Source organism: Pristiophorus japonicus, chromosome 12, assembly GCF_044704955.1.
Source record: "Pristiophorus japonicus isolate sPriJap1 chromosome 12, sPriJap1.hap1, whole genome shotgun sequence".
Lineage (NCBI taxonomy): Eukaryota > Metazoa > Chordata > Chondrichthyes > Pristiophoridae > Pristiophorus > Pristiophorus japonicus.
The window spans coordinates 189,168,995-189,229,942 of record NC_091988.1 but is presented as its reverse complement, the minus strand read 5'-3'; the positions used below and the strand labels follow the sequence as shown (position 1 = coordinate 189,229,942).

At 44.1% G+C, this 60,948-nt stretch overlaps 1 protein-coding gene across 4 annotated transcripts; it reads right to left on the bottom strand.

Annotated features, from left to right (window-relative positions):
• Positions 1–748: 748 nt before the first annotated feature.
• tp53inp2 (tumor protein p53 inducible nuclear protein 2) lies at positions 749–44,678 on the bottom strand. Of its 4 annotated transcripts, none has more exons than XM_070896298.1 (4): positions 44,419–44,678; positions 22,622–22,906; positions 7,790–8,141; positions 749–4,865 (listed from the first exon to the last, which is right to left on the bottom strand). In XM_070896298.1, the coding sequence occupies exons 2-4, from the start codon at positions 22,737–22,739 to the stop codon at positions 4,616–4,618; spliced, it is 720 nt and encodes a 239-aa protein (XP_070752399.1). In that variant the 5' UTR covers positions 22,740–22,906; positions 44,419–44,678; the 3' UTR covers positions 749–4,615. The 4 variants fall into 4 exon arrangements, with proteins under 4 accessions (XP_070752399.1, XP_070752402.1, XP_070752401.1 ...); XM_070896301.1 differs by having other exon boundaries at positions 7,790–7,928; XM_070896300.1 differs by having other exon boundaries at positions 44,423–44,678.
• Positions 44,679–60,948: the final 16,270 nt, after the last annotated feature.

The window sequence follows — 60,948 nt, the reverse complement described above, 5'->3', positions numbered from 1 at the left end:
AACAACAAAAGAGAAACCCAAGGCTGACCAACAGGGGTGGGCAGGAGGAGACAGCCCGTCGCTCGAAAAGAAACTTCAAACGGGACAGAAATTGCTGGGAAGGCACAGAAGTTTGATCTGCACCTGAAAGGCCAAAGGTCACAGTACAAGATGTGACCCTTCATCAGAACTCAGTAGCACTTTTTTGGTTGTTTTCAGATTTCCAGCACCGTATTTTTATTTGTACAAAGTTGAAGTAACCTCCATTGAGTGGAATTAGGTGACAATTGTGGCTAAAGTGGAGTTAAAGAATATTATGTTCCTATTTCGGCGCTTACCTGTCCTGGTCAATATTTATCCCTCAATCAGCATAACAAAAAAAGAGAGATGATCTGGTCATCATCACATTGCTGTTTGTGGGAACTTGCTTGCGCGCAAATTGGCTGCAGTGTTCACTACATTACAACAGTGACTACACCACAAAAGTACTTCACTGGCTGTAAAGCGCTTTGAGACGTCTGGTGGTCATGAAAGGCGCTATGGAAATGCAAGTCTTTCTTTCCTGGGACTAAGCTCCATTTGATGCAGCTGGTTAAAATAATATTTATGGGTTATCCCTTTCAATGAGTTTCACCTGAAATAGATACCTTTAAAAAGATGTGTTGTTCAGTGGTTAGATGTAAAAACATGTTCATTTGTAAATAGCACAGCGATGAAATATGCTGAGGCTCAAATACACAGTACAGGGTTACCAGGTAGGTCCCCCCCCCCCCCCCCCCCATGGGAGAATTCCCAGTCGCAACTGTACTATTAAGCTGAGTTTCCATGTGTAGGTCAAGTTCTTCTTCAGCAGATTGTGGGGTGAAAAGGAGTATAAAACATGAGAAAAGGTCAACTGCTTATGCTTCTGAGCAAGAGTGACATTAACTAATAAACACAGAAAATGCTGGAAATACTCAGCAGCTCAGAGAGAGAGAGAAACAGAAGTCATCCACCTGAAGCGTTAATTGTTTTTCCCTCTCCACAGATGCTGCTTGACCTGCTGAGCATTTCTAACCATTCTGTTTTTATTTCAGAATTCCAGCACCGCAGTATTTTGTTTTTGACATTAACTGATTTCTGGATCAAGGTCATTTCAGCACAATTTTTAGGCAAGCAACTTTTACAGCCGGAGAGGGGATGGGAGGTTAAATGCACTCAACTACAAGGATTAGAGGGCAAGAAATGTCCACTCAAGTCCTTTAAAGACCCCACCCACCCATCCAAATTGGGAAACAATTCAAAAGTGGATGCCTAGGAAGGAAGTCAGTGACAAACTCGTCCTACTTGACAAACCGACTGCTTGAAGTGCAACCTCAAGTATCATAATAGTAGTTAGTCACTTTCCAATATAAACATTTTTTTTTAAAAAACACTTTCTTGAAACGTGGGCGTAACTGACAAGGCCACATCTATTGCCCATTCCTCGCCGGCCTGAGAAGCTGGTGGTGGGCCTTCTTCATGAAGCGCTAGAAGTTTTGATGTAACTGAGTGGTTCAGAGGGCATAGAGTCCCACATTCACATACAGGCCGGACCAGGTAAGGACCAACGCGCAGGGCCGCAGGGATCCCGCGCAGTCGGCTTTTCAATACAATGCGGTTAAAGGGGCCGTGCGGTTAGAGGGAACATTGGGGAGGTCGGCAAGTTTCCTTCCCTAAAAGGACATTAGCGAATCAGTTTGGGTTTTTACGACAATCCCACAGCTTCGCGGGCATTTGTGCAGGTACCAGCTGTTTTTTTTTCCCAAATTTAAAACAAAAACTGAATTCAACTTCTCAAATTGCCATAGTTGGGATTTGAACTCTTTCTCTGGATTACTGGATGCACTACCAGAAATGACGTCAGAAATTAGTTGGCTTATTCAAATCTGTTTTTTTTTTTAAAACAGGAAAAGGGGATAGTCATTTTAGCCTTTTTTCTTCATTGAAGAATGACTTTTAATAGGTTAAAAATTCGGCTACATTGGCTCACAAATCCTCTAGAATTTTGAGGATGTAACTAGTAGAGTGGACAAGGGAGAAACAGTGGGTGTGGTGTATTTGAACTTTCAAAAGGCTTTTGACAAGGTCCCACACAAGAGATTGATGTGCAAAATTAAAGCACATGGTATTGGGGGTAACGTATTGACGTGGATAGAGAACTGGTTGGCAGACAGGAAGCAGAGAGTCGGGATAAACGGGTCCTTTTCAGAATGGCAGGCAGTGACTAGTGGAGTGTCGCAGAGCTCAGTGCTGGGACCCCAGCTATTTACAATATACATCAATCATTTAGATGAAGGAATTGAGAGTAATATCTCCAAGTTTGCAGATGACACTAAGCTGGGTGGCGGTGTGAGCTGTGAGAAGGATGCTAAGAGGCTGCAGGGTGACTTGGACAGGTTAGGCGAGTGGGCAAATGCTTGGCAGATGCAGTATAATGTGGATAAATGTGAGGTTATCCACTTTGGTGGCAAAAACATGAAGGCAGATTATTATCTGAATGGCGGCAGATTAGGAAAAGGTGAGCTACAACGAGACCTGGGTGTAATGGTACATCAGTCATTGAAAGTTGGCATGCAGGTACAGCAGGCGGTGAAGGCGGCAAATGGCATGTTGGCCTTCATAGCTAGGGAATTTGAGTATAGGGGCAGGGAGGTCTTACTGCAGTTGTACAGGGCCTTGGTGAGGCCTCACCTGGAATTTTGTGTTTGGTTTTGGTCTCTTAATCTGAGGAAGGATGTTCTTGCTATTGAGGGAGTGCAGCAAAGGTTCACCAGACTGATTCCCAGGATGGCAGGACTGACATATGAGGAGAGACTGGATCGACTGGGCCTGTATTCACTGGAGTTTAGAAGAATGAGAGGGGATCTCATAGAAACATAAAATTCTGACGGGATTGGACAGGTTAGATGCAAGAAGAATGTTCCCGATGTTGGGGAAGTCCAGAACTAGGGGTCACAGTCTAAAGATAAGGGGTAAGCCATTTATCACTGAGGTGAAGAGAAACTTCTTCACTCAGAATTGTTAACCTGTGGAATTCTCTACCGCAGAGAGTTGTTGATGCCAGTTCATTGGATATATTGAAGAGGGAGTTAGATATGGCTCTTACGGCTAAAGGGGCATGGAGAGAAAGCAGGAAAGGGGTACTGAGGTGAATGATCAGCTACGATCTTATTGAATGGTGGTGCAGGCTCGAAGGGCCGAATGGCCTACTCCTGCACCTATTTTCTATGTTTCTAACAGGGTGAATATACACCTCTCAAATTTCTGCAGATGTAATAAACATTAAGGGGAATTATTACCGCCCCCTTTTATTTATTCATATACCTTTTTTTATATTCATTCCTGGGATGTGGGCATCCCTGGTAAGGCCAGCATTTATTGCCCATCCCCAATTACCCTGGACATGCTGGTGGGGAGCCGCCTTCTTGAACCGCTGCAGTCCGTGACCTAACCCAAAGTTTCTGACCCCACTCTGCAACCTTTGACACCAAGCAGCGAGACAAAGCGGCAGCAAGGCTGGGAGGGAAGCAAATACACTTTGCACAAAATAAATTGGCATTCATAACACATCTCTCACTCTGGTGCACTCGTCTAATCCAGACTCACCTCCTTTGAAGTGAAAAGGTTGCACCCCTGAAATATAAAAAGTCTCACACCTTTACTCCAAGCTTACCTCTCAAGTCAAACCCCAACTCTAACCCAAGCCCAGAAAGATTGCATCCCATCAGATTGACTCAGCACCACTGACGGCAACAAGACGAAGAGCAAGGCTAGCGGGGGTGGGGGTAACTGCCAGCAGGAGTAGTTGGTGATTGGGGGTCAGTTCAGCGACAAGGCGGGAGGGTTTAGCAGCAAAGCCAATGAGGATACTCGACACCAGATTAAAAAGTAGACTTACCTGCACTCGGCGGGAAAACACTGGTCTGGGATATTACAGCCATAGGTCAGAAGGACCAGGGATTTAGCGGGTGTACAAAAGTACTCCCAAGGACCCAACGAACTGACCAAACGATTCTTTACAAACTGGGTAAAATTCTTGGGCAAGGACAGCAAAATCCGTTTAATCCTGAAGCATTCTCCCCATGTGACGTTTGTGACACTGGTTTGAACTGAAAATGGTTGGCTCACACTTGGTTGTGACCAGTCCAAATGTGGTGTGAAAACAAACACTTGCCAGGCCCACATTTCTGGCTGTTGGGAGCTGTAACGGCTGAGCTTGTCTTCCTTCACCTCCCCCACCCACTGGAACATGAGCATTTCAAATTGTCAATGTGCAATACACCAATAAAGCAAGCACTGTGCCGCAATAGTCCACCGACCGCGTGTGTAACTGAGGCTTAAATAGGAAGGAAAGCAAAAAAAAGGACCTAGTTCATTGAAACATTGCTTTTTTTTTTAAAGTGAGTTAAGCAGAAAGACACAAAAAAAAGGAAGGGAAGGTCCCAAATGATGTGTCCTGGTCGGAGCATGGAACAACTTTTATTTTAAAAAGCTACGCTAAGAACCAAGAAGGCCAGCTAACAAAAAAAAACTGTACGGCGAGACGCACGGTTCGTCCGAACTTATTGTTAATGCCGTCTAACTGACCCCAACTCCGTTGCATTCCTGAATTACTTTAGTAGTTGTACTGGCGGCGGCATGGTTGGTACACAAAGCTGCCATGGTGCTTGGTCCGGTGGAAGCGACACTCCCTCGCAAGGTTCTGCCTCTGAATGCGGTTGCGGCTAAGCTGGCGTTGCTCCACGCGTTGTTTGGCTCGCTGGATCCGGCGGACCTGACTCGCCTTCTCCAAGGTACCAGCTCGGCCTAAAACTGCCGCAGGCGTTGGAACAGCCCATCGTCCCACCCTGGTCCGAGTTGTATTTCTACGAATAAAGAATGATGAAATATATATATATATATATTTTATAAATGTTCTCCAGAACCATAGAACATTGCAGCTTAGAAACAGGCCCTTCAGCCTATTAAACCTGCACCCACGTTTCTCTCCACAAGCTATTCTAGGAAGTGCATACTTGGTCAATTGAGCTTGAATAGGATGCCCTGCACAGTGAAAATAGTCAGCGGACACTCAGAACAGTCAGTGCCCTTGGAACTAAACCAAAAGGTTCAGTTACCACCTACTTTAGAGATGGTGAGAAAAGGTGGTGGGTAAAGGCAGTAATATAAAACGCAACAATAAAAAGTATGCAGTTACATTAATACTGCTCAAATCAGTCACTTTTGTAAAACACTGGTTCGGCCTCAACTGGAGTACTGATTCCAATTCTGGGCACCGCACTTTAGGAAGGATGTGAAGGCCTTAGAGCGGGTGCAGAAAAGATTTACGAGAATGGTTCCAGGGATGAGGGACTTCAGTTACGTGGATAGACTGGAGGTTGTTCTCCTTGGAGCAGAGAAGGTTGAGAGGAGATTTGATAGACGTGATCAAAATCATGAGGGGTCTAGACAGAGTAGATAGAGAGAAACTGTTCCCATTGGCGGAAGGATTGAGAACCAGAGGACACAGATTTAAGGTGATTGGTAGAAGAACCAAAGGCGACATGAGGAAAAACTTTTTTTTACGCAGCGAGTGGTTAGGATCTGGAATGCACCGCTTTCAAAGGGGAATTGGATAAGTATCTGAAGGAAAAAAAATTATAGGGCTGCAGGGAAAGGACGGGGGAGTGGGACTAACTGAAGTGCTCTTGGAGAGCCGGCACGGGTTCGACAGGCCGAATGGCCTCCTGTGTTGTAACCATTCTATGATTCTTTTTCCAATATGTAAAGTCTTATTGGCTGCACTGTATATTCTAATCATGGAGCTTTACATACACTGGGTCATACAAGATCCTTAATAGTAAAGGTTTAAAAAAAATGCACAATTCAACATTTGAAATAAAACATCGTTCTGATTGAAAGAAAATAAACCATGAAATGAGGAGCTGCATCGGAACAAGGATGCTCTCTCTCTCGACAATCCAACATGTCTCAACTCTATCGGCAGACACTCAACGACCAGGTTTACACTTGAAAGAGGGTCCCTTGTGGAAGATGGCCGACGACCTAGTAAGGTTAGGGTTAGAGGAAGTGGAGTGGGAGGAGAAGTGTGTGCAGCATACACAGCATCATAGATCAGAATGGCTCATTTATGTGCCGTTAATTCTATCTTACATGTGAAAACCAATCAACATCCTTGTCATGTCAACAGCTCCAATGTAATGTTCTTTGAAACCATTGGTCAAAAGCAAAGCTAAAAAAAGGACTGAAAACAGGGGTTCATTTCTAGAGGGATAGAATTGAAAAGCAGAGAAGTTATGTTAAACTTGGTTAGACCACACTTGGGAGTACTATGAACAGTTCTGGTTAAATTATAAAAAGAATATAGAGGCACTGGAGAAGGTGCAAAAAAGATTTACTAGAATGATACCAGAACCGAGAGGTTATACCTATCAGGTTAGACTCAACAGACTGGAGCTAAGAGAGAAGACTGAGGAGTCTTTAAGATTATGAAAGGATTTGATAGGGTAGACTTAGAGAAGATGTTTTCATTTGCAGGCAAGACCAGAACTAGGGGCCATAAATATAAGATAGTCACTAATAAATCCAGTAGGGAATTCAGGAGAAACTTCTTTACTGAGAGAGAGTGGTGAGAATGTGGAACTCGCTACCATAAGGAGTAGATGGGACGAGTAGCATTGATGGATTTAAGGGGAGCTAAATTAGCAGACGAGGGAGAAAGGATAAGTTTAGATGAAGGGTGGGAGGAGGCTTGTGTGGGAGCATAAACACTGGCATGGACCTGATGGGCCAAATAGTCTGTTTCTGTACTGTAAATACTGTGTAGCATGGAACAATGAGGGAAATATTGGTCAAGTAGCAACAATGAACAGGCTAAGAGAAACAAATAGGCAAGCAGATGAGAGGACCAAGAGAACAGGTGGAGTCTGCACGGTCCTTAATTCTTCAAACACAGCACAGCTAATAAATAATGGACCTCAAACAGAACCACAGAAGGCGTAACTAAAGTCATGAAGGTTATCCACACCACTTATTCACTGAAAGATCAGAATTTTATAGCTGGCGTGCTTTATTTATTCAAGGATTTTTTTTAAATCCCCTCAAGTATTTATGCAAAAAAGATTTAGAAAGCTGCATTTTCTACCGTTTTCCTTTATCGTCAAATCCAACAAAATAAAAAACAAATGTAGGTAGAATTCTGAAAAGAACCGCAAGTTAATTGGGTAAACTTACTGATAAATTTGATGCCAATCGGATCCTCACTAAGATACTCTATAGTTCTTTACATTTAAACATTGGCTCCTGGTTAAGTGACGCTTCGATTTTAAAATTCTCGTCCTGGTTTTCAAATCCCTCCATGGCCTCACCCCTCCTCATCTCTAATCTCCACCAGCCTCACAACCTCACCCCCCAGGGCATCTGTGCTCCTCAAATTCTTCCCTCGAGCATCCCTGATTTTAATCGTTCAACCCTTGGTGGTTGTGCGTTCTGGAATACCCTGCCTAAACCTCTCCGCCTCTCACTCCTCCTTTAAGACACTCCTTAGAACCTACCTCACCTGCCCTAATGTCTCGATGTGGCTCAGTGTCAAATTTTTGTCTGGCAACACTGATGTGAAGCACCTTGGGACGTTTTGCTACGTTAAAGGCGCTATATAAATATAGGTTTTGTTGCTGTTGAAAGGGGTAATTCGGTTATTTTATACAGAGGGGAGAAGGAGATGGAGAGAGAAGTTCTCCCCACGCCCCCACCAATCACATCCAGCTCTCCCCCCACACACAAATCTTACCCATCATTGATGATCTCGCTGGCATCCTCCTCCAGTGTGATGATGTTGGTATTGCTGGCATCATAGACAGACATGCTCGGGTGCTCAATGAGCAGGTTCTCCAGGGGGCTGCTCTCCACTTGGACTTCATCCTGGCCTTCTGCAGTAAAACAGGGGGGAGGGGTGACAAACCAACTCTCTTCCAAAGTGCAGGGTAAAGACTGTGGAGGACTGGAGCTGTTTCCACAGTGACAGAGAGACTCAAGGGAAGAAGAGGCTGGTGATGGAGGGGAGTCATCGGAAAGGCAAAGGCTGGACACAGCAGCACTTGCCTTCACCTCCACTTCTTCGCTTGAGGGGGTAGTGCAATCATCTAAATTTGAGGTGTGTGTGGGTGAAGGGAGATGGTGGGTGGGGGGGGGGGGGGTACATGCGACCATCCAGTGACACCAACAGTGGTCATAACAGTTTGTGTGTGAGAATTAACAGATAATCAAATCAAAAGAAAAGAATCGGGTTGAAAGGGGTGCAAGGGAAAAGAGGGGGGGGGGGGGGAACAAAAAAAAACACAAAAAAAAAAGAGACTGATTAGCCATTTTCTCAGAATGACAGGCCTAGTCCAGCATTTTCAAAGATTTACAGGTTGATCCTCAAGAGCAAGCTGCTAAAAAGCAATTTCCTCTCGGAGCAATTTTCCATTTGTAGCAAGGTGAGAAGGCACAACCCTCATTTCTTGGTGCAAAGCAAGCTTCTTTTTTTGGGAGGGGGAAAATGAGGGGAGGGGTTGGGGTTAAAATGAAGAGATGATGTTGAGATCCTACTTGTTAGTCAGAAAAGCCGAATTAAGCAGAGAATAGGGACAAACACAACAAAAAACCAACCTGGATGTGTATGGATTACCTGGGAAAATGTACTATATCCCCCACCTTCCCCCCAATTCTAGTAAATCTCACTTACTAAAGAACGTACAAGCGCCATTGGAACAAAGCAAAAATATTAACTCTCCTTTACAGGGGTGCAGTAAAGCTATTGTGCTTTAAATGTATTAACTATTTGGTCCAATTGCAAACTTTTTTTTTCAAAAAAGTTGCAAAAGTCCTAATCAAAAGGTGGTGAGTAATGTTCCCCTCAACTGTTTCTCCATCATTAATGAACCGCATTCTCCAAAAACTGCACACTTCAAAGCCACACGCTCCCACGATTGTTATCGAGTCGTTAATTACAGAGAAAAATTGGGGGTGACTCCCCACAATTACCTCTGTTGAGGAAATTCAGACCAAGCTGTAAATGGAAAAATTCATGTCAATTTTGCTTACTCATTCCTACATAACAATACTACACTGAGTGGCCATCTCATCTTACTTCAGATATAAATCGTCATTCCAGAGGCACTCCCTGCCCTTGGTTGAAGACTGATGCTTTGGAGAGAATTAATTTTCCCACAACATACACTAATATGATGGTGCGCCATCTGTTGGCATTCACATTATTATTATTCCAGGGTGTATGTACCACTTAGAAAAAAATCTATATTAAACAATGTTTTCAAACCAAGGTGAGGAAACATATGCACCTGTGCTTCACCTGGTTCCTGCCACAAAGGCATAAACAATACGTAGTCATTCTTGGAATATGGGGATCACCGGCAAGGCCAGCATTTATAGCCCATCCCAAATTGTCCTGGAGAAGGTGGTGGTGAGCCGCCTTCTTGATTGACTGCAGTTCGCGTGGTGAAGGTACTCACAGTGCTGTTAGGGAGGGAGTTCCAGGATTTTGACCCAGTAGCGATGAAGGAACAGCCAATATATGCCTCAAGTCAGGATGGTGTGTGACTTAGAGGTGGTGGTGTTCCCAACGCCTGCTGCCCTGCTCGTTCTAGGTGGTGAGCGTCGCAGGTTTGGGAACTGGTGGAGAAATATAGCAGTAAACCAGGAACCTCATTCCTTGGCACAGCGTGTATGTGTGGAGCAACCACACCAACCCTATGATGATTTACCCCAGCGTTATTTTTCTTCCCAGTTTTTGAGCTGCACGTGCTGGTGCCATGGGGAGAGCCAAGTGGGAGGAGTCAGCAAGCCCATAATGGAGGAAATTAATGTTAAAATGAGATCGCTACAGCATTCTGCATCCCTGTTGATAGTGTAACTCCCGCTCACCAAATCTGATCATAAATCTAAATTTGTCCTGGACTTTGAACACAATACAGAACTTGACTGATGTATTGTAAACAACTACAGTTCATGCAGACCTTGTACGTTAATTTAAAAAAAAAAAAGCAGAGAACAAGTTAAGGCCATTGAGTCTAGAAAGAGCGAGAGAGGAGAGCGAGGAGAGAGAAAGAGAGAGAGAGGAGAGAGAAGGAGAGAGGAGAGGAGAGAAGAGGAGAGGAGAGGAGAGGAGAGAGAAGGAGAGAAGAGAGGAGAGGAGAGGAGAGGAGAGAAGGAGAGAAGAGAGGAGAGGAGAGGAGAGAGAAGGAGAGGAGAGGAGAGGAGAGGAGAGAGAAGGAGAGGAGAGGAGAGGAGAGGAGAGAGAAGGAGAGGAGAGGAGAGGAGAGGAGAGGAGAGAGAAGGAGAGAAGGAAGGAGAGAAGAGAGGAGAGGAGAGGAGAGGAGAGGAGAGGAGAGGAGAGGAGAGGAGAGGAGAGGAGAGGAGAGGAGAGGAGAGGAGAGGAGAGGAGAGGAGGAGAGGAGAGGAGAGGAGGAGAGTGAAAGCAAAAAGGGGAAAATGAAAAAAGAAAGTGACGAGAGAAAAAGAAAGAGAGAAATAAAATAATTTATACTAATAATTTCCATGGGGAGATGCAAAATGTCCAAGATAAAACTCTGGTGCCATTTCTCCTGGACTCATATTCCTCTTCATATAATATAATCAGTTCTTTTAATCCTGCTACTACCCACAGCAGATATGACTGAGGTACCACTGGGCATGAGAAAAGAAGGACACGCCATCTTCTTAAATCAGTTAAACCACAAGTGAATGTCAGATGGAGGTCAAATATTTTATTTATAATATGAACACACAGATTTCTTGGAAATACTGTGTTTGTTGCAGTTGGCTCTACTTTTTGTTGGTTCCTACACCTCCAAAGATCTCGCCAACTTCCTCTGATCAGAGACAAACCATAGTTTTAAGAGGAAAAACTATACTTGCATTGATCTGTAAATACACTACACCCAATTTTTCAGAGTTGTGATCGAGAGATTGGTGGTGGGAGAAGAGAGAGACACAGATGGGAGAGCGTGAGAGAAAGGGGGGGGGGGTGAGGAAGAGGTTGAGTAGGCCCTTGCCCTCCCCCCATGACCCAGCATTCCACAGCTGCCTCAGCAAGGGGGCCCCTAAAAAAAACTTTTAAAATATTTGGGGATACAGGCCATTTCCCTGGCCTGTACTTTCCACTGTTGGGGCCCACATCAGTACATATGGAAACTGGTACTGTTCGCCTTCAGGGCTTAGACTTAAAGTCACGGCAAACTAGGAGGGAGGCCAACCCTGTATCTAACTCTGCCATACGTATCCTGAAAGTGCTTGAGCATGACACTGGGATCCAAAAATGGTACAAAAACCACCCAGTGTGAGTTGACATCCCACACCAAGATAGCAGAACAGGCCAGAATTATATACAGATCATCAGATGGTCAGAAGTAATCAAACTGAGGAGTTCTGGTGACAGTGACGGCGTATCTCACGTACAAAAATGCAGCGGTTTTTAAACACGAGGAAGACAGATCAAATTGTTCAGTCAACCCCTCTTAATAATGCATATCACATTGCATTTATATTCATTATTAATGCCGGTCAGAGTGCATTTTTTCAGTGCTAGTGTGCTTCAGCCACTGGGGAGCGAAGTTTACAAATCGTGCAAGTGACCTCAGACCTGAATAGAAACAGTATGGTGGCAGTGGAATGCTTAAATCGCAATACTAGAATACAAGAGAAATAAATGCAAGTCTTTCTTTCTATAGTGCCTTTTACGACCACTGGACATCCCAAAACACTTTACAGCCAATGAAGTACTTTTTGAAGAGTAGTCACTGTTGTAATGTAGGAAAAGCAGCAGTCAATTTGCACACAGCAAACTCCCACAAACAGCAATGTGATAATGACCAGATAATCTGGTTTTAGTGATGTTGATTGAGGGATAAATATTGGCTCAGGACACCGGGGACGACTCCCCTGCTCTTCTTCGAAATAGTGCCACGGGATCTTTTATGTACACTTGAGAGAGCAGAAGGGCCTTGGCTTAACGTCTCATCTGAAAGTTGGCACCTCGGACAGTGCAGCACTCCCTCATTACTGGAATGTCAGCCTAGATTTTTGTGCTCTTTGGAGTGGGACTTGAATCCACAACTTTCAGACTCAGCCACGGCTGACACGGAAAAAGAGAAAAACGTACCATTTTAAGGTTCTAAAAACAACATAACACAAACTGACTTTATTAAGAGTCTTTACTATGCAGCTGTCTTTAACTCTCTGCTTCCTTGAGGGCAGGGCAGAGCTGTCCAGCTCAGTATCTAGCGAGCAGGCAGACCAACCCGGTTCATCTAGGTAGCCCAAAAAGTGCTGCATGCTTTTGAGCACCAATATTAGTAAAGAAGAATCAGATTGCTTTTGCAGAAATCTCAATGCCATGGATTTCCACAGGGAATTAGATTGGGCAGGGGGGTGGTGGGGTGTACGTCAGGGGATGAGGGTGGAGGACAAGGAAAGAAGATTGAGGAGCGAAAGAGTGAGAAAAGAAAGCAGGGGCTGAGAGAAGAAAAGGCAGAGAAGCCAGACAGGCATTCCTCCATCGCATCCAAGAAATACTACAGTTCAAAAAAAGAAATCAGATGCTGGGTTGTGTGGGGGGGCAGGGGTGGTGTTAAGAAAGACTTGCATTTATATAGCACCTTTCACGACCACAGGGCGTGCCCCAGCGCTCTTTATAGCCAATGAAGTACGTTTGAAGTGTAGTCACTGTTGTAATGTGGGAAACACAGCAGCCAATTTGCGCACAGCAAGCTCCCACAAACAGCAATGTGACAATAACCAGATAATCTGTTTCTAATGATGTTAGCCAGGACACCGGGGATAACCCAGTGCTCTTCTTCGAAATAGTGCCGTGGGATCTTCTCCGTCCACCTGAGCGCAGACGGGGCCTCGGTTTAACGTCTCATCCAAAAGACGGCACCTCCGACAGTGCAGCATTCCCTCAGCACTGCACTGGAGTTATTTATGTGTTCAAGTCTCTGGAGTGGGACTTGAACCCACGACCTTCTGACTCGGAGGCGAGTGTGCTACCTACCCACTGGCTGACACTGTTCTTTTCCTGCTTGGCTAACGTAACTTTGGCAGAAAACCTCCGTGTATATGCCTAACCGGGGTTTCCAATCATCTTGTGCCAAAGTCAAAGTCACAGTGGCCAAACGGGAGAATCCTCGAGGAAATCGCTGGCGGAGTTCTAAGCAACAAGTCATTCTGACCCTGGACGTAACCACTTGCAGCAAGAAATAATAAACTGCAAACCAAAAGGAGCAAAATTCATCAGGAAGTACTTTTGTTGTGGTTAAGGTTGACTTGCCAACTCTAGTTGGATGTATTCCTGGAGGTTTCATTGCATCACTCCTGCCTTCAACTGCCTCACCCAGTAAAAAAAAGAGCCTTTTCTTAAAATCTCCAATATTTTACTGTATAACTAATAAATAAAAGTGTTCAAAGAAAATGACAAAAACACAATTATTTTTAATAACCCAATGATTTCTCTCCCAAGCATTGCTCGCAGCAGTGTCCTGCAGATTAATTGTTAATTCCTGGAGACTCCAGGGCAATCCTGGAGGGTTGGCAACCCTTGTTGTAATCTACATGACAACCTACAAAACTCAAGAAACGCTAGCCATCAGATTCAGGAATAGCTGATGCACTTCCACTTCCTCCTGGAACATTGACCCATCTACAGTGTGGCGAGGTCAATGGCGCATCAGTGCTGCAATTTCTGTGGTAAATACCTAATTTTCATTTAAAAATAATGATGGTGACAGATGTGACCTGGAGCTATATGATGCTAGCAATACTTGCAGTTAAAAATAATTCTCCAACATCCGTACTTCATATCTCGCATGATCTTTATCGCCCCGACGTGTGAGAACATCACCGTAGGTCGGGGCTATAAATAGAGCTGGAGCGCCGGGCCCTGGAACACCGTGGGCGGAGGCACGGCGAATGAAGGTACGGGGCACCAGAAGAGCCGAGGGCCCAGGGGCAGCACGGACCAGCCCACACTGCGATATGTGTGCACACTAGGTCTGTGCAGCAGAGCTGGTCTCCAGTCGTCCTGGTTAATCCTTGCCACTGGATAAAGGCCTAGCTCTGGCAAGCCCATGTGGTGCCTGTTGTGCAATGGCCACCACATGTTAAAATCCACGCACAGGCATCTTCCACTCCCCCAACTGGAGTCCTTCATTGAAACATCTGTGAACTCATGTGGAAGCAAGTCATCCTCATTCGAGGAACCGCCTGTGATGATGAGATGGTGCGACCAATGGCCAACCCCGCAGGCAAACCACACGGCGCTATAAGTAGCTGGGAACAGGTGCCGTGAGGCAAAGGGAGGGGTGGCGGCACTGGGAAGTAAGTGAGCTGCAACATCTGAAATCAACCCAAATCAAATAAAGTTTAAAAAAAAAAGTTAATTACAGTTAAAGGCTGGAAAAAGAGTTTGATGCCGTGTGTTTGTGTGTTTACGCACAAGGTCCGTGCAGCAGAGCAGGTCTCCAGTCGTCCTGGTTAACCCTTGCCACTGGATAAAGGCCTAACTCCCGTGTGGTGGCTGGTGTGCAACGGTCACCACACGTTAAAAAAAATCCACGCACGGGTATCTTCCACCCCTGGAGTTCAGGACTGGAATATCGGGTCCTTCATTGAAACAGCTATGAACTCATCCCTTTTGGTGTGAAAGCAAGTCATCCTTGTTCGAGGGACTGCCTATGATGATGACATGCAGAATCCTCCGTTGGGCATTGCAGGCAATTAGCTCACTTAGTTAGTGATGGCCCTTCCTATTGATAAGTCCTCTGTGGCCCAAGACCGTTCAAAGTGGAGGAGAAGCATCTGGAAAAGAGTCTCTTCGTCGGGAGCACGTGGAAGCCAAGTGCAAACAGAGGAAGGAGCACACGACAACCCAAGCACCCCACCCACCCGTCCCTCCAACCACCGTCTGCCCCACCTGTGACAGAGACTGTAGGTCCCGCATTGGTCTCAGTCATCCGAGAACTCATTGGTGTGGAAGCAAGTCATCCTCAACTCCGAGGGACTGCCTAAGAAGATGAGAAGTATTGATAAGTGACAGGTTCCTCAAGTGGAGTCCTCAGCGGCCGGTGAGTGCCACCGATAGCCCTTTGGGTATGTCAGCAATCCTGTGGAAGTCGATGCTGTGCAGGGGACATACTTAATGAGGTCGGATGCCCTGCGGGAGGTGGCGCCGGTCGCCCGTTGAACGCTGATCCTCGCAGCTCCTTGGTCAATTTGTTACGGAGACCTGCAGTGCCTGACTGCAAGGAACCGGAGCTGTAGAAAGCGAGGCCTGTCGTCACCTTCATTGGCCACTGTCCAGGCCCTGCGAGAAGTGGATATCAGGTCAGGTCTACATAGAGCACCTCACTTAGCCGGCCAATTGCTTTCTCGCTGGAGCGTAGTCTGCGCATGCAGAGCTCCTCCGGCGGCACCTCGAATGACATCCATTCCCTGTACATACTTTGTGGAGAGTAGTAGCGAGATCGGTCCAGTCACTCGCCACGGTGCCTCAAGCGAAGCGCTTGCTCCCTCTGCTCCTCCTCCAGGTTGTCCCTGGTAATCAGGAACCAGAGGAAAGCCCAGTGGAGAGACCATCACCATGCTTTCACCTTCCTTGCACTTGGAAATAGGCAGGGATCCCGAAAGCAATTGTCTTCAGACACCAACAACTCTCTGGATGGCAAAGCTGGCAAGAATGAAGTGCCAAAAGTGAGATTCAGGTGGTGAGGATTCACAGCTTTACTGATTCTTTTGTTGGCCGCCCAGACCGAGAGTCACGTGTTGGCCATAACTCACATCATTAACAATTCACCCTCACCATGGTTTTCCAGCTGAACTGGCTGCTGCGCGAATAATGATGTAAATCCAGTAAATTGGTGATCGCCATTGACTGCAATGACGTCGGCTGGGCAGTGAGAACAGTTTTGGAGATTCTAATGACGGGTCGGCACAAATGTGCCAGAAAACTATGAAGCACTGCAACTCATGGCATAACTCACTCCATTATTGCCTGGAACTTGTATTAACAATAGTACAAGTTTGCAGCAAATTCAGGGTTGAAAAGCAGTCAGGCTTAATGGTTTGGTTACATAAATTAAAAAAAAATGGGAAGACAAGTTGATAAAAGTGCCAAAATAAAAGGTCATATGCAATCTTAAAAAAAAAAATAAAGACTTGCATTTATATTGTGCCTTTCACAACCACCGGACGTCCCAATGAAGTGCTTTTGGAGTGTAGTCACTGTTGTAATGTAGGAAATGCTGTAGCCAATTTGTGCACAGCAAGCTCCCACAAACAGCAATGTGATAATTGTTATGTATGTAAACATTGTAACTGTGCAAGACTTGTCACCAGAGGGCGCAACTGTTGGAGGCCCAAGGGTCACCTGCACACTCGTGCAAGGGAATATAAAAGGTTGTCTGCCATGCTGCTTAGGCACTCAAGTTGTATTAAAGAGACTAAGGTCACATCAGTTTTAGCTCACAGTACTCAGTCTTGTGGAGTTCTTCCATACTTAACAATGACCAGATAATCTGCTGTCGTGATGTTGGCTGAGGGATAAATATTGACCAGGACACCAGGGATAACTCGCAGCTCTTCTTCAAAATAGTGCCATGGGATCACTTACATCCACCTAAGAGAGCAGATGGGGCCTTGGTTTAATGTCTCATCCGAAAGATGGCACCTCTGACAGTGCAACACTGGATTGCCAGCCTAATTTTTTGTGCCAAGGTCTCAGCAGTGGGACTTGAACCTATAACCTTCTGACTCAGAGGTCGAGGGTGCTACCCGCTGAGCCACAGCTGACACTTGGGTTTTCTAAATAGCAGCATAGCCTATACATAGTATTGGTTAGGCTGCAGTTCTAATGTGTTCAGTTTTAGGAAGAACAACAAGGCTGTGGAGAGGATACTGAGGTTATTAACCAGCATACCAGGTGCTTTAGGAGACAAGAGACTTGAGAAACTCACCCTTCACAAGAGCAGAGAAGTTTAGGCAGATGACATTAGGCAGATTCAAGCCAGATCCCAATGGGCATGGGTCAGAGATGGGGGAAAGAGATGCTGGAAATGCCACTGATGCATTAAGGGGTGCTCCTCTGAAGCACAGCGATTGAGAGAACTGTTTGTGGTATAACTGACTTGCAAATGGTCTACACAAACATTCCTTGCCGAGCCAAAAATCCCCTCCCACTCTCCTACCTTCATTTTTTTTTTTTAAATTCTCAAGATTCCCACGACCTCTCAAAAATCATAGAATGTCATAGCTCAGTAGGAGGCCACTCGGCCCATCACACCTGCACCGGCTCTCTTCCCAGTCCCCTGCCGATTTCCCCAAATGCTTTTGCGACCAATGAAACTGGGTTGCATATTGAACCCAGGCCCCAAAGGGCAGTCGGCTAACTCAATATGCTGAGATCCTCGCTTATGGAGACTCCCGATACTCGAAGCTCCCTGCTGGCTATGCCCAAGAAAAGAATTTACCCTATAACACCTTATTAGACCTCTTCAAAACATGCCAAAGCTCTTCACGTACAATGAATTACTTTGAAGAGCAGCAACTCATGTAGAGATATTCGGCAGCCATCTTTGCACGCAATAAGATCCCACAAAGAACAATGATGAGTTAGTCAGCTTTGGTTGAGGGGAGACAGGAAAGCTGGCCACAACACCAGGAGAATTCCCGGCTGCACCTGTGAGTATGCTCACAGGTTTGTAGAGCTTTTGCATTGTGAGTGGCTTAGCCAGTCATGTGATGTTCACAAGATTCAATAAAACCCCAGTCAGTTGGGTCTAGGTCATATACGATGAGGTATGCAGTTATGAGCCTAGTGGATGAACTGGTAATGTGTAGTGTGATTGTTAAACCTTGGTTAATAAACCAACTAGTTCTTAATAGCAATATGTTGCTATGAATTCTTAAGCAAAGAACCCATGAAGCAAATACATTACACTCTTCAAATACATACTTGGGATCTTCAATATCCAGAAGAGGCAGATGTTTATATCTCAGTTTAATGTCTCATCTGAAGAATGGCCAGGAGATCCAAACTAGCCTTTTACTTGACAATATGAGATAAAGCTCATCACGGTCAGTTTATATTGGATATATACTTAAAAAGGATACATTTGAAAGGCTTGGGTAAAAGAGGTGAGTGGGACTAATTGGTGGGTTTTGCAGAAAGCCATCACAGGCACGATAGGCCGAATGGCCTCTTCCATGCTGTGTGATTCTATATTATGTGTAGCTGTGCACACTGTATCCCTTCCAGCTAACTTGCAGCTGGAAAAAATGACCTCAACAAGTGACATTGTTTGCATACTAATGACCTTAGGGACAATTGCAGATTGTTCCAAACAGTTTGTTCTGAAGCACACAACAAAATAAAAAACTGTGCAGGAATGTCATGATCGAAATGGCACGTTAAAGGGGCAGTGTACTGGTGCAAGGATGCCATTTCACATTTACAATTCCCCACAAGGCTAATTCCTGATCTCAACACCCAGCACAAGAGGGGGAAAATGTTCTGTAATCTATACCATAAATTAAGGTGACCATATTTTCACAACCAAATCCAGGAACACACAGGGTGGGAGCACAGCAAAGTAGCCAGGATGAAAATGTAGGTTGCGCAAGTGTAGCGAGGCAAAAATGTTCAGCAGAACACAGACTACAAATGCAAAACAAATGTGCATAGAATTACTGCGGATATGACGTCACACACTTGAAGTGCGTTCTGACACCGTTTATGAATAATACATTAACACTGTTCAGGCCATTGACCTGAAACTGTGGTTCTGTCTAACGGTATGATATGAATATATTCTTATGAATATGGCTCTAGTCTATTCATCGATGAGTTTCATGAACCGGGGACTCCAACGGGAACATTGTTTGCCCGGGGATAGTACCTCATCCAGTGTCTGTCCCTGGAAAACTGGGATGTATAGTCATCCTACCATAAATAGTGATGCTATTGCCGCTGGTGATAAAAAGTGGGAAGCCTGTTTCATCCCAGTGTTTGTGCTTTGCCAAATATGGATACAGGGGCCTCTCCATACTACATACTATATGGACTTGGATATAAGTTGTCCCGGCATATAGGTCACACCTTACCCAACTGTTTTTTCGCTTTAGAATGAGCAGTTTCTTTGAGGATAATATGGTACTTCATTACAACAGTGACTACACTTCAAAAAGTACTTCATTGGCTGTAAAGTGCTTTGGGACGTCTGGTGGTCGTGAAAGGCACTTTATCAATGAGAGTCTCTCTTTACTTACCAGTCATACTAAACTGTATTACCCAAACAAATCCTTACTTTTTTTTTGATACGCACATTCACAAGCAGAACAAATGTTTGCCGGCTTTGTGCATATACCAGCTGTCAGGACTTGGTATTCCGAGATTTGTCAATGATGCGTTTTGACGGCACAAGACATATATGAAGTGGGACAGAATATCAATTTATCGGATTTGTTGACTGAATTTCACCTAAAAGTTGACAAAGAAACCATTATTGACACCATGTAATGCGCCTCAATGACCATGTTTCGTTAGCTCACATCATGCTCATGCCTCAACAATCTACCGCATAACTGAGATTTGATCCAGGAGTCTTTCTTTAAAAAAAAAACACTTGTCCTTTTATACACGTTCTCCTCTCCCCATTGAGAAGTTTACATATCAGGCAAGAAAACATACCAACAGGATGACACAGCACTTGTGTGTCAGCTGTGGCTCAGTGGGTAGCATCCCCACTGGAGTCAGAAGGTTGTGGGTTCAAATCCCACTCCAGGGACTTGAGCACAAAAATCTAGGCTGACACTCCAATGCAGTGCCAAGGGAGTGCTGCACTGTCGGAGGTGCTGGCTTTCAGATGAGACGGTAAACCGAGGTCCCATCTGCTCTCAGGTGGGTGTAAAAGATCCCATGGCATTTCGAAGAAGAGCAGGGGAGTTATCCCTGGCGTCCTGGGTAATATTTATCCCTCAAATCAAAATCACAAAAACAAATTATCTGGTCATTATCACATTGCTGTTTGTGGGAGCTTGCTGTGCGCAAATTGGCTGCCACATTTCCCACATTACAACAGTGACTATACTCCAAAGTACTTCATTGGCTGTAAAGCGCTTTGGGACGCTTTTCTTTTCTTGACATTCCTTCTATTTCTCTCCCTTTCTCCCAATGAGTTGCAGAGGTTCGATGGAGGCTGGGGGGTGGGGGTAACCCAGCAGACATGGGGGTAGAAATTGGTTAGGGCCGGTTTTCAGACACATGACCAGTGGTCGCGCTCCATCTGAGAGGCCAGAGGCTCACCCTAAATTGGTTCTCATGCCTGATTTAAATATTTTGAGTGAGCGATCAGCACCTGTCATACCTCCAGAAAGGGGTGGGTTGTGGGGGGGGGGGGCAACAGGCGGAGGGCTGATCACAGACTGCGGTAGAGGGGGCAACAGGAGGAGGGCTGATCACAGACTGGCAACAGCCCTCAGGAGTGCAGTGGAGCCTGGATTATTTTTCTTACCTCTAGTTCCAGCTGCTTACTCAGCAGCACCTATGACCAGAAAGGCTGAGCAGGACAGCTCAAATTAGCCAAGGGGTCCTAAAATAGGAGTTATGCCCCTTGCATATGTTAATGAGGGGCCAAATGCCTTTTCTTGGGGACCACCAAGGATACCTATAGGGGTCGGACACAATTCTGCAGTCATCAGGGCGCGGGACATGACCCCACAAAATTGGAATCATTTTGCTTTTATTTCCCGCCTGGAAAACAGACACAAGGACCAATTTCTACCCCATAGTGTTAGTAGAAACACACTATTGAAACCATGTGACCTGTAGATTGCGACATAACCAAACTACTGCTTTGTGGATGACCACGGGATCTGCATTGAGGGTCATAAAAATAAGTACAGATAGAGATGGTCAAACACTCTGCAGAACATGATTGCCAAGATCTTGAAACTAAGGAAGGCCACCAAATCTGAATAACGTATGATCTTGGTTATACAACTATTTGGGAGTTTTCTTTGGATTTTCCTTTGGGAGAAGTACAGACAAACTTTGTAGAAGAACGATCCCTCAGGAAGTGAAATGAGTTGGATGGAGTCCATGGTGGAGCAGATATTACATGCTTAGTGCAAGGAATGCATATATCATGTTCCATGCTTGCTTATGTTCTCAAAATGTGATCTTGTTGTAACAGGACATAAACTTTACTGTTCTTTCTCCTTACTAGAGAACTAAATTACCTAGGATTATAACAAGCTATTTTAAATATGTGTAGAACAGGTAACTGCCAGACTTTTAATTGGGATGAACGAAATTGGGTTTTAATGGTCACAGTGCCGATATCATAAAGCTTATCAACATAGAGACTCTCGGGCCAAGTCTCCTTGATGCTGAGCCACGCTATTGATAGTTACTAGCAAGGGGGCATCGGAGAGTGGTTTCACAAGAAACCCGCACGTGAGCTTCCTGCCCACATAAAACCAAGACATAGACTGTGGACGCAAATTTCCTAGCCCAACATGTGGCTGCTCACTACAAAAATCAAGAATGGGCTGGAAATGCAAGATAAGCGAAACTTGTATGACACGGAAACTCTGTTTCTTTTGAAAAGTTAGTATCAGACTGATAGTGCCAAGAGTGAGCAAATTGGTCTTGGGTCCTGAAGACAAGAAAAAAGGTCAAAGAACAGAACAGAACATAGAATGGTCCACGCTGTAGTCTCAATACAGATTTGTTCCAATCTCCCAATGTCACACAGAGCAGTTTGAGGCAGCTCTTGCTGCAGACAAGTCCATGACTGAGGCCACGACAACTCTGTTTGGTTTGTTTGACCAGCAGTGGGGCTACACTTAACTATTGGGAATAGTCAGTTGTTGCATTGGTGTGCAAAACTTGTAAACTAGGACTCAAACCCAACATGGCCAATCGGCTCAGGAATGGGCAGCTAACTACTTCACAACTACACCAGTTAAATGGAACTATTTTATGTTGGTTAAATATAGGTGGTAATTACAAGGTAATCATAAAAAAACAAATTAAGTTCAAACGTCGTCAGATCACAGTTTTAACAAAATGTAGGGATTTTGTAGGGTCAACACAGGACAACAGGAAGTGGACAGAAAATGCCTAAGTTTGATCCCAGTGGTGACTGAAGCACAGGTAGACCTGAAGGCATTGTACCAGGGTACCAATGGGCAAGACCAGAGGTTGGCTATCACTCAATGCATGTTTAAAAAAAATCATATTGCATTTATATAGCATTTTATCACACCCCTCTGAAAATTCACAAAGCTTTACACAAATGGTTCCACAGATCTGATTGAAGAAATTAACTTTGAGGATGCATCTAAAGCTTCGCAATTAGTGTTAAGTAGTTTTTGGTGTCAGGCTTTTCTAATGAAAATATCAGTTTGATTTGGAATTATAGTTATATTCTAGATAAGAAAAACAACTGCTCTATTTACAATAGCATAATTTGCTTTCTATTAGTTAGCAAAGCAACTTCAGAATTCATTTACAATAGAGATTTCGAACAAGGACACAATTAGCATAGTCACCAAGTTTCAAACTCACCTGGAAAATCAACAATTAACCAGCCGTCATCCTCCTTTTCAGTCAAGCTGGGATCGGGACCCTGGATGCAGACTTCCTCAGTGTCCCCATAGAAAAGGCTGGTGAGTCGGTGGAACATGGTGGTCTGGCTGTGAAGTAGGTCTGCAATTTAACGCACAGGCAGACAACCAATCTCTTAGGGGATGACAAGAGGCTGGTGAGCAAGGATCCCTCAGGCGATGTTCAGCTGGGCAGAATGCAAAGTGCGGACATAAGGTTTTCACTTGGTTTACATGCAAAGAAGGCCTAGAACAAAACAAGACAAAAGACACACAGCAATGTTATTATATCTCCCAGTCCTTACCCGGCAGCCTAGAATGATAACTAGTCATATGTTGCTAAGCTGTTTTCTTGGCGGTCAGCACCTAGTTGATAAAGGAAGTACACTGTGGGATTAAATACGTCATACTGTAGAAACTTCACTTCATTCTGTTAATTGATCACATACTCTTCTGGGGACACGATCAGATTCAATGTTGATTAGGGTTGCCAACACTGGTTGGCTGTATTCCGAGATTTAATCACATGACCTCAGGCCCCGTCGCTCCCGCCATTGGTTGCCCAACATGTAAGGGACATGATATAACAAAATAGTTGTAAGGGGCATGATAAAGAAATTTGCAGGTGATACAAAATTTGGCCGCGTGGTTGACAGCGAGGAGGAAAGCTCTAAACTGCAGAACGATATCGATGAACTGATCAATTGGGCAGAAAAGTGGCAACTGGAATTCAATCCGGAAAAGTGTGAGGTAATGCGTTTGGGGAGGAGCAACAAGGCAAAGGAATACACAATAAATGGGAGGATACTTAGAGGTGTGGAGGAACAGAGGGACCTTGGAGTATACGTCCACAGATCCTTAAAAAGGTAGCAGGACAGGTCGATGATGTAATTAAGGTATGCAGAATGCTTTCCTTTACTAGCCGAGGCATAGAATACAAGAGCTGGGAAGTTATGCGAGAACTGTATACAGCACTAGTTGGGCCACAGCTCGAGTACTGCGTGCAGCACTGGTCACCACATTACAGGAAGGATATGATTGCACTAGAGAGGGTACAGAGGAGATTTACAAGGATGTTGGCAGGACTAGAAAACTTTAGCTATGAGGAAAGATTGGATAGGCTGGAGTTGTTTTTCTTTGAACAGAGGAGATTTAATTGAGGTGTATAAAATTATGAGGGGCCCAGATAGAGTGGATAGAAAGGACCTATTTCCCTTAGCAGAGGAGTCAATAACCAGGGGGATAGATTTAAAATAGTTGGTCGAAGGATTAGAGGGGAGATGAGGAGACATTTCTTCACCCAGAGGATGGTGGGAGTCTGGAACTCACTGCCTGAAAGGGTGGTAGAGGCAGAAACCGTCATCACATTTAAAAAGTACTTGGATGTGCACTTAACAAGCTGGAATCTACAGGGCTACGGACCTAGTGCTGGAAGGTGGGATTAGGCTGGGTAACTCTTTTTCAACCGGTACGGACACGATGGGCCAAATGGCTTCCTTCTGTGTCGTGATTTTTCTATGATTCTATGATATGTCCATCCTCACGGAACAGTGCCTTCCCACATCAATCGGAAAGCGATCAGACTCTTCATTACCAAACTGGATGATTCTTTACACAGTCAGTCAAACAGTCTTTCTTCCCCCCTCCATCTAGAATTTTTTTTAGAATGGATAAATGTTGAAAGAAAATTAAAAACAAAATACACTTTATTTTTAATGCTGCTGTGATATTTCTCCTGGAATGCTCACAGCAGTCTCCTGGAGTTTAATCTTCAATTCCTGGAGACCCAAGGACTATCCTGGAGGATTGGCAACTCTGACATTGTGAGTCCCCGTTTTTAAATAACCTGCCAACACCCACTATGAAAAATGGCCAAATAGATAAGGTACCAGAGAGTCGCCAGTGACTAAGGTTCCGTACCCTAATAAAACAAAAGAAAATCGAAACCTTTTGGACAGGAGGAGGGGAAATAGTACTTAGGGGATTTTATAATAAGAATTAGGAGCAGGACTGGGCCATACGGCCCCTCGAAACTGCTCCGCCATTTAATAAGATCATGGCTGATCTTCCACCTCAACTCCACTTTCCCACCCGATCCCCATATCCCTTGATTCCCCTAGAGTCCAAAAATATCTCTCTCAGCCTTAAATACACTCAATGATTCAGCATCTACAGCCCTTTGGGGTAGAGAATTCCAAAGATTCACAACCGTCAGAGTGAAGAAATTCCTCCGCATCTCAGTCTTAAATGGTCGACTCCTTATCCTGACCCCCTAGTTCCAGACTCTCCAGCCAGGTGAACGCAACCTCTCAGCATCTACCCTGTCAATCCCTCTCACAATCTTTTTCTTTTAAAAAAAAATTTAAAAAAAAAATGTAAAGTTTCAGTACTCAATAGGTTAAAATGCAAGTTCTAGTTAGAAATGGGGCTTTTTCTTTTAATGTGTTCACAGTCTAATGTCAGTCTGGGTCATGTTAATCGTGACCGATCACGAGGTTCCAGCAGCAAGAACAGACCTCAAGCCAATAGACAGCATTTGGTCACTAATGTCCATCAGAAAATAAGTGCCACAGTACAGGAGTTCAATGCATTCTGTCGTAACTGCAAGCTTCCAGAAGGTAAATGTTCTCAGAGTTACTGTGCATGCAATTTTATTCCTCTCCTCACCCGCTGATATTTATTACCCTGAAAAGTGTCCTAACTCTCGATTTCTGTTGCAGAACCAGAAATGTCTCATTGAGGGGGAGGGGTCTACTGCTAGAAGTGCAAGCTTAGCTGTGTATAATTGATTCCACTTTAGTGAAGGATAAACACTGTGGCATTTTATCAAAGTAGTACTTGAAACTGCAGTGAATGACCGCATCGATTTTCTCTTTGCCCAACAACATGTGGCTGGGGTTAGAGAGGCTGAACTCCAACAGCTGAAAGCAATGAATGCCTGTGTGCCAGTTTGGAGTGGCATTTATGGAGGTCACCCACCCAGCCACCAATCAGGCAGAAAATTAAAAAGGCATCATTTCACCACTATAGTGTGGAGGTTATAGAAAGGTAAAGTGTCTTCATATTCACAGGTGAAGAGCACCTGTAAGACTGTTGCTCATGATTTATGGAATATGAATCTATAGTGTATGCAGTTTCTTGACACTCTGTCATGTCTACTTATTAGTGTCATGATTAGTTGTTTTTGTGACATTGGTAATATCTAGAGGTAACACCTGCTACCTACTACATTCAATATGCCACACCTGGCACGGTGGTGTAGTGGTTATGTTACTCCAACGGCCTGGATTAAGAGCTCAAATCTCACCATGGCAGTTTGAGCTTATGAAAGAAACAAACAAAGACTTGGATTTATATAGCGCCTTTCACGACCACTGGACGTCGCAAAGCGCTTCACAGACAATGAAGTACTTGTGAAGTGTAGTCACTATAGTAATATGGGAAACGCAGCAGCCAATTTGTGCACAGCAAGCTCCCACAAACGGCAATGTGATAACGACCAGATAATCTGTTTTTGTTATGTTGGTCGAGGGATAAATATTGGCCAGGATACCGGGGAAAACTCTCCAGCTCTACTTCGAAATAGTGCCACGGGATCGTTTACATCCACCCGAGGGGGCAGACGGGGCCTCGGCTTAATGCCTAATCCGAAATATGGCACCTCCGACAGTGTAGCACTCCCTCAGCACTGCACTGGAGTGTCAGCCTAGATGTTTGTGCTCAAGTCCCTGGAGTGGGACCTCAACTCCAGTTGCAGATTTAAAAATCTGGAAATGAAAAGCTGGTACCAGTAAAAAAAAATGACCATGAAGTGGTCGGATTGTCATTCAAAACCCAAATAATTCACTAACTTCCGTTAGGAAAGGAAACCTGCCATCCTTACCCGGTCTGGCCTACATATGACTCCACTGCACACCAATAGGCATGAGTTTTAACTGCTCCCTGAAGTGGCCTCACAAGCCACTCAGTTGCATCAAACTCGGGGCAATAAATGCTAGCCGTGTCAGTGACGCCCACGTTCAGAGAATGAATTAAAAAAAAAATACCATCTGCTATTCAGTCCTCCCTTCACTGGAGGCACAGCGTTGTGAGTTATCCAGGTCCATCCACTACTTTGGTGTTACCACAGACACAGTTAACTAACTATGAGCACAGGAGATTCAATAGTAGGGAATGCTTGCAAGAACTGTGATATACGGAATGGATTCCTTATAGAGGACCCCACAGTATAACCTGAAGGATCAAACTTTCCTCGCAAACATGTTATGTTCATAATAAAGTAATGTAACTGAGTACTGTAGACGTGAGTAAGTGCGACCTTAACTCCTTTATTCAAACTCCACAATGTTGGTACAGCATGGGAGGCCTGCTTATATACAGTGCTCCCAAGGGATGCTGGGATCCCTTGGATCTCCAACAGGTATGCCCTCTGGTGGCGGTATGATACAGGTTGCTTAGGGTTACATACATATCAACAGCCTCAGAACTGGTTATGATCGATGCTGCCACCTTCTCCACAGCTGGAAGATTAAAGCCTCCCCATCATGTGACTGTGGAGCTCCTAATCAGACCCTGGATCACATCATCGAGCTCTGCCCTCAGAGGGAATTTGCAGGCAGCCTGCAAGATATCCACGCTGTTACACCGGAAGCTTTGGCCTGGATATATGACTTGGATATTTACATTTGATTTACTTTGCTACTATCGTACAAAAGACGACAACAACTAGTAGGACAATAAACATGACAGTAATTCAGCTCATATTGCAAACATCAGTAGAACTACAAGGATCCAATTGCTGAATGGAAATAAACTATAAAAGAACAGCAAATTCCTATCGTCTACATGACTTCAAATGCCCAACCATAAATAGGGCAAGTGATTTGTTTTTGCTCAAATACCACTGCTCTTATATCATTGCAGTGTGTCTGATTGTTAATCAGCCTGCGAATCCTTCCATTACTTCATCCTATTCTCCAAGGGAAGAGAAAGTGTGATGATACAAAAACAACCACCAGAACAAACGGGCTTGTGGTTTATGATGTTGCCCGATTCCCAAGTTACGTTATATTCTTCTGCCTAGAATTGTTTTTATAGTACTATAGTTGTGAGATGGTATCATCACACCAAAGTATTGTCATAACTGGAACCAGGATGCAATACCATGAATCTCTTTGGGTCTCTTTTCGCTTGAAAAATGAAAGCCGAGGGATGACCTAATTGAGGTCTTTAAAATTCTGAAAGGTTTTGATAGAGAATGTTTCCACTTGTGGGGAAGTACATAACTAGAGATTATAAGATAGTGACTAAGAAATCCAATAGGGAATCAGAAGAAACTTCTTTACCCAGAGAGTGGTGAGAATGTGGAATGTTGAAGCGAATAGTATAAATGCAGTTAAGGGGAGGCTGGATAAGCATATATCAGGGAGAAGGGAATAGAGGGTTATGTTGATAGAGTTAGATGAGGAAAGATGGGAGGAGGCTCGAGTGGAGCCTAAATGCCAGAATGGACTGGTTGGGCCGAATGGTCTGTTTCTGTGCCGTATGTACTATGTAATTCTATGAATAATGATACAAGAGAGCAAGTTACAAGGTGCAATCTAAGAGGTGTCCTGATGCTTTATATAGTTGGTAGTGAATCACAGACTGGAATCTGATAGAAAGGCTCAGATAACATCAGTCTAGCATTTCGAATCAGGACATCCCAAAGCGCTTTACAGCCAATGGAATAATTTTTGAAGTGTAGTCACCATTGTAATGTAGTAAATATAGGTAGCACACAATTTGTACCTGCCCAACTAGTCTGCAGACTCTAAGAGAACTTAATAAATTCAGGCCATCTCTAGGGATGGGAAATGTTTCTAATTGGAAGCTCACCCATTGGTGGGGAGGGGGAAAATGGTGTGCTGATTCAAGATTTAAGAAGAAGAAAGAAAAGATTTTGGATTCATATAGCGCCTATCATGACCACTGGACGTCTCAAAGCGCTTTACAGCCAATGAAGTACTTTTGGAGTGTAGTCACTGTTGTAATGTGAGAAACACAGCAGCCAACTTGCGCACAGCAAAATCCCACAAACAGTAGTGTGATAATCGTTTATGTTATGATGTTGATTGAGGGCTATATATTGTCCAGGACACCGGGGATAACTCCCCTGCTCTTCTTTGAAATAGTGCCATGGGATCTTTTACGTCCATCCGAGGGGGAAGGCAGGGCCTCGGTTTAACGTCTCATCCGAAAGACGGCACCTCCGACAGTGCAGCACTCCCTCAGCACTGCACTGGGAGTGTCAGCCTAGATTTTTATGCTCAAGTCTCTGGAATGGAACTTGAACCCACAAGCTTCGGACTCAGTGGTGAGTGTGCTACCCAGAGTCATGGCTAACACTGACATTTATAGACCTTCTGCAACTTAAAGGGGGCAAGCACTTAGAAATTTCCAGCTGGCCAAAAAGAAACATGATGGTTTTTAGTATCAGCTCTCTGAAAACTAGAAGCCATGAGTTTAAAAACAGAAAATGCTGGCAATCTCAGTATCTGTGGAGAGAAAGCAGAGTTAATGTTTCGGGTCGACGACCCTTCGATGCTGCCTGACCCGCTGAGATTTCCAGCATCCACAATATTTTGCTTTTGTAGCCGTGGGTTTAGGCTGTCTTAATCCACTTTCAAGTGGATTTGAAAACCCAAAACAGAACTGGTCATCACAGTCAGAATGACTGCTGTGGGAAACACACTGGTGAGCAAGGGTGCATCAAGAGGACGATTCGGACAATGCTCGGCAGGCAGAATATTGGTCCATTTTTCCAGAGTCAGCATCATGGACTGGCAATCTGAATAAAATTTTAGTCAAGGGTCAGGAAATCAGAAACCATTTCCCAGTCTCCCCCACATATGTTGGCACCTTTGCCCATTGATTGCTCATCTATCCAAACTGGGTGTTTCCACTCGTGGGGTGGGGAGAGTTCAAAACTAGATGTCATAAATACAAAGATGGTCACTAATAAATCCAATAAGGAATTCAGGAGCAACTTCTTTACCCAGAGAATGGCTAGAGTACAGAACAGGCCACCACATGGAGTAGTTGAGGTAGACAGCATTGAAGGATTTAAAGGGAAGCTAGATAAGAACATGTGGGAGAAAGGAATAGAAGGATATGATGTTAGGGTTAGAGGCAGCTCATGGAACATAAACACTGTCATAGGCCTGTTGGGCCGAATGGCCTGTTTCTGTGGACAGTCATTTTTGCCTGCCGTCTCTCCTCCATCTCTATTCATGCAAGCCTAATTTTTGCTGTCTTCCTTAGCTTTGTGGCTAAGAACTTCTTGTACTGGGAAAACCTTCTCAATCACATGAATACATCATTTGCATGAACAGTTCTGACGACAGGTCATTGACCTGAAACGTTAACTCTGTTTCTCTCCACTCTTTCTTGACAAGTTATTTATCTATCAAAAACACATTTCCTCAGCTTCTTTTTCAAGTTGCTCCAAGCCAAGCATCACGCCCTAGCCAACCGGAGGGCATGTAAGCACCTTGCCTCTCCGAATCGAGCAACTACTATACACATTGCCTTCCTTTGTATCCTTGGATGGGCAGGCTGGGAGTGACTCAGTGCAAACATATGGGACCAGGTTCCCATGTTTGCTGCCTTGGAACTGGGAGTTTTTAAATCTAATAGCAGATTAGCAGACTGATTAATAATTCACTGCACTCTTGTAATGCAGAAAGGGTCTCTGATTAAAAAAAATGAAAATTTGTTCCTGGGATATGGGCATTGCTGGCTGGGACCCAATTTGGAAGCATTTATTGCCCATCCCTAATTGTCCTCGAGAAGGTGGTGGTGAGCTGCCTTCTTGACAACTGAATGGCTTGCTAGGTTGTTTCAGAGGGCAGTTTAAGAGTCAACCACATTGCCATGGGTCTGGAGTCACATATTGACCAAACCGAGTAAAGACAGATTTCCTTCCTTAAAAAAAACATTAGTGAATGTTTGTTTTTTTAATTTTTTTTATAAACAACAATCCAGTCATTTCATGGCCACCATTATTGATGCTAGCTTTATTTATTCCAGATTTATTTAATTAACTGAATTTAAATTCCCCAGCTGCTGTGGTGGGATTTGAACTCACGTCTCCAGATTACTAATTCAATAACATAACCACTATGCTACAGTCCCTCTGATGCCACTCTAACCAGCCACAAGGCAGTACACACTGCCAGGGCAACTCAGTCCTTTCTATAGAGGAAACAACCAGCTTCTACTCTTCCTCCGCCAGCAATCACGGCCAGTGGGGAATCAAATGCACAACCCCACTTCCAGCCACATCATATCGAAGTTCCAATACACTCCAGTCTATTTTGCTCAGGACAGGTCTGGAAGCTCATTAGCAGTTCATGTTCATCAAAGAATTTTAAAAAGCTTTATTTAAGAAGACAAGAAATAGGAGCAGGAGTAGGCCATTCAGCTTCTGGAGCCTGCAAGAAGATTCAGTATCATGGCTGATCTTCGACCTCAACTCCACTTTCCCGCATTATCCACTTATCCCTGGATTTCCTTAATATTCAAAAATCTATCGATCTCGGTTTTGAATATACGCAACGACTGAGCCTCCACAGCTCTTTGGGGTAGACAATACCAAAGATTCACCACCTTCTGAGTGAAGGCATTTCTCCTCATCTCAGTCCTAAATGGCCAACCCCTTATTCTGAGACTGTGACCCCTGGTTCCAGACTCCCCAGCCAGGGGAAACATCCTCCCTGCATCTACCCTGTCAAGCCCTGTAAGAATTTTGTATGTTTCAATGAGATCACCTCTCATTCTTCTAAGCTCGAGAATATAGGCCTGGTCTACTCAATCCCTCCTCTTAGGACAATCCCCCCATCCCAGGAATCAGTCTGGTGAACCTTCGTTGCACTCCTTTTATGGCAAGTATATCCTTCCTTAGGTAAGGAGACCAAAACTGTACACAATACTTCAGGTGTGGTCTCACCAATTTATAATTTTAAAAGAATATATAAATGAGTTAAATTAGCATCTGGAGGTTCCACGTAGGAATGAAATTAAAAAAAGACACAGAGAGACTATTTACTATATTTTGTACAAAGGAATTTTGTTTTAGCACAGACTTGTTCAAGACTCAAACGAAAAATCCCATTATAATTGGTACTTTGTTTCAACATAAAGAGTTTCACATGCTATTAAATCTGATTAACAAAGCTAATTCTTTCCAGGAGAAAGGGAGTGGTTGAATGCAGTACAATTAGTACAACACTTTGTGCGACAGTGCCATGGTGACTGGGACAAACACCAAGGTCAAAGTCACAGTCACGACCCGAAAAGCAGTGCAAAGAAACTCGGAATTGTGAGCCTTGCAAACTGCAATATTTCTAAAACCGACATTTTTGTAAACAGGGGAGAGAAAAAAAAGCACAAAGAAAAACATAACTTCTCTTTTATATGTTAGCTTCTATTGTGCTCACTGAAGGTCTTCTACCTGCTGCTTTTGAATGGCATTGCACTTAGAGTTCATACATAGAGACGGAGACACTACATGGTCAGAAACTTCTGGCTTAAAAGGTGCAGGTTTCCATTTACAATGGACTGCTAGGACATACAATCTAGAATGAATAGGCATTTTAATCAGACCACTGTAGAAAGGCTGACTGCCTTTGCTATTTCTTTTCAGTCCAACTTTCTTCTCTCCCAAGGTGCCGACCGACTCTTACTGGGACACAAGGCCACCAATGCTCGCCCAAGTGGCCATTCCTCACATGCAAGCCTCGGAAAAGTGGCCTGGATTTTCAGACTGATGGAACCTGTTAAAATCGAATTAGTTACAGTCAGCGTCATGATTGGAAACACTATGGAACATGGAGCATGTCCATGGAACAGTCAAGTGTGGAGGGCTTCATAGCAAAGTCCAACCTACTCCTCCTCACGGTATCCACGCACGGACATTCCAGCAGCTAACACTGGATAACAACGGGAATCCTGGCCATTTATTTTTGTTTCTTTCCCTAACTCAGGTTACTGAAGCCAATTGTAATGCCCCTTTACTGCTGCACTGGCTGTGACTGGCTAACTCAGCACTGACCAAGCACCAAGCCTAGAACCTTCTTGATCTCCTTGTCCCACTCCAGGGATTGCAGCACAAAAATCTAGGCTGACACTCCAGTGCAGTACTGAGGGAGTGCTGCACTGTCGGAGGTGCCGTCTTATCGAGGTCCCTGTCTGTTCTCTCAGATGGATGTAAAAGATCCCACGGCACTATTTCGAAGAAGAGCAGGAGTTATCCCCGGTATCCTGGCCAATATTTATCCCTCAACCAACATCACTAAAACAGATCATCATCTAGTCATTATCACGTTGCTGTTTGTGGGAGCTTGCTGTGCGCAAATTGGCTGCCACGTTTCCTACATTACAAACAGTGACTACACTCCAAAAGTACTTCAATGGCTGTAAAGCGCTTTGAGATGTCCGGTGGTCGTGAAAGGTGCTGTATAAATGAAAGTCTTTTTTGAACTCAAGCTATAGACCCAAGGTTAATCTAATTCATCTCTAGATATCTAGGTAATCTAGTTAGGAATTTAGTGCATTTAAAAAAAAACACATGCTCAGAACATTTGTCTAGTGTCACAAGTCTGGAGTCTTCAGAAACTAGCTTATTTCCTAATTTAACTCATTCTTTCCCAGAGCTTCAAAACTATGGATTCTGTATATCTCTCAGGTCCATGTTCCTTCTACAATCTTCAGCCTTTTAAAGCCCAAAGTTACCTAATCACTGCTTCCTGGTTGACAATCTTGGCAGAGTCCCTCACTATCACTGTCGCATTAGCTCAATGTAAAAAAGAAAAATCAAGATCGGTTTCTAAAATAGCCTCATCTGAAATCTCAGCCAATACAGTACCATGCTAGCTAATGTGGTCCTTTCTAGTTTCTTTCGTCCGAAAGAACCCTCAATGTTTTACCTTTAAATTAAAAAGGTAAAACATTGAGGGCACTATAGGACACTTCTCTTTCATTGGTTTCACATCAGTTCTTATAAATGATTCCTCTCCCCCTCACCCAGCACCCAGCCACCCCTGCTAGTTCTTATAAATTATTTCTTTCCCCGCCACCTCCAGCCCCAGCCCCCATCCTCATATCTTCCCCTGTCCCATTACCTCACCCCCCCCCCCATAACCCCCCACCAGTTCTTATAAATGATTCCTTTCCCCGCCACCCCCAGCTTCCCCCACCCCAACTGCCCCCATTCTCCACCATCCATCCCTACCCTAACCACCCCACCTCCTCCACTCCCCCACCCACCCACCAATACTCCACAATCAACCTTGAAGTTGCCCCTTTTTAGTAATCTTTCCTTTCAGAGATCCCTTTTCCTCGCTTGCAGGGACCCTGAGAATTAACAATTACCTTAGTTACATGATCTGCTTACTGGATTAAATGTCATTTTGTGCTACACTGCTCACTCTACTAATAAGCAGATATGATCCATGCTGCAAGCTTTTTCGGGCTAAAAACAACAGATACGATTATTTATAATTAAAATGGAAAAAGCATAAGGAATTTGGCATATCAGACAAATATTAAATACATGATGGGTCAATTATCCTTTGAGAAATTTCTTTGGCTATTAAAGGCTATGGATTAGCAAATTCTGACCAACTTTAACCCCACATTCCCCACAGGGTCAATGTTGAATCACGATGTACGAAACATAAGCCTTGCATTAGAGTCCTACATTTGATCAAGTGCCAGAACTTGAATTCAACTACTGAACTCAAAAGATAATTCTTCTGTTTTGCCCACACAGACACTTTTTCCTCCCTCAGTTCTGTGGCTGCCGTCAATCCCAGTCCCAGCTCTAACTCTGGAATTGTTGCTTCATTTTGGGAGCACACCTTGTGCCCCACCCTACGGGCAGGATTTCCCGACTATGCAAAAATAAAACAGGAGAGGCAAAGAGCAGCAAATCAGGAAGACAAATTTTTGTCTGATCATAAAATCCTAGAAATTTACAGCATAGAAGTCCATTTCTGCCCATCGTGTCCAAGACCAGCCGACAAAGAGCTATCCAACCTAATCCCAGTCTAATAAAGGCAAGCATTCCATATGGCTTCTTACCTGGCCTGCTACCTTCAGGGATCTGTGGACATGCACTCCAAGGTCCCTCTGTTCCTCAACACTTCTCAGTGTCCTACCATTTGATGTGTATTCCCTCCCCAAATGAATTACCTCACACGTCTCTGGATTGAATTCCATTTGCCACTGTTCTACCCACCTGACCAGTTCATTGATATCTTCCTGCAGTCTACAGCTTTCTTCTTCATTATCAACCACACAGCCGATTTTTGTATCATAACGTTCCGGTGATGTGCCTTAGGACATTTTACTACTTTAAAGACGCTATATAAATACAAGTAGTTGTTACAGGCAGGATCTCCAATGCATACATGCCCAACCATTAAGAGCATGCCGACACAATTCACTGCAGCAAGGCCTCCCTCTGTCCCATTCTCCCCCCTCCCCTCCACCCAGCCTGTGGCCAATGCACTCGAGCACAAATTGCCACCTGTGTACTGGAGCTGGTCCAGTACATTAGCAGTCTGACTCAGGTAGGGGAAGGGAAGGGGCACAGGAAAGAATAGGTGGCAGTAGGGGGGAAAAAAAAGGAAGAGCGGATGGAAATGAGCAAAGGGTGGAATTGATGGAAGGTGAAAGGGGAAAGGTGGATGGTCAGGGAGAGGAATGAGAAAAAATAAAAAAGGGAAGGGAAAGGGAAATGCTGGGACTGATGCTATGGGGCGAGGAGAAAAAGAAAGTCTTGCATTTATATAGCGCCTTTCACAACCACCGGATGTCTCAAAGCACTTTACAGCCAATGAAGTACTTTTGGAGTGTAGTTACTGTTGTAATGTGGGAAACGCGGCAGCCAATTTGCGCACAGCAAGCTCCCACAAACAGCAATGTGATAATGACCAGATAATCTGTTTTTTGTTATGTTGATTGAGGGATAAATATTGGCCAGGACACCGGGGATAACTCCCCTGCTCTTCTGCGAAACTGTGCCATGGGATCTTTTACGTCCACCCGATAAAGCAGACAGGGACTTCGGTTTAACATCTCATCCGAAAGTGCAGTGCTCCCTCAGCACTGCACTGGAGTGTCAGCCTAGATTTTTGTGCTCAAGTTCCTGGAGTGGGACTTGAACCCACAACCTTCTGTCTCAGGTGAGGGTGCTACCCACTGAGCCACGGCTGATGATGTGAGGAGAAAGAAGAGTGCCAACATTAACATGGAGGGGATCCAGTGGGAAAGTGACTGGCACACTCCTTGCCTCCATCAGTTTAGCTCCAGCACCGGCATTGTTGCTTCATTTTGCCAGCAGTCCTTGTGCCCCACCTCCGCGGGTGGGAATTCCCGATTTGGCAGAAAAAGAAACAGGAGTGGCAAAGAACAGCACCTCAGGAAGGTAAAAATGTCAGATTTGCTGTCTTGGAGATACATGTGTACACATTTGCATACAGTGTGTACTGTGGAATTTGCTGCCTCAGAGAGCTGTGGAAGCTGGGACATTGAATAAATTTAAGACAGAAATCGACAGTTTCCTAAACAATAAGGGAATAAGGGGTTATGGGGAGCAGGCAGGGAAGTGGACCCGAGTCCATGATCGGATCAGCCATGATCGCATTAAATGGCGGAGTAGGCTTGAGGAGCCATATGGCCTTCTTCTGCTCCTATTTCTTATGTTTTTATGTTCTTAGAGAGGGTGCAGAAAAGATTTACGAAAATGGTTCCAAGGATGAGGGACTTCAGTTACGTGGATAGACGAGAAACTGGGGTTGTTCTCCTTAAAGCAGAGAAGGTTAAGAGGAGATTTGATAGAGGTGTTCAAAATCATGAGGGGTCTAGACAGAGTAGATAGAGAAACTGTTCCCATTGGCAGAAGGGTCGAGAACCAGAGGACACAGATTTAAGGTGATTGGAAGAACTAAAAGCGACATAAGGAAAAACTTTTTTTACGCAGCGAGTGGTGCCCGAATGCGCTGCCTGAAAGGGTGGTGGAGGCAGACTCAATCGTGGCTTTCAACAGGGAATTGGATAAGTACTTGAAGGAAAAAGAATTTGCAGGGCTACGGGGAAAGGGCGGGGGAGTGGGATTGGCTGAAAGGCTGTTGTACAGGCTCGACGGGCCAAATGACGACCTCCTGTGTTGGAACCATTCTATGATTCTATAGGTCTTGCTATCTGCACTTAAACCAGTAGAGCAGTATAACATCAGTCAAAAATAAATAAACCCATCAATATTCACCTCCATATGAATCTTTAATTACACGGGGTGGGGTGATAAAATGTGTTTTCATTACTGATGTGTTATGGGGCAAAAGTTTAATTCTTCCCCATAAAATGTTTTTCTTTTACAAATCTGAATAACTAGGCTGTGAATCATGAATTATTTGCATATGTAAATTTTTAAAAAAAGATAAGTTTGTTGATCTTGGCCTTGCAGGCAAGAAACTTTAACCCTACGTATATGTCGACAAACGTTGTCGACAAGTATGGGCACTGCAGTGAGACGATAGCAAAAGATGGCGAACAGATGTTTTCCCCCCCAAACTTGATCAAAATATGGCTCTTTGTACATATATGTTTCCGCAAACCATGGAAACTCAAATGAGCTAAACTTTGGCAATTCTCACTTGGTGCAGACACTTCTGGAGTTGAAACCTGCTGACAAACTGCCGGGATGTCTTTTAACGGCATTTATTGATAAACATGCAAACATTTTAGACTTTATACAAGCAGAGTTGTTGAGCATATGTGTTTTCCTTTGTACTGCACTCAATAACAACTTTGCATTTGTATAGTGCCTTTAACATCGTAAAACATCCCCAAGGCACTTCACAGGACGTTATCAAACAAAACTTTGACACTGAGCCACATCAATAGATATTAGGCCAGGTGAGCAAAAGCTTGATCAAATAGGTAGGTTTCAAGGAGTGCCTTACAATAAGAGAGAGAGAGGTCGATGTGGAGAGGAATTCCTTAGCTTCGGGCCTAGGCACCTGAAGGCAGAGCACAGCTGAAGACTTAGGAAAGTCCCTGCAACATTTTTCGGCTTAATAACTTCTGGAAGTATCGGCTTAATAACTTCTGGAAGTATCGGCATCAAGCCTGCATTCTGAGACACCTTTGATGTCAAATAGATTCCTCAGCATCTGCATTTAAAAACATTCTCTCCACCCCACCCAAATAGGTCAACTCCCAAAGCTCTAGCGGCACAACCAAAATCCAAATACCAACACAGCAGGGACGCAATGCTGTGCACGTTGTCATTGTGATTCCTTGGAATCTGTCTCCAGAGTCATTGACAAAATGTGACACTCAGCAATGTTCAGCCACTACTACAACATACCATAAAACTAAAATACGTCAATCAACGGGTTGTAATCAAAAGAACTTTTGAAAATAGAATATATTTTCCATGATGAAAAGGAGTACAAAATACACGAGTCGAGGTTTGAGGAGCATACAGTGGCCCGAGAAGGAGGAAGGAAACAGTGTAGGAGACACCTAAGCAGGGCATAAAGTGTGGAGTTGCGGGTAAAGAGAGAATGAGAGAATGCACGAGAGATAGAGAGATAGAGAGAGAGAGAGAGAGAGAGAGAGAAAAATATACTAGTGTACATGAGAGAGTTCATCTGAGAGAACGAGAGTGCACACAAGCGACAAAGAGAGCAAAGAGATGGAGCATGAGAGAAAGGAAGAATGTGGTTAAATAAGTGAAGACGAGAACAAAACAAAGAGTTAGGAGTAGGAGACCTGTCATCATAGGCAATCCCTCTAAATGAGGATTACTTGCTTCCACGCCAAAAAGGGATGAGTTCACAGGTGTTTCAATGAAGGACCTAATATTTCAGATCCCGAACTACATCTTGAACAGTGGAAGATGCGTGTGGTGGCCGTTGCATACCAGCCACCACACGGGCTTGACAGAGCTAGGTCTTGGTCCAGTGGCAAGGATTAACCAAGATGACTGGAGACCAGTAGAGGCACAGGTACAAGCACAGAGAAACTTTGTGTTCAATTTCTGACAGCGAGCAATGCCAGCAGACTTTAACTATAATACTACATTGTACCTTTCATGGTGTAACACTCAACATTATAAAACAGAGCATAACCTCCAACATATTTTGAGCACTGCCATGGTAGGTACTCTAGTATGTGTGTGTAATATAAAAATATTAGATGATGAAAGATCTAAACCATGTTACATGCTGTTCTGAATCACTGTCTTGCTTGCAGGAAGTTGCATCATTTGGATAGTAAAGGCCATAAACAGATCAAGCATTGCATTCAGTAGTTCTCTACCCACACCCATTTTATTCACATACAATATGTAAAGCAGGTCAAGCATTAGTGCCACAAATAACCCATCATTAAAAAAGTATTGCAACTGTGATGTTAATACTACCAGCTCTGTAAAACACTTTCTACACCAGAAGGAGTGGTCAACCTGCCCAATAAAAATATAGAGTGCTACAATGCAGAGTACTGCCTGTTGCATCCCATACCTGTCTATGGTAGTGTTGTGGTTATAGTACTGGTTTAGTAACTCATTCGGTAAAATCCCATCATGGGCTGATATCACAAAAGCAGCGGGATTGTTACAACAATCCAACTAGTTCACTCGGGTCCGCCATGGCTCAGTGGGTAGAACTCTTGCCTTGGAATCAGAAGGCTGTGGGTCCAAATCCCACAACAGAGACTGAAATACAAAAACCTAGGCTGACAAATCAGTGCAGTACTGTCGGAGGTTAAATAAGTGAGGATGAGAACAAAAGAATTAGGAGTAGGAGACCAGTAGAGACACAGGTACAAGCATAGAGAAACTTTGTGTTCAATTTCTGTCAGTGAACAATGCCAGCAGACTTTAACTATAATACATTGTACATTTCATGGTGTAACACATTATAAAACAGAGTATAACCTCGGACATATTTTGAGCACTGCCATGGTAGTATGTGTGTGTGTGTAATATAAAAATATTAGATGATGAAAGATCTAAACCATGTTACATGCGGTTCTGAATCACTGTCTTGCTTGCAGGAAGTTGCATCATTTGGATATTAAAGGCCATAAACAGATCAAGGTCCCTGTGTGCTCTCTCAGGTGGATGTAAAAGATCCCACGGCACTAGAAGAGGAGCAGGGGAGTTATCCGCGCCTTCCTGGTCAATATTTATCCCTCAATCAATACCACTAAAAAAACAGATTATCTGGTCATTATCACATTGCTGTTTGTGGGAGCTTGCTGTGCGCAAATTGGCTGCTGCGTTTCTCACTTTACAACAGTCATTACACTCAAAAAGCACTTCATTGGCTATAAAGTGCTTTGGGACATCCAGTGGTCATGAAAGGTGCTATATAAATGCAAATCTTTCTTTCAGCGAAAGGAACCTGCTACCCCTACACAGGAATCTAGTCCAGATTGTGCCCTCTGAAGCCACTCAGCTGTACAAACAATTACTACAGTTCAAGAAAAAAGTCCATCACTGCTTTCTCAGAGCAACTAAATGCAGCTTTGCCAGCTTCAGCCTGCAACTAAATAAAATAATGTTTTTTTCTTTTTCTTTTTATAAATTGGCTGGGTTATTAGGGAGAGGCATCTTGAAGGTGGAATACTTGCCACCCACTCGGCAGGTTCAGGGAAGAAGGTAGCAGGACAGGTCAGTAAGGTGGTTAAAGGAGCATACGGAATACTTGCCTTTATTAGCTGAGGCATAGAATACAAGAGCAGGGAGTTTATGCTTGAACTATATAAAACACTAGTCAGGCCACAGCTAGAGTACTGCATGCAGTTCTGGTCACCGCATTACAGGAAAGATGCGATTGCACTGGAGAGGGTGCAGAGGAGATTTACAAGGATGGTGCCTGGAGTGGAGAATTTTAGTTATGAGGAAAGATTGGATAGGCTGGGGTTGTTTTCTCTGGAACAGAAGAGGCTGATGAGAGATCTTATTGAGGTGTATAAAATTATGATGGGCCTAGATAGACTGGATAGGAAGGACCTATTTCTCTTATCAGAGGGGGCATAGATTTAAAGTAATTGGTAGAAGGTTTAGAGGAGAGTTGAGAATTTATTTTCACCCAGAGGGTGGTGGGGGTCTGGAACTCACTGCCTGAAAAGGGTGGTAGAGGCAGAAACCCTCACCACATTTTAAAAAGGACTTGCATTTGCTCTGGAAATACCATAACCTACAGGGCTACGGACCAAGAGCTGGAAAGTGGGATTAGGCTGGGTAGTTCTTTGTCGGCCAGCGGGGATGCGATGGGCTGAATGGCCTCCTTCTGTGCCGTAAATTTCTATGATTCTATGATACAAGAACTGCTGTTTTTTTTTTTTAAACTTGAACAGGATGGACCCGATAAGTCATGGACAACTTGTTGAGTATGTAAGGGAGGATACAGCAAACTAGTGTGCTGCCTCCCACTCTGAACCACAATGTGCCCTTTCGCATTGAAAATACTGCAGACACTAGGGCATAAAACCCAGTGCCACAATGTCTAATGGCCACCATCAGAGCAGCCATTGCAGAAAGTATATGGTGCAGCACAACTAAGCAACTAATGTTGCTTATGGCATCGCACACTTCATTCGTTAACCCAGAACGCCATCTTGCAAAGGAGTCCACTGGTCGACACTGGCAACTGAATACACCTATAAATGTTGAAAGTTTAACTGAGTGCATGGGAACCTTTGGTAATCAGGGGGGATAACAATGGCAATCTATACCTACTTTTTTACAAATGGGCTGTGCCACAGATTGGTTTGTATTTAAATAATGGGAAAATGGATAGTATCATGAACTATGACCTTCCTCTCCTCCCAAGGCACCACTAAATATCTGATAAATCCAGAATCCAATATAATAAATAGAATGAGATTTGGTCACCATAAAACTATGGGCCCAGTTCTAAATATACATAATTGCAGTATGCAATTGTTAAAGCAATGGTAAAAATCCTAGAATCCCATATAAATAAAAGGCAGAATTTGACTCACTATCACCATAGACAGTGGTTGTGCAAATACAGTCAAGGCCACTATTCCACTTCTACCCCCCACACCCAATGCCAATTTCCCCCCTCCCCATCACAAAGGCAAATTCTTTACTGTGGGTAGAGTTTCATAGGGACCCAACACAGTCGACACAACTACTGGGAAGGAGGGAAGGGACATGAAGGCAGAAGCAAGAGTTCATTTCTGCACTTGAAATCCCAGAATTGCCCCTGATGCTCCCTCCATTATGTGGTTGCACCTCTGCCTGGCATCCTCTGGTAGCTTTCCCTAGTGGGCATTATATGTACACAAAGCCTAGACAGTGACCATGAGTATAAATTGAGAACCCTGTCCAGTTTTGCCACCACCCCTCTAACCCAGGAATGCCTGTCTGGCTCAGATAGTTACATTTTTAATAAATCAACTATATAATTTTTAATAAATCAATCAACGATCAAATAATAATTTGCTGCTTTTAAAAAGCAGCAAATTTTATTTTCCACTGGGTGTTGTGACATTGGGGTTGAAAGCTGCCACAAATTGTAAACTTCATTATTTTCAGTATACACACACACACCCCAACTTGTATTTATATAGCGCCTTGAATGTAGTGAAATGTCCAAAGGTGCTTCACAGGAGAAATAAAAAATGACACTGAGTTGCATAAGGAGAAATTACAGCAGGTGACCAAAAGCTTGGTTAAAGTAGTAGGTTTTAAAGGAGTGTTTGAAGGAGGAAAGAGCGGTAGCGAGGCAGAGAGGTTTAGGCAGGGAATTCTGGAGCTTGGGGCCTAGGCAACAGAAAACATGGCCACCAATGGTTGAGCGATTATATGCCCCCTGCTCTAAGTCTAAAGCAATTATAATCAAGGATGCTCAAGAGGGCAGAATTAGAGGAGCACAGACACTGTTGTGAGGCTGGAGGAGATTACAGAGATAGGGAGGGGCAAGGCCATGGAGGGATTTGAAAATAAGGATGAGAATTTTGAAATCGAGGCATTGCTTAACTGGGAGCCAATATAGGTCAGCAAGCACAAGGGCGATGGGTGAGCAGTACTTAGTGCGAGTTAGGACACAGGCAGCCGAGTTTTGGATCACCTCTAGTTTACATAAGATAGAATGTGGGAGGCCAGCCAGCAGTGTGTTGGAATAGTCAAGTCTAAAGGTAACAAATATGTGGTCAAAAATTCATTTCAGGGTCAAATACAGCACAAAGGTTGTGAACAGGGTCAAATATGGCACAAAGGTTCAGCCTCAGACAAAAGTTGGGGAGAGGGATGGAGTCAGTGTCTACAGAATGGAATTTGTGGCAAGGATCGAAAACAATGGCTTTGGTCTTCCCAATATTCAATTGGAGAAATTTTCTGCTCATCCAGAACTGGATGTCAGACAAGCAGTCTGACAATTTAGAGACTACGGAGGGGTCGAAAGAAATGGTAGTGAGGTAGAGCTGGATGTCATCAGCGTACATGTGGAAACTGACGCTGTGTTTTCGGATGATGTCGCCAATGGGCCAACATGTAGATGAGAAATAGGAGGGGGCCAAGGATAGATCCTTGGGGGAAACTAGAGGTAACGATGCAGGGGTGGGAAAAGAAGCTTTTGCAGATGATTCTCTGGCTACAATATACACATATACACACACACACAAAATCGAGCAAAATGTCTTCAAATTCTCCTCGAGATGCATAAATTGAGAACACTTATGGTACTGATCAGTGAAATTATAGCAAACCTACTCTGCATTTTCCTATTCAAAAGCAGAAAGTACTCCACTGTCAGAATCTTAATTCCTATACAGTTAGAGAGCTATATGTATTAAGGACATTCGATCGTTGTGCTTTTAAAGAGCCCCCATTTCTATTTCAATAGGCACTGGAAAACCTGGCGTTCAGATGCAAATAAAGGCAAAGCAGTTTATGAGCCAGAGGAACTGAGATGGCCCCTTTAAGAATGATCACGTCATTGTGCGGCTGTGTTTTATGTTAATAACCTTCACGTCACCTTATTGACTAATCTCAACTATCCCACACCGGCAAAATCAGCTGTTTTAACAATAGAAAGAGAGCTTGAAAGTCATTAACAAAATTACAGTTCGGGGGGGCGCTCTGTATGCGAGACGATTGCAATTAGCAGATTTCCTTATTTCATGTCAATACAGGCATAAAATGACTAGAACAGTTAATCCGCTTCCGAGTTGGCAACCCGCTGGGGAAAAACAGATATTTATACACCATCTAAAGAAACACATACATATTCACTGACGTACATCAATGTTGAAATGTACATTTCAGATCGATATCGTGCAAGTTACTGGGAAAACAAGGAGGTTTATATAACCGAAACAGCTCTCTTATTTGATCGGGGGTGGAGGTGTCACAGCAATGACAATTATAAATGTAGCAAGGAGGAGAGACAGGCGATAGATATTACCAGGAAATCTTTTAAAAATATTTTTCCAGGAGAAGGTGAAAAAATACTTGCCCAAACTCTTTTTTTTTAAAAAGAGGAAAAGATAGAAAGGAAAATTCAGAATAATCTCCAACAACACACATCATTAAATACCTCACAGCAACTGCATCCTCAAGTGGCCCAAGCGTTATAAATGAAAAGAAAAGCTGACCCATACACAAGCAAAGATGTCACAATGCTGGGGGCGGGGGGAGGTAATTCTATGTACAAGGTTGCCCGGGCTTACCTGCCTTCTCTGTGTTTGTGTCAAGTATTTGCAGTCTGTTTATAAACGAAACAAAAAAATAAATGTTTTTAAAAAACTACACGGACAGTTCAAGTGAGGTAGAACGCGTCGAGAATCGAACACACACAAAAAAAAGTAACAGCTTGCTTATATATTTAAAAAAAAATGTATGTTGTTGTTCTTCTTAGAAGAAAGGCTGCCCAGATACTACTGCTGTCCCTGTCATCTGTTCTGTTACACCCAGCCCGGTCCCGCGGAGTGTATCAGATTTTGGAATGTAATTGAACAGCTGATCGGAGGGGAGGGGGTGTCCCTCTTTGTGACGCAATCCCCTCCTCCCCGCCAATCAGCGCCCGCTTCGCCTGCCCACGTGACTGACTTTCTGTTGCCAATTTCTTGTGTGTGTGAAGGGAGGTTTCAGAATAATGCACAGTGTCATTCTTTTTCATTTAAAAGGTGCCATTTCAAAAAAAAAATCTCAATGTTTAAAAACAAATGGTGCTTAAAAAAAAATTGTTTCTTCCCCTACCCTCCCCCTTTAAAAATTGTTTATTCCCTTCCCTCCTCCTCTTTAAAAAAAATGTTTCTTCCCCTCACTCCCTCCCTAAATGGAGGTTGCTAGGCTGCAGAGCTCACGTCACTTAGTGACAGGTCCTGGGTGTCCCCTAGCGCTATTGGGGAGTGAAGGGCAGTTTGCTCTCAGCTTGTGGTGTGGCCTCAGCAAGCAACCGTTCATACATTCATGAATGTAGCCCCCCTGTATTTTGTCAATGGGAGGTTGCTACATTGATGCTTGCCATTGCATCCCTTAGTGGAGTGGGGTACGATGGGCTGCCGTGGGGGAGGGTAACTTTAAAAAAAGAATGCAGCTATTTTGCAAAAGGCTGCAGTGTTTTTATTCAAGCTAATTCTTCAGGTTAATGGCGTTTGCAAGCGGTCGCTTTTGTGTATTGTGAACTGAGGGTTCCCTCTTTTTAAAATTCTATTTGTTGGGGGTTCAAGTACCACTCCAGAGACTTGAGCACAAAAATCTAGGCTGACGCTCCAGTGCAGTGCTGAGGGAGAGCTAAACTGTCGCAGGTGTCTTTTGGATGAGACGTTAAACCGAGGCCCCGTCTGCTCTCTCAGGTGGCCGCAAAAGATCCCATGGCACTATTTCGAAGAAGAGCAGGGGAGTTATCCCCGGTGTCCTGGTAAATATTTATCACTCAATCAACATCACAAAAACAGATTATCTGGTCATTATCACATTGCTGTTTGTGGGAGATTGCTGTGTGCAAATTGGCTGCCACATTTCCTACATTACAACAGTGACTACACTTCAAAAAGTACTCCCATTGGCTGTAAAGTACTTTGGGACTTCTGGTAGTTGTGAAAAGTGCTATAGAAATGCAGATCGTTCTTGCTTTAATGGTGAACTACACTCTCCTTTTGCCCCACTTTGCCTTGTGCAGAATCACGTTGCTGGGGTATTGAAAGTCCTGCTCGAAATGGTTCTGATTTGTCAAGAGGGGGAGATTGCAGACCCAGGGACTTTGATGTTCTTTTTCCCCTTCCTGTGCCATGTAGTCTCCAACACAGCAGGCAAGTAACTTACTCCCAGGTCTATGCCAAAGCTGCACAAAGATAACATATGTCAAGGTCATATCATTGCCAATAGCAAGACTTTTATGGGCAAAAGCAACGACACAATTGCAAAGCCAAGTGTTGGAAATGAATGGAGCAGTTTGTTGCTTTAAAGCAGCATAATGCTGTATGACACCTTAACTCCCCTTGTTGCCTCTCCTCTGTGCTCTCTTCTCCTCACTCAATCTCACCCTTGGACAGTTCCCCACCCATTCCCATGGATGCACCCTTAACCTCATCAACTCTCATTGCCTCTCTGCTCCCAAGGTCACAATCACTAACCAGGCCATCTCTGACCTCCCCACTCCCCCACCGCAATCCCATCCCACTATCTTCACCTCATCTTGGGAGAAACTCTTCCACACCTCCCTCACTAATTCACTCAAAATCCATCTATTCTGGCCCTCTGCACCAATGCTGATTGTGGCCTGTTAGACCGCTCCCTCATCATTGGCCATGTCCTTTCAGAATCACTGTCTCCCTCCCCTGCTGTTCCCTTTGCTACAGTCACCATCTTCACTTCCTCCAATTAAACATTGGAACGAGTCTTTCCCTTGCCACTGATTCCATCAACCTTTGAGGCCAATTGTTCAGGCTAAGCGGGACCACTTGAAACCTTGCCATCCTGTTCAACTCAGAGATGAACTTCAAAACTTGCATCATATCCATCACCAAGACTACTTAGTTCCTTCTACGCAATGGTGCCTGCTTCTCTGCTTTCCCCTAGCTGGGGAGTCACAGTCTTAGAATAAGTGTTCGGCCATTTAGGAATGAGATGAGAAATTTCTTCACTCCGAGGGTTGTGAATCTTTGGAATTCTCTACCCCAGAGGGTTGTGGATGCCCAGTTGTTCAGTATATGCAAGACAGAGATTGATAGATTTTTGGATATTAAGGGAATCAAGAGATATGGAGCTACGGTAGGAAAGTGGAGTTGAGGTAAAATTCAGCCATAATTTATTGAATGGTGGAGCAACTCGAGGGGCCGTGTGGGCTAATCCTGCTCCTATTTCATATGTTCTTGTATTCTTAACATGGCCCCTCAACTTCCTATATTCTCGCCCTCTCTAAGTCTTGTTCGCCCAGCTACCCCTACCATGGTGGCCTAATTTGACACCCTGTTTCCCAAAGCATTAAATTTCAAGCTCATGTCTTCAAATCCATCTCTGGCTTTGTCCCACCCTATTTCCGCAGTCACCTCCAGCCTTGTATTCCCTAAAACCAGGATGATCCTGATTTTCAAAGATAACTTTTGGCTTCTTGGCTCCCCTATGTCCACCTCCAGCCTTACTTCGAACAACAAGTGGGATGAGATCATGGACCTCTTTGTCATCAAGATTGAGAGCATCTGTTCAGTTGGCTCTGCTGCTTCCCCTTGCTCAACTCTTTGAAATGCCAATTAGGTTGGTATTGTCATCAATCAAAATCAAATGAACAAAAATGCCCCCTTAAAGGGCACAAACAGTAAACTCCAAATTATAATTAAACCAAAAGGAAAACTTCAAATCAGAATATTATTCGCTGTTTCGACTATGCACTCCCATCCCTCTGTTGTCCTACTGGCCACGTACTGGTGGACTTCCCTTTGTTCACCAAGCACACTGACCAGCTCATCTGTTTTAGTGATTATTTAATGTATTATCCCTCCTCGTCCTCTCTGCAGCCTTTGACATGAATGATCACATCATTCTCCGCCAATGCCTCTCCTCTGTTGCCCAGCTTACCTGCTTCCACTCTTACCTACCCAATCGGAGTCAGAACATCTCCTGCCACGCATTAGCTTCATGCCCCCACACTGCAATCTCTGAAGTCTCCGAAGATTCTATCCTTGACCCTCCTCTCCTTCCTCGTCCAAGTGGCGCCCCTGAGTGACACCATCGTGTCAGCCGTGGCTCAGTAGATAGCACACTTGCCTCTGAGTCAGAAAGTTGTGGGTTCAAGTCCCACTCCAGGGACTTGAGCACAAAAATCTAGGCTGACATTCTGTGTAGTGCTGAGGGAGTGCTGCACTGTCGGAGGTGCTGTCTTTCGGATGAGACGTTAAACCGAGGCCCTGTCTGCCCTCTCAGGTGAACATAAAAGATCCCATGGCACTATTTCGAAGAAGAGGAGGGGAGTTATCCCCAGTGTGCTGGACAATAATTATCCCACAATCAACACTACTATATATATATTTAAAATAACAGATTATCTAGTCGTTATTAGATTGCTGTTTGTGGGAGCTTGCTGTGCACAAGTTGGTTGTCGTGTTTCCCACATTGCAACAGTAGCTACACTCCAAAAGTACTTCATTAGCTGTAAAGCGCTTTGAGATGTCTGGTGGTCGTGAAAGGCGCTATAGAAATGCAAGTCTTTGTTTCTTTCTACCTCAGACATGGGGGTCAGCTTCCACATGCACACTGACCACACCCAGCTCTACCTCTCCAGTCTTCTCTATGTCGCCAGACTGCTTGTCTGATATCCAGTCTTGGATGAGCCACAGTTTCTTCCAGCTAAACATTGCGAAGACTGAAAGCATCATCTTTAGCCTGTACTCCATACCATCACCACTGATTCCATTCCCCTCCCTGGGCACTGTCTCAGGCTGAGTCAGGTTATTCACAACCTCGGCACCTCAAATGACTCTTGAGTTGAGCTTCCGACCCTAGTTCCTCTCCATCACAAAGACTGCTTACTTCCACCTCCATAATACCGCTGCCTCCTTCTCTACCTCAGCTCATCTGTTGTTGAAACCCTCATGCGTGGCTTTGTCATCTACAGACTCAACTAGTCCAAATGCTATTCCAGTAACTAATAGCAATACTGGTAACACTCGGTTTCCCCTTATAACAGTAATAGAATAACTCACTGATAGTCTATATGTAATTGGTAGTAATAGGTGTAACGCCCCAATATCCCACCAGTAACTAGTAGTAATCTTATAATCCGTTGATATTCACCCTGTAATCGTAGCCAGAATACCTCTGGTGGGGTCAGACTGCACAAGGTGGGGTCAGACTCCCCAATCAATGCCACTTTTAACAGGCCCTATCTCTCTCCCTATGTCCTTGGGCTCACAGGGCATACTGTTCTAAACTCAGCTGAGCACCAACATTTCCAAACCACTTCCTGGGCTCAGACTCAATAAAGAAGAGTTTTCATAGAATTATAGAAATTCCAGTACAGGAGGAGGCCACTCGACCCCCGGTGCTGGTGCGCTCTTCTCTAACCCCAGATCCTTCTGTATTCCTCCTCCTCAAATCAGAATATTCAGTCTCCATCCTCTTGTTCCCCATTCGCCCACCAGTGCAGACAATCACTGTTTACCCACAGTAAAGTCTCCATGTTTCATTCACTGCTTTAGTCGCTGCTCCTCTCTCAGTGCCACTCCCACTCACAGCATTGGTGCTACTGCTGTGTCCAGCCCTGCAGGAAATGCTAGACCCCATTTCCCTGTCTACCTCCCTCCACTCTGCCCGAGCCCCGATTCCAGTTGCCCTCTCGCCCCACCCCGCACAGTCGCGTAGTGGTTATGTTACTGAACTAGTAATCCAGAGAGTTGGACTCATGATCCGGAAACATGAGTTCAAATCCCCCCACAGTAACTGGGGAATTTAAATTTAATTCATACAATAAATCTGGAATAAAAATCTAGTGTCAGTAATGGTGACCATGAAACTACCGGATTGCCATAAAAACCCATCTGCTTCACTAATGTCCTTTAGGGAAGGCAATCTGCCGTCCTTACCAGGTCTGGCCTATATGTGACTCCAAACCCACACCAATGTGGTTGGCTCTTAACTGTCCTCTGAAATTTCCTGGCAAGTGATTCAGTTGTATAAGGCGGCTTACCACCACCTTCTCACGGGCAATTAGGGATGGGCAATAAATGCTGGCCTTTCCAGTGATGCCCACATCCCATGAATGAATAAAATAAAATAGCCCCCAAGCTCCCTCTCTCCCGCATTCTACAGTCTCCCTCTTTCCCCCACCCCCGGAACCTCTATTCCACAGTTTCCTTCTCCCCCTCCACCACCCTCATCCCAATCCTGCCCATCTTCCAGTTCCCTGTCTTCCTCTCCCCTGACCTCATGTCCGCTGTCACTTTCTCCCTCCACCCCACGCTCCAACTCACCGACCCCCAGTCGATCCTGTTTCCAGACATCCCTAAGCAAGGGTGGCTCTCCACGGAGGCAGAGGTGACACCGAGCTACAGGCTCCGCTGCGATCGCAGCCGGTGATGTCACAGAGCGGGGGTAGGAGGGGGCCGCTGTGGCGACAGGAATGTAAAGCACAAAGTTCTCCCGAGCTGGTAGCAGTAGTGGCGGGGAGATTTATGCCCCATTCTTGGAGACGCTTTGGTAATTTGGGAAGTTTGGCAATCTTACTGTGGATGCTGGGTCAATTTAAATTTTCAAGTTGAAGATCATAGATTTTTTTAGGTAGTGGTATGAGAACATAAGAACATAAGAAATAGGAGCAGGAATAGGTTATACGGCCCCTTGAGTCTGCTCCATAAATTGATGACTGATCTTTGACCTCAACTCCACTTTCCTGCCCTATCCTCCATATCCCTTGATTCCTCTAGAGTCCAAAAGTCTATCGATCTCAGCCTGGAATATACTCAACGACTGAGCAATCACATTTCTTTGGGGCAGAGAATTCCAAAGATTCACAACCCTCTGTGAAGAAATTCCTCCTCATCTCTGTCTTTAATGGCCTACCCCTTATCCTGAGACTATGCCTCCTAGTTCTAGACTCTCCAGCCAGGGGAAACAACCTCTTAGCATCTACCCTGTCAATCCCCCTCAGAACCTTATATGATTCAATGAGATTGTCTCTCATTCTTCTAAACGTCAGAGCGTATAATAGGCCAATTCTACACAATCTCTCCTCATATCCTCTCAGCCCAGAAATCAATCTAGTGAACCTTTGTTGCACCGCCTCTAAGACAAGTATATCCTTCCTTAGATAAGGAGACCAAAACTGTGCACTCCAGGTATGGTCTCCCCAAAGCTCTGTACAATTGTAGGAAGACTTCCTTACTCTTTTACTCCAACCCTCCAGCAATAACGGTATCAAGACATATGGACAAAGGCAGGTAATTGAAGTTGATGTACAGATCACCTATGAGAAGCTGGAGGGGCTGAATGAACTATTCCTGTTCTAATGTTCCTGTAAAGCTCTCCTGGTCGGCCTCACAACCCTACAAACAACCTCACCCCAGCCCCCACTTCCCCAACTCTCCATTCCTTTGGCTCTGGCCTTTTGTGTAAAACCCCTTTTTCGGCGCCTCACCATTTAAATTCTTATTCTCGTGTTTAAGAGAGCTGTGGAGGCTGGGTCATTGACTATATTTAAAGTGGAGATAGGCAGATTTTTGAATTACAGGGGAGTCAAGGGTATGGGGAGCAGGCAGGAAAGTGGAGTTGCGGCCAAGATCAGATCAACCATGATCTTATTGAATGGCGGAGCAGGCTTGAGGGGCCAAATGGCCTACTCCTGCTCCTATTTCTTATGTTATATTTAAATTTCTTCATGGAGATTTGGAAAGTTCAGTATACTATTCTGTGTCTAATTATAGAAAAAGAAAAGCTGAGAAAAGCTTATCCATCGGACAATGCAAGCTCGTGAACCACTCTCTCCAACTGTTAACTCCATGAGAGCAGGCAAGAAAAAATATCCGTGGAAAACCGTCAGCAAAAGCTTGAGGAAATTCCACTCTGACTCCCTGAGGAGGCCATGGTTACCCAAGACACATCACGAGGCACAATGTAACTGCCCTCCCAAGTGTCCCAATTACCTTGGGCACGTGTACAATATTTCAACACTCTGTAAACAAAAATAAATAACAAATCAACAGCAATAGATGGAAAATGTTAGTCAATAATTTATTGTAATGGATTTTTGAGAGGATCGTGATAGTGATGCTTTGCGCGATAGATGGGGGACTTGCAGGCAAGGCTTTTTAAGTGCTTCTGGGTCCTTGGAGAAGAACGAGTAGGTGCCCATATCTCATTGATCTGTTCCAGTCTAGTTGAAAACTCCATTAAGTGCAATAGGTGAACATTGTCACTATGGCAACATCAATAATTACACTTGGATGCATTTTTGCCATTCAGTTCTGGTTCCTATCATGAAAGTGAGCTCAGCTAAAAATTGTGCACCAGAAACCTTTGAAAGAGTACATGTAAAATTTGTGTAAAAAATGTATCTTTTCAGCAGTTTAATAATATTTTTTAAATAAATTCAGCAATGGCGAGTTAACCACTTTTTTTTATTCATGGTTGGTTACTGAAGAACATTTATAACTAAAATACATTCCAGCTGGGCCAACTTTGACCAGACTGTTATGTGCACCTTGTAATGTGTTTGCTCGTATCCAGGCCCTTCCCCCTTGCTATGTTGTGTTACCGTTCTTGTGGGACTCCCTGAGCACAATATGGGCCACACAGATCATAAAGGTCTCCAGCAGACCATAGCTTTGAGTACTGTGTCCAGTTCTGGTCACCGAGACACAAGGAGTTACATTTGAGAGACACATTCGGGCACTGCAGTTAGCTCAAAGCAGAGCCATAATTTCTGTCTCAGTTTGGAGACAATTGGGGGCCTAAATTCCGTTGTGCCCCCTTTGGGGTCGGTAACATCCGGGAGGCGGGACATTTTGCGGCAGGTGCGGAAGTCCCGCCCCACTCGCTATATTCGGGTTACCGCCCCCGAAAGGAAGTGGAGTGCAAAATAGCACGTTCCACTTCCTTTCTGGGGTGGATGGGTCGGGAGCGGGATGCAGCGTTACGTGTTGTGTTCGTACTCTATTTGTTTGTTACAGCTGACAGGACGGGCATTAGGACCCTGCGGGAGCCATTCACAGTTGCTTTATTCGTGTTGGTTTGGGCGACACCATTTTGGGTTGTATAAAAGCACAGTTAAGTTAAGTTACATTTCTCCTGGCTCAGTTTGTCAGTTATTTACGCGTACACAACTGACGCGTAGCGCTGCTGCGTATGAGGGGCTCTTCCCTTCATTAAAGGGGCGGGCCCAAGCTGCAAACTCTGCACTGATGAAACATGCCTCCATGGACCACCGGGGAGAGAAGGAGCCATGCCAACAGCTTGGCACTGAAGCAGAGTGCCAGGCTGACCGATTGTGGCATGGACCCCGCGATCGAGTCGCCAATAAGACGCTGCAAAAAAACTGACAGCTGTTTTTTTCCCTCTCCCTCCCACGGCAGCTGTTGATGACTCTGCCATTCCCATTTACACCCTATCTAGACTCATCTTTTGTTTCTGAACTTGTCCCATTACCATCCCCTTTTACTTTGCACCATCATCCCTTTGTCTCTTAAGCTCTTCTGCCTTCCACCCTATCACAAACCTTCCCCTTTGCTCTTTCCTCCCCTCCCCCCTTTCCCTGCCCCTACACTTGCTTTAAACCTGTTACATCTCTAATTTTTTTCAGTTCTGACGAAGGGTCATCGACCTGAGACATTAACTCTGTTTCTCTCTCCACAGATGCTGCCTGACCTGCTGAGTATTTCCATTTTTAAATAAATGAATGAATGAGCAGATATTCTGTTTCTGATGCTGTTGATTGATTAGATGGTAAATGGCATGAAAAAGGTGAATCTGGAAAATTACTTTAAACTAAGTTCGGAGAGTGGAACGATAGCTCAGTATCAAATTAGTGAGCGCAAGAAAGACTTGCATTTACTGAGCATCTTTCACGATCTTAGGGAGTCCCAAAGCACTTTACAGCAAATGAAGTACATTTGAGAGATGTAGTCACTGTTGTAATGTATGAAACACAGCAGCCAATTTGCGCACAGCAAACTTCCACAAACAGCAATGTGATAATGACCAGTTCATTTGTTTTGTTTTAAGTGATGTTGGTTGAGGGATAAATATTGGCCAGGACATCGGGGATAACTCCCCTGCTCTTCTTCGAAATAGTGCCATGGGATCTTTTACGTCCACCTGAGGGGGCAGAAGGGGCCTCGGTTTAACGTCTCATCTGAAAAACAAATTTTGGACTGATCAGAAAGTTCATGGCACAAAGAATGATTAATACATGGAATAAATTTCTGGGTAAAGTAGTGGAGGTGAAAACCTTGGAATTATTTAAGAAAAAAAACTGGATGCTGAGAGGAGAGTTCTATCTGGATAGATGAACTAAGTTAGACCCAGTGGCTTCCTTCATCTGAATTGATTCTGTGATCTCCAGTTTGTGATAAGCTGGTCTCATTATGAAGAGTAATTGAAGTGCTACACATGGCCTTAATGCCCCTCGGCTAAGGAAAATAAAATTCATAAGTTTAAGACACAGAAGGAGGCCATTCAGCCCATTGTATCTGTGCTGCCTCTTAACAAGAGCAATCCAAAATGAATCCCACCGCCCTGCTCTCTTCCTAAAGCCCTGTACCTTCCACTGCATCAAATATTGATCACATTTTTCCTTGAAAGATGGCCCCTGTGCTCCAATGACCCTCTGTGCAAAGAATCTTTTCCTGAACTTTCTCTTCACTCTTTTAGTGACATTCTTAAACTGATAATTCTTCATCACTTCCTCCTCAATCAAAGAAAATAGTCTTTCCCTATTTACTGTATCAAAACGCTTCATAATTTTAAAAACATCTTTTAAATGTCCTCTTCGTCCTAGTGAAAGTATCTCAAGTCTCTCTTCATAACTATTGTTCCCCATACCTGGAATCTTCCTGGCGAATATACACTATACGCTCTCCATGGATTTAATGTCCTTTCTATAATGGGACACACAAAATTACATAGAACACTCCAGCTGAGGTCTAACCAAGATTTTGTGTAAATTTATCATGACTCCTTTAGTCTTGTATGCTCTCTCTCCCCATACATAAAATAGATCATTCGATTATATATATATAATGGTCTATTTTATGGCTCCATTCACCTGCACTTTCAGGAAATTATGTATTTGAACCGCGAGTTCTTTCTGTTCATTCACAGCCTTCAGTATTTCTCCATTTCTTGTGTTCTCCATTCTTTGTTTTCTTCTCCCAAAATGTATTAATTTACACTTATCCAGATTAAATTGCATATGCCACCTGTTTTCTAACTATGTTATTGAATGACTTCTGCTGGAAAGTGGATGTGTGTGGTTGTTGGGTTGGGATAGGATCAGGCTCAGCTGCGATATGTGCTCCTCCCCCCAGTTGGACAGCGTGCCAGCTATTCACAGGTTAGCCATGCTTGTGGGACTTTACTTCGGTATAAATCACTACCCCGAGGAAGGAGTAAATAGGAAAAGTGGAAAAACATTGGTATCAAAAATTATTTACCGAGTCTACAGGTGCTGCGCTGTCATGAAGCCATATATTGTGTAAGAAATTGGACATTTCCACACGGACTGCAGCTGTTCAAGAAGGCGGCTCACCACCCCTTCTCAAGGGCCATTAGGGATGGGCAATAATTGCTGGCCTTTTGCCGGCGTCGTCCACATCTCATGAACGAGTATAAAAATGTTCTTTGTTGCAAATGGACCACAAGTCGTTTTTGTGTCTCCAGCCACAGACAGCAATTGGTCAGTCACATGGATATACATTTCAATAGAAAGAAATTGCCAGGGTATGGGGAAAGAGTGGGAGAATGGAACTAATTAGATGAGCTCTTTCAAAGATGGGCCGAATGGCCCTCTTCTGCGTTGTAAGGTTCTATGATTCCAATTTACAACCGAATATGGAAAATGAAGGCATGAATACATAGTGGAAACTTCAATAATGGCAACTTGTCCTGTTTATCAGTGATTGTGAGAAACCTTGAGGTGAGTACCATTAATGGTGCCTTGTCACTAGTGTTGTGCAACTTCTATTTTTTATGCAGCAATTGATTCTTTTTTTTTGAAACAGGAAGCTAATATTATTTATTTTAAGTTGAGAAATCTAGATGAAAGGCCAAGACTTGTAATGCAAGGCACCACCAAGATAGGAAAGAAAGACTTGCATTTATATAGGGCCTTTCACGACCACCAGCCCTCTCAAAACACTTTACAGTCAAAGTACTTTTTGAAGTGTAGTTGCTGTTGTAAAGTAGGAAACGTGGCAGCCAATTTGTGCACAGCAAGCTCCCACATACAGCAATGTGATAATGACCAGATGATCTGTTTTTGTTATGTTGATTGAGGGATAAATATTAGTCAGGACTCCTGGATAACTCCCTTGCTCTTCTTCGAAATAGTGCCGTGGGATCTTTTACATCCACGTGTGGTTTAACTTCTCATCCGAAAGACAGCACCTCCAACAACACAGCACTCCCTCAGCACTGCACTGGAGTGTCAGTTGAGAATTTTGTGTTTAAGTCTCTGGCGTGGGATTTGAACCCATAACCTTCTGACTCAAAAGCAAGTAGTGCTACCCTCTGAGCCACAGCTGACACAGACAGCAGGAGGGGATGCAAGGTAAGATGAGTGGCAGTGGTGAGGCAATGCCGAGCTTGGATTTTAAGAACTTGTAATTTGTAGGATCAAAGGTGTGAAGGAGCTCTGAAGGTTTTGTAGTCCTGGGACGGATGTGTTAGAGTCAGAGAGGGTGCAATCAGCCTTGAATTCAACACTGATGCTAGGAGGAAGTAAAGTGTGTTGGAATACATACTGCAGCTTAAATGGAACAAGAATGGAATTATGCAAAGGCTTTTAGAGTAAGGAAAATGGAGCTAACATTCAGACAAGTCAAATGTCATTTGCAATGCATGGCTAAGGTCTAATGCTTTTGAGATTCAAAAGCGTCACCTCCAGTGAGATGGATGTGAGAGTGTCACTATTTTCCCACATAAGCACACAGTAAATGCATGGAGTAATTTTCAACTGTATAAATTGTGTTATAAAACAAAATGTTTCACAATAACCGTTGCTTTTTTTTTGCTAATTACAGTTTTATTGCGGTTCTGAACCGCTTCACTTTTGCAAGGTATAATTTTAAAACTCATAATTTCCAAACCAGCCAGAGAGATTTTGTGAAGCCATCTCCTTTCTATGTGCCAAGCCTTTTTTTGCAGGCTCAAACAAAACCTTGGAAGATGATACCGCACATGCGAACCTTCAGCATTTCACAATCACAGTCGATGCTTTTTAAGCCAACGTCCTGGACGGAGTGACGCAAGATGTACAATCAGGGAATGTTGCATATGTGCCAAGTGTCAGTGCTTGGCTGCTGCACTAGGCCAGGAGGGGAAATACCAATATGCTTGGAGACTAACGACAGCAATCGCTGCCTCACTTTGGACTTGTTTCTTCCGAGGCTGGTGAGTGGGATTCTGATTGAGATGCATTTACACATGTTTCAGCTGTAATTTGAATCCACAGGAAAAAGAAAAGAAAAGGCTTACATTTAGACAGCGTCTTTCATGACCTCAGAATGTCTCAAAGAGCTTTATAGCCAATGAAGAACTGTTGTAATGTAGGGATACACAGCAGCAAATGAGTGCACAGCAAGCTCCCACAAACAGCAAGGTGATAATGACCAGATAAGTTGTTTTTAATGATGTTGGTTGAGGGTATATATTGGCCAGGACAACCAGCGAACTTCCCTATATTAGCTACATTACAACAGCACTTCAAATGTACTTCATTCCACACTGGACCTAAAATGGATAGAACAGGGTACTTTCTAAATGGTGAACAGCTAAAAACCACGGAGGTCCGAAGAGATTTGAGGGTCCAGGTACATAGATCATTAAAATGTCATTAACAGGTACAGAAACTAATCAAAAAAGCTAATCAAATGCTGGCCTTTATATCTCGAGGACTAGAATACAAGGGGTAGAAGTTATGCTGCAGCTATACAAAACCCTGGTTAGACCACTGTGAGCAGCTCTGGGCACCGCATCTTAGGCACGATATATTGGCCTTGAAGGGAGTGCAGGGTAGGTTGACCAGAATGATACCCGGACTTCAAGGATTAAGTTATGAGAAGGGATTGCACAAATTAGGGTTGTATTCCCTGGAATTTAGAAGGTTAAGGGGTGATATTGTCATGTATCTCACACTACTGTACATAACTGTATCTTAACATGCTATACATGACTGTAACCAGAGATGACCTGTAACCATAAGATTACCTTACCACCAGGGGTGTACTTGTAGGAGATACTGGATACCTGTCCCAGACATAGAAACATAGAAAATAGGTGCAGGAGTAGGCCATTCGGCCCTTCAAGCCTGCACCGCCATTCAATGAGTTCATGGCTGAACATGCAACTTCAGTACCCCATTCCTGCTTTCTCGCCATACCCCTTGATCCCCCGAGTAGTAAGGACTTCATCTAACTCCTTTTTGAATATATTTAGTGAATTGGCCTCAACAACTTTCTGTGGTAGAGAATTCCACAGGTTCACCACTCTCTGGGTGAAGAAGTTTCTCCTCATCTCGGTCCTAAATGGCTTACCCCTTATCCTTAGACTGTGACCCCTGGTTCTGCATTCTTCCTGCATCTAACCTGTCTAAACCCATCAGAATTTTAAACGTTTCTGTGAGGTCCCCTCTCATTCTTCTGAACTCCAGTGAATACAAGCCCAGTTGATCCAGTCTTTCTTGATAGGTCAGTCCCGCCATCCCGGGAATCAGTCTGGTGAACCTTCGCTGCACTCCCTCAATAGCAAGAATGTCCTTCCTCAGGTTAGGAGACCAAAACTGTACACAATACTCCAGGTGTGGCCTCACCAAGGCTCTGTACAACTGTAGCAACACTTCCTGCCCCTGTACTCAAATCCCCTCGCTATGAAGGCCAACATGCCATTTGTTTTCTTAACCGCCTGCTGTACCTGCATGCCAACCTTCAATGACTGATGTACCATGACACCCAGGTCTCGTTGCACCTCCCCTTTTCCTAATCTGTCACCATTCAGATAATAGTCTGTCTCTCTGTTTTTACCACCAAAGTGGATAACCTCACATTTATCCACATTATACTTCATCTGCCATGCATTTGCCCACTCACCTAACCTATCTAAGTCGTTCTGCAGCCTCATAGCATCCTCCTCGCAGCTCACACTGCCAACCAACTTAGTGTCATCCGCAAATTTGGAGATACTACATTTAATCCCCTCGTCTAAATCATTAATGTACAGTGTAAACAGCTGGGGCCCCAGCACAGAACCTTGCGGTACCCCACTAGTCACTGCCTGCCATTCTGAAAAGTCCCCATTTACTCCTACTCTTTGCTTCCTGTCTGACAACCAGTTCTCAATCCATGTCAGCACACTACCCCCAATCCCATGTGCTTTAACTTTGCACATTAATCTCTTGTGTGGGACCTTGTCGAAAGCCTTCTGAAAGTCCAAATATACCACATCAACTGGTTCTCCCTTGTCCACTCTACTGGAAACATCCTCAAAAAATTCCAGAAGATTTGTCAAACATGATTTCCCTTTCACAAATCCATGCTGACTTGGACCTATCATGTCAACTCTTTCCAAATGCGCTGCTATGACATCCTTAATAATTGATTCCATCATTTTACCCACTACCAATGTCAGGCTGACCGGTCTATAATTCCCTGTTTTCTCTCTCCCTCCTTTTTTAAAAAGTGGGGTTACATTGGCTACCCTCCACTCCATAGGAACTGATCCAGAGTCAATGGAATGTTGGAAAATGACTGTCAATGCATCTGCTATTTCCAAGGCCACCTCCTTAAGTACTCTGGGATGGAGTCCATCAGGCCCTGGGGATTTATCGGCCTTCAATCCCATCAATTTCCCGAATACAATTTCCCGACTAATAAGGATTTCCCTCAGTTCCTCCTCCTTACTAGACCCTCTGACCCCTTTTATATCCGAAAGGTTGTTTGTGTCCTCCTTAGTGAATACCGAACCAAAGTACTTGTTCAATTGGTCTGCCATTTCTTTGTTTCCCGTTATGACTTCCCCTGATTCTGACTGCAGGGGACCTACGTTTGTCTTTACTAACCTTTTTCTCTTTACATGTCAATAGAAACTTTTGCAATCTGTCTTAATGTTCCCTGCAAGCTTCTTCTCGTACTCCATTTTCCCTGTCCTAATCAAATCCTTTGTCCTCCTCTGCTGAGTTCTAAATTTCTCCCAGTCCCCGGGTTCGCTGCTATTTCTGGCCAATTTGTATGCCACTTCCTTGGCTTTAATACTATCCCTGATTTCCCTTGATAGCCACGGTTGAGCCATCTTCCCTTTTTTATTTTACGCCAGTGAGGAATGTACAATTGTTGTAGTTCATCCATGCGGTTTCTAAATGTCTGCCGTTGTCCATCCACAGTCAACCCCTTAAGTATCATTCGCCAATCTATCCTAGCCAATTCACGCCTCATACCTTCAAAGTTACCCTTCTTTAAGTTCTGGACCATGGTCTCTGAATTAACTGTTTCATTATCCATCCTAATGCAGAATTCCACCATATTATGGTCACTCTTCCCCAAGGGGCCTCGCACAACGAGATTGCTAATTAATCCTCTCTCATTACACAACACCCAGTCTAAGATGGCCTCCCCCCTAGTTGGTTCCTCGACATATTGGTCTAGAAAACCATCCCTTATGCACTCCAGGAAATCCTCCTCCACCGTATTGCTTCCAGTTTGGTTAGCCCAATCTATGTGCATATTAAAGTCACCCATTATAACTGCTGCACCCTTATTGCATGCACCCCTAATTTCCTGTTTGATGCCCTCCCCAACATCAGACAGGTATATAAGGACAGGTCTCAGGCAAGTGTGGCATTCGAGAGCTGTGTAATAAAGGTGCAGGTCCTGAGTGACTTTGACTTCAGTATGTGCCTCGCGTGAATCTGTACTGAGGGGACAGGATTTTACAGTGGCAACGAGTTATGGGATTACAGAATCCACAGAGTGGCGAACACCGGCTCAGATGAAAAATACAATGCTGGAGACAATTGGGAGGACTTTATAGAAAGGCTCCAGCAAAGCTTTGTAACCAAA

Excerpts from the sequence above, each read along its gene's own strand:
- tp53inp2 (XM_070896298.1), bottom strand. The coding sequence starts at position 22,739 with ATGTTCCACCGACTCACCAGCCTTTTCTATGGGGACACTGAGGAAGTC. Across the intron at positions 8,142-22,621 it reads GTTAATTGTTGATTTTCCAG|ATGATTGCACTACCCCCTCA; the intron begins GTGAGTTTGAAA and ends CCTCAAATTTAG. Across the intron at positions 4,866-7,789 it reads AGCGAGATCATCAATGATGG|AAATACAACTCGGACCAGGG; the intron begins GTAAGATTTGTG and ends CTTTATTCGTAG.